This window comes from Mercenaria mercenaria, chromosome 9, assembly GCF_021730395.1.
Source record: "Mercenaria mercenaria strain notata chromosome 9, MADL_Memer_1, whole genome shotgun sequence".
NCBI lineage: Eukaryota > Metazoa > Mollusca > Bivalvia > Venerida > Veneridae > Mercenaria > Mercenaria mercenaria.
In genome coordinates, this window is record NC_069369.1 from 38,750,776 (window position 1) to 38,809,769 (window position 58,994).

Sequence of the window (58,994 nt, forward strand, 5' to 3'; positions counted from 1 at the left end):
CAAAAAACATTAAAGAAACATTTTACTTTACAGGAAACTTCACCCCCAAATGCAAAATACTTTCTTTGTTTTACCATTTCCGCCGGTATTAGGGTACAGCACGTGATTAAATCAATCACCCCTAACGTTAGTACAAACACCTTAAAGTTATTTCGCTTGTAGTCTCGACTGAGCGTAAACACCAAAAGGATGATAAGTTACCAAAAATTCCAATAGCGTAAAGAAACGAATGTAACGGTAAGAGGCAATAATGCCTCGCATACCGGTCGTTTCAGCTGCTCTAGTGTCTCTGTCCGATTGTAATTATCGTAACAGCGTTACTACTGTTCAAAGTATCATTCATCTTGGGCAATGTCTCATCTATGTGTCAAGTCAATAAAAATTATTTATGTTCGATATTGCCTATAAGTCTTATATATCACCCTTGTTTTACTGTATCCTTTATTTGGCGCTTTGCGCAATTACACAGTTTCTTATTAATCCGTAATAAGACTATCGATTAGGACTTATGACTATCGGTGAATCTGCTAATTGCCGGACAATCAGGATTACGATTGTTGTTTCGTTCCTTTTTATCTTGTCTAAATCTAGTCAAAAACCTGATTAATGCGGTTAATTTATATATTGCAGTCTCGTTGCACTGCTACCACTTATAATTTAATAACTATATCCTTTTCTAAACTTCTTCTTGAAACAACTGATTAGTCTGTTGTATGAATATCCGTTGTGTTTCTCTGCAGCCGTAAATAGATAAGGATGTGAAACCAAATGTAGACTTTGTTACTCAAACTTTTAAAAAGAAGCCACTCGATCCGCACTTAACGTTGTCAGCCTACTGGCGTCGTGTTGTTATTTCTAATCGAAAGAAACTGCTGATGTACAAATATTATTGAGTTATTTGCCACTTCCTTAAGTCCACACCCCCCATTATCTAAAAGATAAATGAAATGTTATATATACGCGTTTAAAAATCTTTAGAGTAGAAATTGCTTCACCTAAACCTACAGTGAAATGTTGCCACTATAAAAAAATCTAAAAAAAAAGTTTAGTAGTGAAATGTCTATAAAGGACGGAAAGCAACTATCAGAGAACATAATTTCAGAAACAGCTTTGTGTCAATGAAAGCGAAAATGGCATCTACGTGAACGTCGAATATAATTTGCTTCAGGGACAAATAGCACAACGCAAAAAAGCAACATTTAACGTACTTTTAAAAAATGAACAAACTTTAAAAGCATACAAAACATAAATATGTTTGATTTTTCATTACATTTCCGTATATCATCGTTTTAAATTACAATAGGAAGAATACAAAATAAACGTTGAACTTCACTTAAATTTCAATTCGTTACAAAAAATAAATACCCTTACCTCTTAAATCGTGAAACTCAAAATCATTTTGGTCATTATCAAACCACTCCTGTAAACAAAAATAAACACAGCATTCATCCAACAGAATTTCAATTGAAATGAACTTCCGTAACTAAATAAGGACACTTCAGTGTAAAGATGTCCTATAATGTACACTGGCGTATGGACGATACTGATAACATATTGAAAGAAAAAGATCGCAATCATGTTAGTGTTTTTTACTTTTCTCCCCGGTGTAATTGTAAGGTTAGACAAATATTTAGATGTTTACTTTTAATAACGTTTTGACACTAACATTGATATCTGTGATCTAAATGAAGTAGATCGTCTACTTGATAGTTTTAATGTTTTGTGTGAGACACCTTTCAAAAATAAATGATTAATTTTAGGTTATGATAAAACAGAGTTTCACAAAAAATGTACATCAACGTAATTAGATAACTGTTATTTTTACTGGTCTTAGTTTGTGCTATGTGACCGATCTAAATTCAACTAATGGTTTACTTGGGTGAGAATAATTAAGTTTTGATGTCATTAGTGTAATGAAACACTTAATTTTATGGCTTGCCAGTCAACAGTCAAAACTATTGACCCTCCCCCCGTGGGCAGAGCTCGGGGAATTTGTTTTGACTATTTACCGGCAAGCATTCAATAAGTGTGTAATTATATATATATATTTGTCGCAATGACAAAGTATAATGTTTCTACAAATTATCTTGGAAGAAGAGCGCCTCTAGTGAATAATTTCCTGTTAAATCTTGTCTGATAGTTTTCAGATACTACAAATTAATCAGCAGTTGTACGGAAAATATAAAAATTCATGGTCTCATTATAAAACAAAACAAATCGCTGATTAAAATAGTGCACAACAAGAGCGCCGCCAAGCGGGGCAATATACGCCCGAAGGATTACTTCATAGGATGGGAGCAAAAAAAAATCCTTATCAGGTACAGGTATGTTAAAATACACCTAAATATTGGAGGTACCATCCATGTTGTACCACAGAAAAGTGGTCTTGGTTTTTTCCCTACGGCCAATAATAAAAAAGTTTCAAATAAGCTATTTTATAGTAACATAAAAGGGAAGTAATTCAAAAATTGTAAGTACAAAAAAGAGATCTGCCAAATAAAAACAAGAGCACTGCAATGCAGAGCAATATAACAAAGCAAAGTCATATATGACCTTTGACCCTTAAGTGTGACCTTGACCTTGAAGCGAGTCATCCCGGAACATGCACTCCGCACATCGTCTCAGTGTGGTAAACATTTTTGCCAAGTTTCTTTGAAATCCTTCCAGCAGTTCAAGAGTTACAGAGCGAACACAAAACAAACGATATGACTTTTGACCCCAAGTGTGACCTTGACCTTGAAGCGAGTCATCCGGAACATGCACTCTGCACGTCGTCTTGGTGTGGTGAACATTTGTGTCAAGTTTCTTTGAATCCTTCAAAGGGGGTCAAGAGTTACAGAGCGGACACGAAACAAACTGATATGACCTTTGACTCCTAAGTGTGACCTTGACCTTGAAGCGAGTCATCCGGAACATGCGCTCTGCACGTCGTCTTGGTGTGGTGAACATTTGTGTCAAGTTTCTTTGAAATCCTTCAAGGGGTTCAAGAGTTACAGAGCGGACACGAAACAAACTGATATGACCTTTGACTCCTAAGTTTGACCTTGACTTGAAGCGAGACATCCAAAACATGCGCTCTGCACGTCGTCTCAGTGTGGTGAACATTTGTGTCAAGTTTCCTTGAAATCCTTCATGGGGTTCAAGAGTTACAGAGCGGACACGAAATTGCTAACGGACAGACAAGAAATTGCTAACGGACAGACGGACAGACGGACACCAGCGTCATAACATAATACGTCCCTTCGGGCGTATAAAAACGCCTTATATTAACTTAATAAAATTATGTTCTTACCGAGGGTAACAGAAAGGCTAGTCCCTTTACTTGAACAAAGGAATTCAAATACGTGTCATTTACGAGTGGTTAAATAGTTGTCAAAGTAGTGATAAATGACCTATTAATTGAACATCCCATGAAAACTTAATCCGGATATCAACCCTAGATTGTGTGAGAGCTCCTCAATACATTGTGTAGTAGCTTGTGTTTATATATACATGTAGATAAAGGCCAGGCCATAAAAATCTAAAAAATATTTGTTTCTAATGTATGACAAATAGTTAAACCTTAATTATATTATTCTTACAAATATATATTTGTCAGGAAAAAAACTGAGAGCGTGTTACTTTGAATAACAAATTTGTGTAAATGAACATAGATTAAAATTAAATTACTGCAATCTAGAGCTGCTTTTGAGAAAAGCGCATGTCTCCCACAACTGCCTGATTATCTAAATAGTAATTCAGTCTTTATATACTGTTTACTCACTACAAATATACCTTTGAAGAGTGAAAAAGCTGATTTTGGGTAATTCAAGGGCCATAATTCTGAAGTGCATGGGGCGATTCGGCTAGTTAATGAAATTTACCGAGGAGTTATGGTCAAACACATTTTGTTCAAATTTGGTGAAGATCGGATGAGAAATGTTCTACTTGTGCGGATTTGTGACAGACAGACACACAGACTGACACACACACAGAGACAGGAAGAAATCAATATGTCTCCAACACCATGGTGTGGTAGAAGACACAATAATTAGCTTATATGACAACATAACTTTATTACTAGAGTGTTCATGTTTTTATACTGAGAATTATTTGGAGATGCCCCGTTGATTATCGCGGAAACTTTAGAGATATTCAAAGGCGGTATAGTTTTTTTATAAAGTACACTAGACCCAAACCATCATTCTCGCATACCAGAGGTCTACCGTGGTTCCCCGGATGAACGTTCGTCTCGGGATTTTGGCGAACATCTGATGGATGAGAATGCAAACCATGAACAGATACTACATATAGTTTATGTTAACATAAACAACAAGTTTACGTGTATTAGGTTAAAAACAGTACACGCTGTCTACATTTACAGTATAAATGCGTACAACCACTTAAACCCGCCCGCTTAGCTCAGTAGGGAGAGCGTTGGTCTACGGATCGCGGGGTCGCGAGTTCGATCCCCGGGCGGGGCGGGGCGGGGCGGGGCATATGTTCTCCGTGACGATTTGATAAAAGACACTGTGTCTGAAATCATTCGTCCTCCACCTCTGATAATTCATGCGGGGAAGTTGGCAGTTACTTGCGGAGAACAGGTTTGTACTGGTACAGAATCCAGGAACACTGGTTAGGCTAACTGCCCGCCGTTACATTACTGATTACTGTTAAAAAAACGGCGTTAAACCCAAAACAAACAAACAAACAATAAACCCGGGAGCCCGCCCGTATAGCTTAATAGGGAGAGTGCAACCAAAATCTAATCTGTGGATGGACCTTTCTGATAAGCTACAAATTCCTTAAATGCAACTACTGTATAATGGTTACAAATCGATTTTTCTTTAAAAAATAAAACTTTAAGGATAGTTTTGTAACTGTGTAACTAACACACGTGATATGAAAGAAACAATGGCTTTTTTAGGTTTATGAACATTATGCCTTTTTGTTGTGTTTGGACATGCACCAATGTTATACCTAAATATCAATGAAAGGTAGATTATAATAGTGTATAACATTATTATAACAGTCAATTGGGTCATCTACTGCTTGCCGCTAGACATTTTGTTACAATGCCATGAAATAACGTAACATGTTAAACAGATCTACATTTTATATACACCGCCTTCAGAAGCCACATGGAAGAGCGTCCGCTTCGAGTGCGGGATCGAGGTAGTTGCTTCGATCCCTGGTCGTGTAATGCTAAAGACGTAAAAACTGGTACTAGTAGCTTCCTCGATTGACGCTCAACAAAAAGAGGATAGTACTAGAGCGTCATTAACAAAACTCATAAAATTTAATTATATCAAATTGAACTGATGTAGATTAAGAGTATTTTAGACGCTATCACAGTTCTTTATTTAAAGATTTACAAAATGTGTTTACAAAACAGTTAAAAATCTACATTTTCATCTTAGTATAGCTAGATAACGGCACCAGTTGTATATATATCATTTTGCAGAAAATCGCAGGCTTATACATGATATACGTTATTTTTTTCTGTGATTATTTTGGAATGGGTTAGATATGGGTTAGAGAATGAATAAGACTCGGACACTTTTACAAGACTTTATTTCAAGAAAACTTGAATGTCTTTACTTATTCGAATTAACGCTACTCCTGTAAAATTTCTGTATAGTTTGAATAAAATTTCAACAAATATTGAAAGAGTATCGAGTGTTACGTTTGAAGATAAGTTACGTGTACATAAGTTATTTATAATTATATTACATATTTTTTCGAAGAGAAGTCCGCATCTAAACACACCATGGATCAGAGCTAATACCTAGAATCCAAACAATGTTTATATGTTTATATTTTTATTCCATATTACTAACTGGCAATGTCGTCTGCCGAACTAGTAGTCGGTTAAAAAGCTCACACGAGTTTCTGTTGTGCCTGTTTGCTATCTTTCCGACTTTGAATAAATATTATCTTAATATTATATTTTGTTTAATGATATCTTTGTTGCTGTTGACGTATACTTGTAACTGTGTCAGTGTAAAGTTAAACCCACCAAAAACAAATGTAGAAATATCTCCTTTACGCTTTTCTTCTTCCAGTAAAAAGGCTGGGATCCTCTAGCTCTGAGTCAACCGCCGTTTAGATATTTAGATATTTGAAAACCTAATTTTTAACATGTGAACATTTTACATATCTATCTGCATGATCGGAACTTTTTGTAAAACAACATATTATATATACCACATGTAAAATACGTCTGCTTGCTTTGTATGGCTATGTGACAATGCAAAAGACAGAAGAATTTTGTACTTATTTGTTAGGCATCGACTGATCTTCGTTGTACGCATGTCTAACGATTGACGCCAAAACAAAAACTCGACAAGAAAAGTATTTGTCGCGTTTTCGAATTGGGGGAGTGAAAACATGAAAAAAACGAAAACACGACAAATAAAGAATTAATCGTGTTTTCGTGTCGGCAGCCGCAGAAATAAGAAAAAAAGCAATAAAAAGAATTTCGTATACAAGCTTCAGCGAGACTTTCTGATTTATAATATATCCATTGAACTGTGATAGAGGTAATACAGTAGATCTTGACTTGGCTGACCCCTGAATTAAACAGCCACTTGCCTCAAGTATTCAGGTAGACAATCAACAAACATCTTAAATTACTTTTACTTATTTCAAAATGATTTAAGCAGACACCTGTCTTGATAAGCCACATTGTGTTACTACCTTGGCTGGCTGCTTAAGAAAGGTTTGGTTTTTATGCTCCCTAAGGGAGGCATATTAGTTTTCAATTGTCCGTCCGTTCGTTCGTTCGTAAGTTAGTTAGTTATTTCGTTAGTCACAACGTTAACTTTTTGCATGAAGGCACTTTACTCGCGAACCACTGCACCCGGGATCTTCAAACTTCACATGCTGATAGTACTTATTGAGTAAACTACCCCTACTGAATTTGGGGTCACCAGGTCAAAGGTCAAGGTCACAGGGGCCAACGTTAACTTTTTGCATAAAGGCACTTTACTCGCGAACCATTGCACCCGGGACCTTCAAACTTCACATGCTGATAGTACTTATTGAGTACACTACCCCTAATGACCTTGGGGTCAACAGTCAAAGGTCAAGGTCACAGATGCCAACGTTATCTTTTTGCATGAAGGCACTTCACCATGTTTACTCGCGAACCACTGCACCCAGGACCTTCAAACTTCACATGCTGATAGTACTTATTAAGTATACCACCCCTACTGACTTTGGGGTCACCAGGTCAAAGGTTAAGGTCACAGGGGCCAACGTTAACGTTTTGCATGAAGGCACTTTACTCGCGAACCGCTGCACCCAGGACCTTCAAACTTCACGTGGTGATACTACTTATCGAGTATACCACCCCTACTGACCTTGGGGTCACCAGGTCAAAGGTCAAGGTCACAGGGGTCAACGTTAACTTTTTGCATGAAGGCACATTACTCGCGAACCATTGCACCCGGGACCTTCAAACTTCACAAGCTGATAGTACTTATTGAGTACACCACCCCTTCTGACATTGGGGTCACCAGGTCAAAGGTCAAGGTCACAGGGGCCAACGTTAACTTTTTGCATGAAGGCACTTTACTCGCGAACCACTGCACCCAGGACCTTCAAACTTCATATGCTGATAGTACTTATTGAGTACACCACTCCTACTGACGTTAGGGTCACCAGGTCAAAGGTCAAGGTCACAGGGGCCAACGTTAACTTTTTGCATGTAGGCACTTTACTCGCGAACCACTGCACCCAGGACCTTCAAACTTCACGTGGTGATAGTACTTATTGAGTATACCACCCCTACTGACTTTGGGGTCACCAGGTCAAAGGTCAAGGTCACAGGGGTCAACGTTAACTTTTTGCATGAAGGCACTTTACTCGCGAACCACTGCACCCGGGACCTTCAAACTTCACATGCTGATAGTACTTATTGAGTACACCAACCCTACTGACTTTGGGGTCACCAGGTCACTCGCGAACCACTTCACTCAGGACCTTCAAACTTTACATGCTAATAGTACTTTATGAGTACACCAACCCTACTGACTTTGGGGTCACCAGATCAAAGGCCAAGATCACAGGGGCCAACGTTAACTTTTTGCATGAAGGCACTTTACATGCGAACCACTTCACCCAGGACCTTCAAACTTCACATGCTGATAGTACTTATTGAGTACACCACCTCTACTGACCTTGGGGTCACCAGGTCAAAGGTCAAGGTCACAGGGGCCAACGTTATCTTTTTGCATGAAGGCACTTTACTCGCGTACCATTGCACCCGGAACCTTCAAACTTCACATGCTGATAGTACTTATTGAGTACACCACTCGTACTGACTTTGGGGTCACCAGATCAAAGGTCAAGGTCACAGGGGCCAACGTTAACTTTTTGCATGAAGGCACTTTACTCGCGAACCACTGCACCCAGGACCTTCAATCTTCACGTGGTGATAGTACTTATTGAGTATACCACCCCTGCTGACTTTGGGGTCACCAGGTCAAAAGTCAAGGTCACAGGGGTCAACGTTTACTTTTTTGCATGAAGGCACTTTACTCGCGAACCACTGCACCCAGGACCTTCAAACTTCACATGCTGATAGTACTTATTGACTACACCACCCCTACTGACTTTGGGGTCACCAGGTCACTCGCGTACCACTTCACTCAGGACCTTCAAACTTTACATGCTGATAGTACTTTATGAGTACACCAACCCTACTGACTTTGGGGTCACCAGATCAAAGGCCAAGATCACAGTGGCCAACGTTAACTTTTTGCATGAAGGCACTTTACATGCCAACCACTTCACCCAGGACCTTCAAACTTCACATGCTGATAGTACTTATTGAGTACACTACCCCTACTGACTTTGGGGCCACCAGGTCAAAGGTCAAGGTCACAGGGGCCAACGTTAACTTTTTGCATGAAGGCACTTTACTCGCGAACCACTGCATCCAGGACCTTCAACCTTCACGTGCTGATAGTACTTATTCAGTACACCATCTCTACTGACTTTGGGGTCACCAGGTCAAAGGTCAAGGTCACAGGGGCCAACGTTAACTTTTTGCATGAAGGCACTTTACTCGCAAACCATTGCACCCGGGACCTTCAAACTTCACATGCTGATAGTATTTATTGAGTACACTACTCCTAATGACCTTGGGGTCACCAGGGCAAAGGTCAAGGTCACAGGGGCCAACGTTAACGTTTTGCATGAAGGCACTTTACTCGCGAATCACTGCACCCAGGACCTTCAAACTTCACATGCTGATAGTACTTATTGAGTAAACCACTCCTACTGACTTTGGGGTCACCAGGTCACTCGCGAACCACTTCACCCAGGACCTTCAAACTTTACATGCTGATAGGTCTTTATGAGTACACCAACCCTACTGACTTTGGGGTCAGCAGGTCAAAGGTCAAGATCACAGGGGCCAACGTTATCTTTTTGCATGAAGGCACTTTACATGCGGACCACTTCACCCAGGACCTTCAAACTTCACATGCTGATAGTACTTATTGAGTACACCACCCCTACTGACTTTGGCGTCACCAGGTCAAAGGTCAAGGTGCTGCGGGGGCATTTGTCACCATTAGTGACAGCTCTTGTTTCTCATTTAGCTTACTTTGCTAAAGAGTAAAAACGCAGAAACTCCAGTGTTCTGATCTGATACTGCAATACGGAGACATTTTTTTGAAAAACTGAATAGAGAAGTTCAAAGTTTGAATTTTGTGTTTACAATGTATGACAAAATTTGTTTTACACAAAATTTAAGATGAAAGTGCAGTACTCACTGTCGTTTATATGACTGAAAAATTGTCGAAAAAGACGCTAAACCCGAACACACATACACTACTTTTTCTAGTTTAACAAATTTACTAATTTCATTCGTATAAAAATACTAATACAATTTAGAACAATATAATGTATTGTATGAAATGTACTAAGTGAAACAAACAATCAGCATTGGTTACATCACTTCTGACCGAAAGAGAGTTTTCCTATTGTTTGTTTAAAGTTTAGATTTGAGTAAATAAGCCTATAATTCCACTGGAAATTTGTTCCGCTACTAGTCAAGGTATAAAAGTAGCTAAATACGTCTCCCATTGGTAGGCAGACGCTGTTTTTCCTTCAACCTGTTGAATTTCATGTCTAAAAAGCTAATCTTTTATTACATTTGCAATATTAAGACTGCTGTCTGTTTATACAATTTGAACGAAGTTACCAAGAGCTTTTCCCCATTTTGTTTTACAAATGCAATGCCACTGCAACTTGCGCCTAACTTATACTAAGTAAAAAGCATGTCAGCAACTGATAAAACCTTACACGCTAAAAACATTTGAAAATCAGTTTACTGATAAGATCTTTCCTCAGAATTATAGGAAACTTTTTGCATTTTGCATTGATAAGATTACGATGCAATTGTAATTGATTAAATGAACTGTTTACCGTATGCAACTACATACAGATAACATTTTGACCGCAAAAAAAAACTGAAAAATACATTGAAGATTACTGAAATTTCTTTTCTGACGCCTAAATTATGAAATTGTATCAAAATGTGTTAACCCGGCATCCATTTATTGCAACAGTGTTCAAAACATTTGTTGATAATTTGCCAAGATATAAACCAGTGTGATATCATCTACATGAATGACAATTGTGAAATATTTACTAAGCTGTAGGAGATCTGATTATGAGATAGAAATCTGTATTAGGCAGATTTCAAATCCCTATTTATGTACAAATGGTTTGAGCATATCCTAGAGTTTCAAACAAGCGTATGCAACAGAAATGTTTTATCACTCACTGTATTTATAAACGTAATAACATCAGGACGATTGAAACGTCGAGATCTGATATTTCTTCATACATGTCCTCTTAACTAGGATTCCGAAATAGATGCAACCTGAAGCATTTGCGCAATGACAGTTTTTAAAGGGGAGGTTTAGGACCATAGTAATAGTGATCACATTTTTAATTTTAAATACATGTATGCGTGATCACCAAGTTTGCAATTTTTGTTACGCTCAATGATAATAAAAAAACGGGACACTTCACTATATCTGAACACACCTTACAGATACCCTTTGCATTTTGCATTGATTAGATTACGATGCAATTGTATGTGATTACATGAGCTGTTAATGCAACTACATACAGTTAACATTTTTGACCGCAAAAATCTGATAAATATTTTGAAGATAACTGAAATTTCTTATCTGCCGAGGTCATGAAATAGTATCAAAATAAGTTAACCTGGCATCCATTTATTGTAACAGTGTTTAAAACATTTGTTGATAATTTACCAAGATATAAACCAGTGTGTTATCATCTACATAAATGACAATTGTGAAATATTTACTAAGCTGTAGTTGGCCTGATTATGATATAGAATCGGCATTAGGCATATTTCAAATCCCTATTTATGTACAAATGGTTTGACCATATCTAAGATATGCAACTGAAATGTTTTATCACTCACTGTTATTAAAAACGTAATACAAAGTTCGAGATCTGATATTTCTTCATACATGTCCTCGTAACTAAGATATCGAAATAGATGCAACCTAAAGCATTTGTGCAATGAATTTTTATAGGGGAGGTTTGGGGCCTTCAGTTTTGTAATCAGACTTTCTAATTTAAGTACATATGTGCGTGGTCATCATTTTACAGTTTTTGTTACGCTCAATGATAATTAATAAACGGGACACTGCACTATATCTGGAGGTCTAAATTGAAGTAGGAATTATGGGAAATAAGAAGTGACAAAGAAAATGTTATGAAACTAACTACTGAAATCGAAAGTAACATTTTTATATCCGTCTCCATCGACGGAATCTATCAATTTACAAGTAAAATTATCCAGCCAATGTCTTTGTGAACGGAAGTTTTATGCGTTACTGTAGAAAAATGACCTTCCTATTACATTCGCTTTGGAATCTTATCTGGCCAGGATAATAACTTTAAGTTGAAAACAAAATTAACAACTAAACAATTTAACCTTCTATTTTTTGCGATAAACAATTTGATATCTTATCGACCAGACTATGATTGTGATATAAATGTTATAAACTAGGACTAAGAACACGAGGACCATTATGTTCTTACTTTAAATTCACCCTTTATTCGTTTTATGCTATAATGTGGGAATAAAGGAAACCAAGTTTGTAAGTTTTTTTTTTCCTTACCTATATTGCTTAGTATATAACTTGTAGTTTAGTGTTTTTAATGATGAACAACTTATTATGTACCATTGTACCGTTTCTCAAAAAAATAGACAGTTTACATTAAACATTCGAGGGTTTAAAGGTAAAAGGTGATAACTGTCATTTTGGCCGAAAATGACATTTTGTGATTTTTCAAATGTACTTAGGGTCCTTTATATCTGGCAATATTTTTGAAGTAAACTTCAGTCCTTATTTGGGCAAAAATCAAAGAGGTATTTTGTTATAACTTCTTTTCAACAAACTTTGTAGAGGAAAAAGTTGAAAGTGTACTTATTACCCTCCGTTTGACAGTTGCTGAATAATCTGTTGTCGAAAAAGGTAATAACTGATTTTATTACCTTTTACAAAGAGCTATAAAAATAAATAGATTGGCAACTTGAAAGGCACATAGAGCAAATCTCGCCAACCTCCCGTGACAAAAAAACGAGATCTCGTTACCGGAAGTGGCGCTTTCTCCACGCGCCATTTTGTATGCGAAAGCAATTATTCATCGGTAAAATAATTATCACCGTATGACCACGCTTCTTTCGATGGCAAAAAAAACCTCTGTACTTCGTGTCTTAAGACCACTTCTCATTAAACTAATTTTGTTTTAGAAGCAAACATGTATTCTAAATGTAGTTTTAAAGGTACAAATTGTAACTCCATGCTCGCCGATGATTGTTTTTAGTAATATAACGCCGAATCACGCTCTGACACGAGCTCACGCGAGATTACAGCCAGTTGCTATTCTGTGTATTTTATACTTCTTTGCCTTTTACCACTGACAGAATATTACATTCATACAATCCACAGTGCACTATCTGCTATCTCTTTTTCCCATGAAATTTCTTGGCTGTTGTAAGTCCTAAACGTAAATGTTTGAGTCGTAAACGTAGTGTTAACAGACATTGTGGAAAGCAAATATTAGAAAAGAGCAGCGGTCGAAAGGATATGAGTACACAAGTAAAACTGGAAAAACAATCAGAGCGAGAAGCGTTAAGACAAAAGATTGCTTTAAGTGCAGATTCAAATGCAACGAGAGCATAACCGAAGATGAAACACAGTCAATATTCACAACATAATGGTCAATGGGTGATTATACAAGTCAAAGGCAATTTATTTGTTGACCAGAAAAGATTTCAAAAAGGAGAACAAAACAAAGAACTCTTTCAAATTCTTTTTTCTTCACTGTTGTTGACAAAAGGGTGAGAGTGTGCAAAGACTTTTTCTTAAAGACACTAGATACTGACACAGAAACAGTTGCAAACGCGATAAAACAGAAGGCATCGGGGCTATTTGTTGGAAATGACAAGAGAGGGAAAGCAGTACCTGGAAAAAAACCTCAGAATATCACAGATCATTTGTAAAAAAAAAAGCATATCGAAAGCTTTCCAACTGTTGGAAGTATTTAACATAGGATTTAGGTATAAGGCGAATGTACTTACTTTATGTAGAAAAGTGCAAAGAACAAAACAGAAGCTGTGTTTCAGAGGCTGTGTACAGAAATACTTTTGTACAGAGAACAACTTGTCTTTTTTTTTCATCCTAAGAAAGAATAATGTCCGGTCTGTAATCATTGTGACACTTTGAAGATTGAAGATAAACTGGATGATGCAACAAAAACAAAACATCACGCACACCACGAAAGGAAAAGAAATGCAAGAAAAGAGAAAGAAAATGATAAAGAAAGAGCAGGGAAAGATCCAAAATTTTCTGCGTCAGCATTTAATCTCCAGGTTGTACTCACAACACCGTGCAGTATAATTGGAGAAAGTTATTAGAAGAGAAATCTATGTTGTTATTATGTGTCATTCTATAATCTTGGGGATGGAAATGGGTCATGTTATCTGTGGGACGAGACGCAAGGGAAACGAGGCTCATGCGAAGTAGGAACATGTGTGTTCTTGTATGTGAATTCTGTTGCAAGTAAGATGTCTGGTATTGAAGAAGTGACACTATACAGTGATACGTGTTGGGGGACAAAATTGCAATCAGTTTGTAGCAAGCTGCTTAGTTCACTGATTTCAAGAAATTCTCCATCTCAAAATTATAAATCAAAAGTTTCTCGAAAGCGGCCATTCTGAAATGGAATGCAATTCCAAACATGCTTCTATCGAGCATGCAAAAAGCCTAACAAATGTACATGTTCCATCTCAACGGGAAACAGTAATAACATTAGCAAGCGCAAGCAGCCATATCTTGTCGTTCCCATAAACTACACCGTCGTCACAGGCTACAAGTGATATAAAGACCAGAACTTTGGCTCCATGAAAACCAACGTTTATGGGGAATGTGTTAATTGGCTGAATATAAAATGGATACAAGTTCGCAAAGACAGTGATCAAAGTAGTTTTGAACTATGGATTTGATCCAAGTGATTTCAAAGAAATAAAGTTGATCAAGAAAAAGAGCAGAAGCAAAGAGAAATCTCTCAAGGCGCCATGAAAGGCTTACAGAAAAAGGCTTCCAATATCCACTGCAAAAAAAGGCAGATCTGTTGTCACTTGTTGCTTCAGGGACAATTCCAAAAGAATATGAATCATACTATCTTTCATTGCCCTGCAGCAAATCTGTGAAGGACTAACTTCCGTTACCTTCTGTTAGTGAGAGTGAAGACGACTTGTGAAGTTCATTAAATTTAGGAACAATAGTTCCCCCATCCAGTTGGATGACTGATGTCAAACCGGCAACCATTCTGTCAGAGATTTGTGTGAATGGCATGCCCTTGGAATTGATAAGTTCTGCCTGATAATATTAAAATTAAATTTTTAAACATTATGAAACTTTATTTGAATGAGGTGTTTTTGAGTAATTGACTTTATTATTACTGGTGTACAACAGTATTGGTGTTTGTTTGACCTCACAAGTTTGATAATATACATTTCAATTACACTGTACAATTAAACCATGTAAAACTTCAGTATGTGTAAGGTTTTTGTGGGTATGTTTCTAATAAGCTAATAATCATGTAGTTAGAAAGTAATACTTTTAGTTGGGAAATATTTCTGTGAATGAGAAGCATTAGGTTGTGTACAAGTTTAAGTTTATTATTACGTTTTGTGTTCTTAATGACATTATGGAACGTTGTACCAAGCAGTGACATAATTATATCGCAACAATTATAACAACATCTTAATAATTCACAGAGGTAAAAGGCAGTAAGTGCACTTAACACCTTTTACCACAATTTATTTAGAACTTTCATTGATACCACTTCAAAGGTAAAAAAGTGCTAAGTGCAGTTATCAACTTTTACCTTTCCGAAATTGTTGTTAGTCAGGATCTAAGTACACTTAGAACTTTTTACCTCTGTACAATGCCACTATTTCATCTTATAATTTCTTAACAAACACTAGTTATCGTTTGCAAATCATACCCTGCAAGGAAAAATTTACAAGATATGATTCAAAATAGTCAAGAAATATAGAAAAATCAAATTTGTGTATGTATTTTTTTCGGAAATAAAAGTTTTACTAAAATTTATGTTTTTTGCGTTTTTCCCAAAATGTTGAAATGGCATTTATTACCTTTTACCTTTGAACCCTCGAAACATAGATCTGGATTGCTAAACAATAATCCAGTATACAGTTCGGGGATCCTCTATCCAAACGCGTAACTAGAGAGTTTGAGATTTCAAACTTCGCCTTCCCCTTCAACGTCTCTCATATATATTTTGGGTAAAACGTCACCGACATGCGTGTATTTTATTTAAATCACACGTTGCTACTAAAGTTTTCCATGTAATATCACGTAAGCCTAAGACTTCGCTTTATTACTATGCGAAATAAAAAGCTTAGTTTCAGGATTTCTGCTTATTAAGTTATTTGATTATATATATATTTAATTAGACTAAATTTGATGCGAAACACTATCAATAGGTATAAGAATAATGAAGTTTTGTATGGCTAATGATTTTAACTAAATACATTGAATTGAACCTGGAAGTATAAAGTTATCAACTGATTTTGAGAAACTTTGAGATTTTGTTCAAACTTTAACTTCTACGGCATATTTGTGTCCCCAGGCGGTATCGATTATACCAGATGGGTCTTTTTGTCGTATGAAGTGAAGTTTTGAACGTCCGAAGATGTGATATCACGAAAGTCGAAACTTCATTCTTTTTACACCTACTCTGTCCACATACTCGGCATCAAAGACTGAAATCTGGATGGAGGCACATAGCATGACAGTTATTTTACTTGAAAAATAAATAATTACGCGCGATTATCATTTGGTGGAACATTTTATTTTCACATCCAAATAAAACCAATCTGTTTCTGTCGGACACTTAATACGACAATTGCGTTTTAATTATAAACATAAAATGGTACTAGTTAGACGGAAAATTCTTTTGAAGTATCAGACAATTTCAGATTTATGATATCATGATGAGAGACTTTTCCTGTTAGCCGTATGGGATAACTCCATTTTTTAAATGCACGGAACCAGAGCCTGGCAGAGAGACATTGTGGGTTAATTCCCCCTTTGATTCTTACATTTTACAAAGAAAGTCAGTCTTGAAACTCGGTGTGACCCTACCTACTCCCCCCTCCCCCTCCCGCCCCCTCCCACCACTGAAATGGGTGACCCCCTCTTTAATGTTGGTGTCCCTCTAACAAAAAGTCCTGGATCCGCAGATGCTTTACTTATAAAACAGTATATTAAAACCATATTGTGCTGTCTGAGAGTTTGGCCTTATACAGAGTGTCATTATCACTTTGATATGATCATAATAGGCTATTAACTTTGTATGTGGATATATGCACGAGTTCTGCAGCGGCAATATTGTCCGCGAAAGAACGAGAGCAATATATCCACATACAAAGTTGATAACCTTTTTATTACATATCCACTATCAAATTATTAATTTATATCTAAATTATCGTTCTGTCACGAAAGACAGGAAAAAATACGGAAAAAAATTCTCCGAAAATGCAATAAACAAATCAAACTGACGCGCATTAATATTTTCCGCGAAAATGACGTCAACTTGTTGTCGCAACGTGCGCGTGGACGCCATGGACGTCACGCGATTCTTTCCATTACAACGTTAAGAAAACATTCCACGTCCTATATTAGTCCAACTCATGACGTAATTATAACTTTCATTTCATTTCAGTCTGATAAATTACTACGTGCCAGTATCTAATAGGTCAGATTAATCAAAGTGTAAAAGTAAACAAAATGTTGCATACATTACAAATTAAACAAATACACAATAGCAACAAAAATCTAAAGAAACGAGATTCGCAATGGACGGACCGTCAGGGGAGGTAACTAGAGTCACGGATTGGGACTAGTGTATTGTATACTGACTATACTGACATAATTTTGTACAAAACCTAAATGTTTGGAGCAACACTAACGAGTTTTTACATTGTTCACTTTGTTTTATCGTGATTTCTGTTTTTGTTTTTTTTGTTGTTTTTTTAGGTAATCGCTCTAATATCCGTGCGATGATTATATTAATTGAAATGTTGTTTTTTTTTTCATTTAATTTTCATTCTTTTCATTTTTAAAACCTCTTGTAAAATTCATGCCCTTTCGGACAATTGGTATCAAAATGCACGAAAAAAACGATCATAATTACGGATAAATTGAATTGGCGGATTAAAAGAAGTAAGGTTCATTCTAATGTTTGAAATCTCAAGGAATTTTAATCGAACTTCAACTTCATACGTTAACTTCGCAAGAGACGTTGAAGGGGAAGGCGAAGGTTGAAATCTCAAACTCTCTACTATCAAAAAAAACAACTCACTAAATTTCGAGACGGTTAGGATTTGCTCAATCAATGTAAGAGGATTAGGAAATTTTAGGAAAAGGCAACAAGTGTTTCAATATTTAGAATCTAAAAAATATTCTATCTGCTTATTACAAGAAACATATTCATCTACAGTTATAGCTGAAAAATGGAAAAGGGAATGGAATGGAAAATCCTATCTTTAGTGGAGACAAAAACAGAAGTGAAGGGGTAGCAATCCTTTTTAATCGTAACTTTACAGGAGATATTTTAACATATCATGAATTACTTGAAGGGCGATTGATTATTGTTAGCATGGTTATAAACGAAAAACAAATTAATATTATGAATGTATATGGGCCAAATGAGGATAAAGCTGATATTTTTACTATTATTGAGAAATAAATTAGTCAAAAATTAGAGGAAGACTTTATAATTGGTGGTGATTTTAACACCATTTTGAATACAAATATTGACAAAAGAAATGGAAGGATTGATAGCCATAAAAACTGCAGACAGAAAATAAATGATATCATTAACATTGGAACCTTAATAGATATTTGGAGATTATGTAATCCATCAAAATTACAATATACATGGCATTCAAACACAATTCCAATCATCTCCACTATGTCAAAAATTGCACTATACAACCAGGCTACCAAATAGACCATTCATTGGTTGAACTAGAATTGGATTTTATTAACACAAAAAAGGCACTGGTTATTTTAAATTAAACAATAGCATTTTACTTGAAAAAGAATATCAAACAATAATAAGAAATGCCATTCGAGAAACCCTAATAATTAATAAGGACGCAAACCCAAACATTCTATGGGAAGTCATTAAAGGCACTATAAAAAATCAAACAATAAAATATTCCACCTATAGAAAACGAGAAGAAAATAAAATTGAAAAAGAAATAAACATAAAAATAGAAGTATTGGAGGAAAAGATTTTGAGCGAAAGTAATAATAGCATTAATTAAAAAGCTTTAAAGGAAGAACTTGACAAAAAACAGCAGGAATTAAATCAAATCATTGATAACAGAATTAATGGAATGTTGATCAGAGCAAAAGCAGTAAGTATTGAAGGAAATGAAAAAAATACAAAATATTTTGCAGCCTGAGAAAAAAGAAACGCAAAAAAAACAATATCCAAAATGAAAATCAAAGATAAAGAAATAACTTTTAAAAATGAAATTTTAAAGGCAGAAGCAGAATTCTATAAACAGCTATATAACAAAAAAGAATCCAAAACATGCGATTATGATTTCTTTAGACCCAAATTGCGAACTTTAAATGAAAACGAAAAAAAAGTGAAGGGATATTAAACGAAACTGAATGTTTTGAAGCTCTTAAGGAGATGAAGAATCAAAAAAGTCCAGGTTCAGATGGCATGTCTGTTGAATTTTATAAAATATTTTGGACAGAGATTAAAACGTACTTTATTCAATCTATTAACTACTCTTATAACACTGGACATCTCACTAGTTTACAGAAACAAGGTATTATTTCGCTTTTGCCGAAACCAAAAAAAGACACACAAATTTTAAGTAACTGGCGCCCTATAAGTTTATTAAATGTAGATTACAAAATTGCCACTAAAGCCATAGCAAACAGGATAAAAAAAGGTTATCAATTCTATCATAAGCAGTGCACAGACAGGATTCATAAAAGGTAGATATATAGGGGAAAATGTTCGGTTAATATATGAAATAATAGATTTCGCCCAACAAAATAAAATACCAGGACTTTTACTTTTCGCAGATTTCGAAAAAGCTTTTGATACACTAGACCATAACTTTATGATAAGCTGTTTAAATCACTTCAATTTCGGTGATTCTCTTATACAGAGGGTAAAATGTTTTTATAATGATATAACCAGCATGGTAATAAATAATGGCTATCTATCAGAACCCTTTTTAATACTACGTGGAGTAAGACAAGGCTGTCCTCTTTCCTCTTCCTTATTTATTATTTGCATTGAAATCCTCTCAAACTATATTGATACTGATGAGATCATTAAAAGCATAACAGTTAATAATGTTGAAATAAAACAATCCCTGTTTGCAAATGATGCAACCTTCATCAATAATGGTGCAAAACATTCATTTGAACAACTAATAGATGTTATTTCGAACTTCGAGTGTGTGTCTGGATTGAAACTTAATATTAACAAAACTAACATACTAAGGATAGGATCATTAAAAGATACAAACATCTATTACTGTAAAGATAAAATGTTTAATTGGACATCTGAGTCAGCTCAAACATTAGGAATGATATTTACAAATGATAAAAAAAGACAGCATAACGTTATACCTGATACCTAAGATTCAAAATTTTACTAACTGTTTAAAACAATGGGAACATAAAAAACTAACACTACTTGGAAAAGTAACTGTTATAAAATCATTAGCATTACCAAAACTAATTTACCCTCTTGCAGTGTTACCAAACCCATCAAATGAAGTAATGAAAGAGATTAAAACACAATTGTTTAAATTCTTGTGGGATAATAAACCAGATAAAATTAATAGGGAGATTATTATATTGGACTACAAAATGGGTGGAATAAAAATGATAAATCTAGATTACTTCATAAATGCTTTAAAAGCTTGTTGGATCAGAAGGATGATAGATAAAAGTAACCAGGGACAATGGAAGATCTTTTATAGTACATTATTATCTAATGTTGGAGGAGAACTTTTATTTGAATGCAATTATTCTCAGAAAGAAATTGATACTATATGTAAATCCAACATTTTTTTGAAAGATTTATTAGCGGCTTGGGTAAATAATAATACACAGGACAACAATAAAAGCATAAGTAAACAGGTAATATGGAATAACACAAGCATAAAACTTGAAAATAAAACATTTTTCTATAAAGACTGGTACGAAAAGGGAATAAAGCATTTGGAACATTTATTTGATTACAGAACAAAGGCTTTCTATAAGTTTGACGAATTTAAATTTTTATATAATATAGAAAATAGACAATTCTTGAAGTACTACAATCTTATATCAAGCATTCCACTAACTGTTTATGGGTGCTTGAGCAAGAGAATAGTTCTTATACACGAAGTGAATTTCTTATAGATAAATTAGGAAAGACAAAAAAACCAAATAAACTACTTTACGACACGCAAATAAGAAACGGACCAAATAATTAAGTCAGAAATGAAATGGTCAGCGATTATATCAGAGAACCCCTCTTGTTGGTCAAATATATACATGCAATCGCAGAAAGCAACAATAGATACAAAAATAGAAGTTTTCAATACAAACATCTGATGAGAATTCTCCCAACTAACAAATCATTATTTAAATACAAACAGAATCAAATTTATGTTATTTCTGCAATATGCATGTTGAAACATTAGAACACATGTTTTGGGAGTGTAACTGCGTACAACAACTATGGAATAAACTACATATTTATCTTGACAAGAAAGATCTCAAAATACAATTCAGTTTAGAGGTAGTCAGTTTTGGTGTCGCTGAAAGGAACGTCAAACGAAAAAATGTGATAAAATTTATAATATTTCTAATGAAATCTTACATATTTCAAATCAAAAATAGAAAACAGACACTCAGTTTTGACAGTTTCGTATCATATCTTAAAATCAGGATAAAACTTGAAAAAGAAATTGCATTATCAAATGACAAAATAAACAAACATAATATCAAATGGTCTGGTTTTGAGGTATGAATGTAGATGCTGCTGGCTATAATAATAAATAAAAGAAGAAAATATCTTACATATTTTACTCTTCATCTATATAATTAAATGACACTTTCTAGAAAGTGTGCCTACAAATTTTTTTTTTGGCATGATTGTAGCAGAAATAACCAATACAATTTTATATAATTATATGAACTTGGAGATGATCTAAACATCCCATACATCTACTTTTTAGCTCACCTGTCACAAAGTGACAAGGTGAGCTTTTGTGATCGCGCGGCGTCCGTCGTCCGTTCGTGCGTGCGTGCGTGCGTAAACTTTTGCTTGTGACCACTCTGGAGGTCACATTTTTTGTGGGATCATTATGGGGGTTGGTCGGAATGTTCGTCTTCATAATGTCTGGGTCAAGTTCGAAACTGGGTCACGTGCCGTCAAAAACTAGGTCAGTAGGTCTAAAGATAGAAAAGCCTTGTGACCTCTCTAGAGGCCATATGTTTCACAAGCAAGATCTTCAGGAAAATTGGTCAGAATGTTCATCTTGATGATGTCTAGGTCAAGTTCGAAACTGGGTCACGTGCCCTCAAAAACTAGGTCAGTAGGTCTAAAAATAGAAAAACTTTGTCACCTCTCTAGAGGTCATATATTTCACAGGATCTTCATGAAATTGGTCAGAACGTTCACCTTGATGATGTCTGGGTCAAGTTCGAAACTGGGTCGCGTGCCTTCGAAGACTGGGTCGGTGGGTCAAATAATGGAAAAACATTGTGGCCTCTCTAAAGGCCAAATTTTCATGGGATTTGTATAAAAGTTGGTCTGAACGTTCATCTTGATGATGTCTGGGTCGGGTTCGAGGCTGGGTCGCGTGTGGTCGGGGACTAGGTCGGTGGGTCAAAATAGAATAAACCTTGTGTCCTCTCTGGGGGCCATATATTTCACGAGATCTTCATGGGAATTGGTCGGAGTGTTCGCCTTAGTAATGTCTTGGTCGGGTTCAAAAGTGGGTCGCGTGCTGTCGGAGACAAGGTCGATGGGTCAAATAATAGAAAAACCTTGTGACCTCTCTAGAGGCCATATTTTTCATGGGATCTGTATGAAAGTTTGTCTCAATGTTCATCTTGATGATATCCAGGTCAGGTTCGGGGGTGGGTCACGTGCCGTCAAAGGCTAGGTCAGTAGGTCAAATTATAGAAAAACCTTGTGACCTCTCAAGGGGCCATATTTTCCATGGGATCTGTATGAAAGTTGCCTGAATGTTCATCTTGATGATGTCTGGGTCGGGTTCGAACAGGGTCATGTGCGGTCAAAAACTAGGTCAGTGGGTCTAAAAATAGAAAAACCTTGTGACCTCTCTAGAGGCCATACTTGTGAATGGATCTCCATAAAATTGGTCAGAATGTTCATCTTAATGATATCTAGGACAAGTTCGAAAGTGGGTCACGTGCCATCAAAAAGTAGGCCAGTAGGTCAAATAATGAAAAAACGTTGTGACCTCTCTAGAGGCCATATTTTTCATGGAATCTGTATGAAAGTTAGTCTGAATGTTTATCTTGATGATATATAGGTTAAGTTTGAAACTGGGTCAACTGCGATCAAAAACTAGGTCAGTAGGTCTTGAAATAGGAAAACATTGTGACCTCTCTAGAGGCCATACCCTTGAATGGGACTTCATGAAAATTGGTCAGAAGGTTCACCTTAATGATATCTAGGTCAAGTTTGAAACTGGATCACGTGCCTTAAAAAACTAGGTCAAATAATATAAAACCTTGTGACCTCTCTAGAGGCCATACTTTTCATGGGATCTGTATGAAAGTTGGTCTGAATGTTCATCTTGATGATATCTAGGTCAAGTTTGAAACTGGGTCAACTGCGGTTAAAGACTAGGTCAGTAGGTCTAAAATTAGAAAAATCTTTAGACCTCTCTAGAGGCCATATTTTTCAATGGATCTTCATGAAAATTGATCTGAATGTTCACCTTGATGATATCTAGATCAGTTTTGAAACTGGGTCACGTGCGGTCAAAAACTAGGCCAGTAGGTATAAAAATAGAAAAACCTTGTGACCTCTCTAGAGGCCATATTTTTCATGAGATCTTCATGAAAATTAGTGAGAATGTTCACCTTGATGATATCTAGGTAAAGTTCAAAACAGGGTCACGTACCTTCGAAAACTAGGTCGGTGGGTCAAATGATGGGAAAACCTTGTGACCTCTCTAGAGACCATATTTTTCAATGGATCTTCATGAAAATTGGTCAGAATTTTTGTCTTTATAATGTCTAGGTCACTGTGTCAAATGGTGGAAAAAACGGCGTCATACTCAGGACTGGGTCATGTGGGAAGAGGTGAGCGATTCAGGACCATCATGGTCCTCTTGTTTAACTTTTTTTTCTTACATTAAATTTTTTCTTCTAATTTTTCACTTAAAAAAATATATTAAAAAATCTTCTTTGACATCTAATACTACAAATGTTTGTTTATTTAGATGACCATTAAATACATGTTTATATCTATTGTTAAAAACATTTGTCCATGTCATCATATTTTGTAAATGTATGAAGATTGAAAAATAAATTATAAAAAAAAAATCCAGTATACAGTTCGCTAAAAAGAAAGAGCATTTGTATTAGGTCAATAACCTTCTAATACATGCTGCAACAGAATGCAAACATTTACGCTCTGGCTGGGACCCGAACCCAGGACATCTCACACCTAAGGCAGACACTCTACTCTACCACTTCGATACACTTCACAACACTGCACCGTTATTCTCTATCTGACTGTATCACATGAATAGGAACATTTTTGTGCTGAGTACTCCACACTGGCCATAGCTTTCGCAGAAGCGGTGGTTCCAACGCAGCGGCGGTGGAGGATTCGTCGCAGAAGCGGTGGAGAAATATGGCCGACTGACTACATTTATGCTGTCATCGGTACGTTTTCTAATGACCTTTTCACGTTTGACTGAAAACAACCAGTGAGACAGGAGCCCACATGTGTACTCTTCCAACCAGAAACACTTGTTCAGTGCAATTATTTGTCATTAATGTAAACACTTCTGTACAGTTTGACGAGGGACTGCCGTTTTAGTAGAATTCCCATTAAAAATGGTAAAATCTTGTACAAAACGACCCCTGAGCACGTTTGCAGCAAATCGTAAGTACGGCCCTGTCAAGCTAAAACTATTTCTTTGTAATAGGTGAATTTTCATTACAAACATATGAAAAAAATCGACCAAAAATGATTCAAACGCAGTGTGCGGTGGGTACAGTTGCAACGCATTACGGTGGATCTTGTTTCTTTAATGTTTGTTATGGACTTTTAACTTAAGTAAACAGCTTTTTCCTGGGATTTTGATATGGGTAGGTCCATGAAATCACTTTGACATCAGACAGCAACAGAAACTTAATGTTTAATAATAATATACTATTGATTAGCACTTCCGTTCTGTTGAATGCACACACGAAATTATGATTATTTATATTAAAGCATGAAGGTTTTCTTCATTTCCCTTATTATATATAAAATATCAACTGACAATATCGATTGTTTGATTAAATGCTTACCACATGCGACTTTTACATCATAGAACAGACCAACTTATCTAATATACAAACTGACAGGGTTTCTGCTGTCCCTTTGTTTGTTTTGGCCATATAATATCGAAGTCAGGTTCGCATTGGGGTGGGGGCGGGGGAGTATTCTCCAACACACTGCACATGCTGCAACCATTAGTCATTTTTTTTAGGGTTTTTTTAATCATGTTTTAGCATATTTAAGTATATTCCAAGCTGTAGTTTCTCTTCATTTGTTATAATAAGAATAACTGAAATGAGTTGATTCCTTGTCGTCCTCTTGGCACTAGAACAAGGAGTTAAAGGTCTCTTAATATATTTGATTGGCCCTGTGACAGTTTTCAGAGGAAAATGAAGTTTTTGTCTTTCATTTTTTGTAACATTTCTTTCTGCTTGTCCGTTGTTAGTGATTTGTACTCCGTTTCTCAGTTTATCTTTCAATCATCAAGATAAAGATTACAAATGTGGCGTATGGCGTTAACAGGCTTTTCTTCTGATTTGACCTGGTGACCTAATTTTTGACCCCACATAACAAAGTTTCGAACTTGACCTAGAGATTATTAAGATAAGAATTCCATGCACAGTGTGTCTAATCACGTGATCGCGCTTCGTCATTTTGAGCTCAAAAGTGAAAGTAGAAAGGTAAACAAAAATTGAAAATCAGGGCGTATTTTTTAATCTATATATTGTGTTTATATCGTGCATATGATTCGAAACCTATTTGAAAGTGCTTTCCCCGCGAGTTCCCCACCAAAAGCTTTTCGTTTTAATGCTATTCCTGTTCAATTGACTTGCACATTGAGTGCATACTGTCGAAAGTGGTTGAACAGGAATGAAAACGAGACAGTTTTGGCGGGACGATTGTAGTAACGGGGCTAGCACTTTCAAATAGGTTTCGGACGATGTACATGATATTAACACAATATATTGAATAATAAACTTACGCCCTGATTTATAATTTTTGTTTACGTTTCCACTTTTACTTTCGGGCTCAAATTTAAATGACATAGCGCGATCATGTGATTGGGCACACATATGCAAGTTTGTATCAGATCCAAGCATAAATGAAACCTTATATGGCTGAGAGGGCCAGAACAGAAAATTTGCCCCTTTCAGGGGTAGTATCTCTTGCAATCTGACTAAAGTATTGTACTATTTTACTGAACTGTCAAATGCATATTGATTACATGGGAGGTGCACAGAATATTTTAATCTTCGGTTCATACTCGGTGCATTCCGTATAGTATACGGAAAGAAAGAACGACGAGTACGTGTTTCACTTACAATACTAATGATGAAATGTGGACACCTAACCAAAATTTCTTTCTGTAAAACATACGGACAGCACCGAAGGTGGGCCGAATATTATAATATCGAATGCACAGAGCGTGTAACGTATGCACATTTAACAGGTTAAAAAATAGCACAATACATATCCTATTACGCTACGCTTAGAATCTGAACACGAGCTATTGATAACCTCGTTCTGACGACCCTTCCGCTAGCCAATCAAAAGCTAACTTACAACATTCTGCACGCTTAAAAAGGCTTGGTTTTTGATATCTACAATTCTTATGTCGTAAGAGGTCAGGTAGCCAGTTAGCTCAGTCAGTAGGGCAGTTGCTCTGTTAGCGAGGGGTCCCGGGTTCGAACCTTGGACTAACTGTAAATTTTTCTTACTCTTTGACATTCGAACAAGTCGTCTGATTGGTTCAAATAAAAATAGATTTGCGAAAATAAAAAAGCAATATTGGAAATCCAAAATATACAGAAGACGAATGTGAATGGGTCGTTCTCAGATCTTCGTTTACAAGATCAGTTACTTTAGTCAGATTGTATCTCTTGAACATATGATGGAATCGGGCTTTTTTAATAGGAACCGAGATCTTATTGTGCTTAAATGTAGTTAAAGTCGAAAGTAAAATATCACTGCTATCATGTTCATAAGGTGAACATTTTGGCTCTTTCGGGGATTAAAATCTGTTGAAAATGAGGTCTCTATCTTGTTCAAAAGAAATTGTGGACGGACGACGGACGGAAAGACGACTGACGGACGACGGACGAAGGGCAATCAAATAATCTCATCTTGTCACTAAGATCCTGTGGTAAACGTCTAAAAATAAAAGGATATTGTTGAAGGAGAGGTGATTTGCCTACTTGTAAAAAGTCCAGTAACACAGCTGCTCAATGGCATTTTGTTAAGGTATGCTACCTATTAGTAATAGCATTGTACTTAAGTCAAGTTAGTTTATCATACGATGCAAAAGTCACATGTGATCAAATCAGAAAATTAATATTGTCACTTGATATTATGTATTTACGGATGTGCAAATCAACATCATATTTATTCTATACAGTTTCTGTCGCTATCTAATGTCAAAGTGATTTCATGGCCCTACCAAAATTCTGGGAAAATGCTGTTTACTCCAATTTAAAGTCAATAGCGAACATTAAAGAAACAAGATCCACCGTAATGCGTTGCAACTGTATCCACCGCACACTACGTTGGGATGATTTTTGGTTGATTATTTTGTATGCTTGCAATGAAAAATCTCCGATTACGGAGAAAAAGTTTTTGCTTGACAGTGTCAGACTTACATTTTGATGCAAACGTGGTCAGGGGTCGTTTTGTACAAGACTTTACCATTTCTAATAGAAATTCTACAAAAACGGCAGTCCTTCGTCAAACTGTACAGAAGTGTTTACATTAATGACAAAGAATTGCACTGAACAAGTGCTTATGGCTGGAAGAATACACATGTGGGCTCCTGTCTCACTGGTTGTTTTCAAACTGCAATTATAAGCAAACCAATTATCTTTGATAGTATTAGTCGATGTTAAACGATGAAGGCTTTGTCCGACAGCAGAATCAACTCAACCATAATGAATAACTGGTATTCTTCACACATAATATGTAAGCATAATATTTCTTTATAGAATTTAAAATTTATCTTCATAATATACACTAATCTGATAACTAACGCGCCTCAACATTATTGGCAATATCTTTAATAATACCAGCAGTACATTTATGTATTTCATTTCAACAAAATACGTAAAATATGCAAAGATATCATTTCATCCCAGTCACACAAATGCAGATTAATATTTTGTTTTTATTCAACCAGAAATCTCATTAAAACATAACATTATGCAAGGTCAAATATCAGTTTAAATTTGTTATTCTTGCCATGCCTAATAATGCAATTATCCTGCTTATAAATTCTAGTCATTTTTGCGTACTGTTGCTCTGTTGCTACACTTAATATTTGAAATTCGGGATCTGACATTAGCGTGGCGCATTGGTCTGAACAATACACCGCGCTTCTTTTGTTGTATACGCAATAAGAACTATATAAATTTGGAATTTATGGACTAGACATTCACATCGAAAATAAACTAGACCAGGCGGTATTGTTATGTGTAATATAGCTGACTGTATAATGTGGATTAAAAACGGTTCATTCAGACATTTTAAAATTAATTTTTGAATAAGACTCTCTTTATAGACAAATGGATGGCCAAACTGAGTGAAACCAAGCCAGTTCACTTTATTGTCGTGGCCACCTTGAGGCACCGAACGAGTATTTCCAAGAGGAAGAAAAACGCAGATTCCAAGGACATGGCTTGTTTGGAAAGCAAGTATCAATCTTTGTTCATTTCGAATAGTTTCTTTTTGTACTCGGTAAGAAAACTTTTATTTACCCAACAACTAAATGTCATTCAGAATTTTCTAAGTTTTAATTTCAATGTGCAGCAGTGCATAAGTACGGCTCATTCAGGATAATTTAGTTCTAGCTTACACAATTACTTGAAATTTCATAATTAACGTTAGTAATAAGAATATATTTATATTTCTTTACACTGTTGCTCTATTTAAGTCCTTTCCAAGCTACCAACAATCTAGTTGTATAGAGATATAACGGAAAGTAATTGGTTTCAACTGTTGTGATTGTTTTCCTTTGGCTTACATTTACTATATCAGCGTCTGTTGAGATCAGAAAACATTTTGAAGTGTTTTCTGTTATGTTTCTAACCTGAAAAGTATAACAAAAGAAATATTGTGTTGCTGAGACAGCAAAGTGTCAACAATTCACGATGCTGCTTATGTAATACATGTCCATACATATACTGCTACTACTGTTGCATTAAATATAAAAGTTAAGAACTTGTATTAAGAGACAATCAAAGGCAAAACATGGTCGCTTAATATAATACAATTTGTTCATTAATATCACAGAAAGAAACTGAAAAAGTGATTTGTTAATGCAAATGGTCTCTTATTAAACATGGCTTATCGAGCAAGTTTGACTGAATTTGAAAACAATTCTACCAGAACATTATTGTATTTTTATTCGAAACTGTTTTAAATGTGCCGGATATCCAAATTTAGATTATTGTCAAATTTTGCAAGAATTCAGAGGGAGTACATGTTATTCTCCCAATTTCAAAGCTTTCTTAATTGATTCCCTCTTTCTTGGTCCATCTGAACAAATGTAAGAAAAATAAATAGAAAATAACAATATAATGGTATCACAAGTGAACAAAGTGAGGTAGCACGGAAAGAAGAAATAACTTATGTAAACGAAAAGTAAACGCTTGTCCATTTTACAAATACAAACGGAATCCAATCTGACAATTTCTAACTTTGAAAGTCGGATGTTAACCTTTGAGTTTTCTTAAAGATCTTTTGTTCAATGTGGAGCTTACTAACATTGATAAGTTATCTCTCATAGGGATAAAGATTTCATATTGTCCCGCAATCAGCTCGTCTGTCCGATTTCGTGTCCGGTCAATATATTCTAAACCGAATGAATAATAATTATGATGTGTTTCGAAGGAATAGTTTTCCCATCTGTACCACTCCTTCATCCTTCGTCATAATTTAAGTTTGCAACGTAGATCCCTACCCAGTCCATATTTTCATAACTCTATGAAGGTTATAATTATATGAAACCTCAGCAATTAAGAGACCACATACAGCCAAATTTCAAGGTCACACCTGAAGGTATAATATTTGAGCCTTTGATACTTGTCCAGTCCATATCTTTTAAACACAATAAATGATATTTTTGAAACACGTATGGTTTGTTTCACTTTTCAAGACAATATTCTTGTCTAAAGCTGAAGGTCAGAGCTTGATCCTCAGACTTTGTCTTTGATCATTATTTCTAAACCATTGGACGTAAATTTATGAAACTTGAGAGGAATGTTTCACTTATCAAGACAACGTGTGCCTTTGAAATTCTTCATTCCTTATATCATTCGTGAAGTTTTATTAGCTTCTCTAAACCTGACAAAACTCAATTGATAAATACATATTTGAATGGGGAATCTGAATATTCATTAGGTTAATCTGCATTTTCATTTTTTTAGCTCACCTGTCACGTAGTGACAGAGTGAGCTTTTGTGATCGCCCTTCGTCCGTCGTCCGTCTACAATTTCTTGTCTGCACGATAGTGGTTTCACTTATGATTTTATTTTAACCAAACTTGCACACAACTTGTATCACCATAAGATCTTGGTTCCTTTCTTGAACTGGCCAGATCCCTTTATGGGTTTCAGAGTTAAGGCCCCTGAAAGGGCCAAAATTAGCTATTTTGACTTTGTCTGCACAATAGCAGCTTTATTTATGATTTGAATTTAATCAAACTTATACAAAACTTGTTTCACCATAATATTTCAGTTCCTTTCTTGAACCGGCCAGATCCCTTAATGGGTTGCAGAGTTATGGCCCCTGAAAGGGCCAAAATTAGCTGCTATTATGACCTTGTCTACACAATAGCAGCGTCGTTTATGATTTGATTTTTACCAAACTTGCACACAACTTGGTTCCCTTTTTGAACTGACCGAATTCTGTTATGGGTTCCAGAGTTATGGCCCCTGATAGGGCCAGAATTAGCTATCTTGACATTGTCTGCACAATAGCAGCTTCATTTATGATTTGAATTTAATCAAACTTGCATAAAACTTGTGTCACCCTAAGATCTTGGTTCTTTTTTATACGCCCTAAGGGACGTATTATGTTATCGCCTCGGCGTCCGTCTGTCTGTCTGTTGGTTGGTTAGCAATTTCCCTTCCACTCTGTAACTCTTGAACCCCTTGAAGGATTTCAAAGAAACCTGACACAAATGTTCACCTCATCGAAACGATGTGCAGAGTGCATGTTTCGGATCTTCAAGATCAAGGTCACACTTAGGGGTCAAAGGTCATATGACTTTGTTTTGTGTGTTTATTGCTCTGCATTTGCGTTGCATTGCAGTGCTCTTGTTTTTTTAATTCGCAGATCCTTCTTTTGTTCGCTTACAATAATTATGTTTTAATTACTTCCTTTTTATATGTTACTATAAATAGCTTATTTAGTAACTTTTTTATTATTGGCCGTAGGGAAAAACTAAGACCACTTTTTTGTGGTACAACATGGATGGTACCTCTAATTATAGGTGTATTTTGACATATCTGTACCTTTAGGAAAATTTCAACTATATTTTCTCATGATTCTTTTGATTGATCTTTATGATATTATGATTTTTTGACCTTCTTGTCGTTAAGTGCAATGATAACAGGTGAGCGATATGTTTATTTTCAGATTCAGTGTTTTCCATGTCTGAACTGCAAACATTTTTATCTCAATATCGTATCTTAGAATTAAACCGCCTTTAGTATATACAAAAACTCAGGCTATTACATCAAAATGCTCCCCTGCTTCACACAATACCTCTTTGAGTCGTTTTCTTCAAGGGAAATTCATATATGTATAGTCAAAAGTATCATGAAGTATTAAATGACTCAATTTTGTCTCTTTTGTGTTCGTGTTAGTGACAAACTATATCATCAAAGCATGCAGGTTTAATATTTTTCCATTACAGCTTCTTTTTGTTGTGGGACTACTTTGCAAATGCGTGGCTCTGATTCTGTGTTTTTGGTGCTCTGTTCTCCGAGAAATCTACCCTAACCTATTATCTTTTACAAAAGAAAATTGAAACATTACTCAGATGCTATATTTTAAAGTTCAAAGTTACATAGGGAGCGCATGAGTGACCATACTGATGTGACATCCAACATGTCAGCCATCTTGTTGTTAAGTTTTTCAGGTTTCTTTATCATGTTAAATATGTGCCATAAGAAGATCAGGCCTTGATCCTTTAGCATTTAGTTAAAACTGATTAACGGCCAACGATCTCCGCCCCTGAGAACATTTGTATGTAGTGCAGTTTCCAATGGAACTCGAATTCATTCTGTCCAGTTTTTGAAGCCTATGCGCTAACCACTGAATTATAGAGGACTACAAAAGTCCTTATATCGTTTTGAACGTTGCTAATTGGTGGACGGTCTCCCTTAAAGAGTTTCAATCCAACAACTTGAGCCATATTCAGTATAAAATTTATCTTATGACACTTTTGTGATGGGTTTAGATCCCCTTGCTGATGTTTGTTAGGAATAGTGTTTTAAGGACTGTTTTAAGTTTTCCTATTACTGCCTGTAATCATGTAATAAATGCACTAGGAAAACAATGATAAAGATACCTAATATTTTATAATGGAAAGGTTAAATAACAGATAGAGAACGAAACACAAGGGTATTTGATTAATTCGAGGGCGGAGGGGGGCTAAGCCCCCGAGAAAAAGTCGATACCTTATGATGTTTTATGATGTTTTAAGACTTTTTTGTATCATAGCGAATGAAAATCAATATTGGCAGGTATACCTAATATTTATGCAAATGGTTAAAACAGCATTACGTCCTGCACTCAAACTACTCTCCTGCTGCAAAAGTAGTATAAACCGCGGAAAAAAAATTAACCTACTGATAACAGTCGTCAAATTTTCCCCTTTTCACCTGTCGTGCAGCGGTCATTTCAGTTCATGCCTTCCTGAGACAAATATCCTTGAATGTAGTTAGATCTAATAACACAAATCTGGTTTCTTGTGTACATCAAGTATGGAATCTGATGGTCTTGATTCAATATTAAGTCAGGTTGCGGACGATGGGGAAAGAAAATATTATGAATTACTGGACAATAGTAGTGAAAACATGTTTTTATCACAAATTCCACTGCAGCCAGATAATGTGTTTGACGAGAGTGACGAATATTTCGATCATCGATCGGACTTCATTACGGACCCTGTGACGTCAGATTTGGAGACGAACGTCAGTGAAATTAAACAGCAGATGTCTAAACCTGAAAAAAATAAATGTTACAGTTTTTCAAAATTAAATATACTACATGATGAACGGCTAAGGAAACCGGCAACGGATGAGAAAATGCAAGAATTCAAGTCGTACATCGCGCTCGGGTGTGATTAATTTTAGTGGCTGTACATTTTATTTCTAATATTCAGCGAAAAGATACAAGTCGTGATGAATTCTATGACGGAACTTAAATTGTACTGGATTTCACATTTGAAAACAGATCCATATAAATAAGATCTACCACAATTTTACTTGAGAAAAACTAATGTTTTATTCTTTTTGAAAAAAAAAGAACATTTTCATTTCAAACTGAACAGTGCGGTAACTAACCGTGCAGGTAAGACCCGAACAGTTAGTTACCGCACTCTACTGTGTTGCAAAATGGTTTATCCCCTTAACTTAGCCATAGCCCTCCCTTACCCATAACCTGGAATGGAATGGAATGCCCCTGATGTATACGATTTACTGCATCACACCAAGTATAATATGTTATTTCAAAGTTTGATCAAATGTTACTTGAAACATTCCTTTGACAGTCCGATTTCATTTCAGTGGGCAATGAACATTATAAGGTATATATTGTTGTATCATAGCTCGGTGTTTTTTCTTAAAAAATTTGGTGCGGGTAAATCGTATACACTGAGTACAGGGTGCGGTAACTAAAAGTGTGCAGGTATTTAATACCCGCACTCTAGTTACCGCACTATTGGATACAAAAGTATGCCAGCGTGTCTGGAATAGTAGACAGTGAAGTGTACTTTATTGATTTTCTGCTCTCGCATTGGTTTATTTTACATGGGCTTTACACATTTGTAAAGCAAGGATTTTAAGTACTCACTGAACTGCTGTATATGGCAATGTGGAACGCCTACAAGTACCATATTTGAATGGCTGTGATACAAAACAGAAAGAACATTAAAACTCTCGGGTAAACGATTTATACATGGGGGATATGGCCCCTCGTACAAATCATTTACCCTCGAGTTTCAATGCTCTTTCTATTACTTTGATCATTTCAGGGCGGACAGAAACGTAAGTTGTATTAATGTAATTTATTATTCAAAACCTTGTAATTACATATCTGCGTCATCCTTTTGCCCTTGAACAGAAATAAGAAAAACAATATATGTTAAATTATCTTTCACCCGCAGACACAAAATTTCATAACTTCTTTAGCGACAGTAAACAAATGTCGTCTGTCAACTTACGTTTTATCAAAAACACAAAAAGAACAAATACGGTTTATGTTTATAGACAGCTGCTGCCGAATGAAAGAAAAAATGTGCAACATCGAAGTTTTTTCCTTTGCAAGTAGATTACTTCTGAATACGAGTTACTGTTATATGTTTGATTCAGTGACTGATTACAGTTTTCTTTAATTATATACATTTACCACAGATAAATGAAATCAATAAAAAAAATACTCTTATAGTCTGAAAAATTGCAAAACTGTTCAGCTATCTTAACATGTTAATAATCATTTATCTATTCAGGTCAGTGCTAAACTAAAATATAGGATTCTGAATTGATTCAAACACTACTGAAACGTGTTTATAATTAAACTCCATGAGGTATCAGATAATTACATATAGGCTGATTGCTGTTTACAAAGCTATTATTCCTTTTAAATTCTTGGCGAAGGTATTGTTGTTTGATCCTGAGAATGGAGATATAACGAACAAATTTATCACGGCCCTGAAGACTAATGTTCCAGTAAAATATGGATTAACGCTCGTCCATTCAAGCAGTCCTGAGAAATACATGGATATTCCGCTTGTCCTAGTCGTCAGATGTAGGACACTAAGATTTGAAGATGATCTAGATGCTGCGATAGCTGTGACAAAAGGTAACAATATAAACGTTTTAAAGATATTGGTCTTTTTATTTGTTTGATAGTATATTTATAATATTATTATTTATTTTTTTTTTGTTGGATTTAACGTCGCACCGACACATGATAGGTCATATGGCGACTTTCCAGCTTTAATGGTGGAGGAAGACCCCAGGTGCCCCTCCGTGCATTATTTCATCACGAGCGGGCACCTGGGTAGAACCACCGACCTTCCGTAAGCCAGCTGGATGGCTTCCTTACATGAAGAATTCGAAGCCCCGAGTGAGGCTCGAACCCACATCGATGAGGGGCAAGTGATTTGAAGTCAGCGACCTTAACCACTCGGCCCCCCCCCCCCCCCCCCCCCCCACCCCCCATTTATAATATTAGGTCATTGCTACTATCGTAATGCGACATAATACATTTTAATGTGAAAAAGTTAAATGTGAAGCATTTTACGGAGATAATGATAAACTAGCTTCTAGACTTTCATTGTTCTGTTATATTGTATCCCAATTTCTTTCGGTGCCAAATGCGTCAAGTCTCATTACGTTAAATGGTAGTTATTCTCTATAAAACAGGACGAAAGTCAGTACTTGTTAAGTCTAATGCCTAAAGAAAGATCTTATGGATGAAAAGAAAAAGATCAACCTATTTTCATGAGAACGAAAATGTACGTGTAATAAAATTGAAGTAAATAACATAGGTTTATAATTCTTGTTTAAGCAGACAGAACATATCAGAATTGAATTGCACTCGCCGAGTTATTTAACATGGTATGTATTACGTAGGAATATGATCCAAGACACAAGTTTACACTGTAAAGTAATCATTATTCAACGCCGGTTATCGTAAAACAACTATTGATTTTCTGGAACTGAATTCTGATTACTGGCTTATTCTCGAAGAAACTGTGACCATTGATCGCGTATAAAGTTATCTCTTTTGGTTTACCTCATGAAGCTAGACCTACTAACAATTTTAATTATTTGCCTCCTTATTCGCAAAATGTGAAGATACGTCTGTCTGCCAAAGGTCAATAGAATGTTAATTGATGGTTTTTAAGGCTACATCTGCTATACAGAATATCGTATTTACCAAGGGTCAAACGGTAACACATCCACCGAAAATAATCTCCCCATACATCAATGTATGACCTATCCTAGCCTCTAGAGCTACTCCTGATTTCAATATTCAGACATGATATACACCTGCATGTCCATGTATAGTATGGGTTTATCCTCCGGTTGCAGAGGCGTACATCTAGAGCTGCACCAGGTACCAGATCTTGGTCTTAAACTAAGCCAGGTTAAATATAGATTTCTCCTGACGATTATTGCATAATTGCGTACGTTATTGATTAACTGACATTGAAATTAACAGTGCAATAGGTATGTGCAAACTAGTTGGCTAGATGAGGGGTTGTTTTCAACAAAATTCTTCCAAAACAGAAGCGTGATTTTGTTTGATGTCTTAAAACTCGGACCACACGGAATAATATATGGGTTCGGCCCTCGCGAGACATATGATCTGCTAGACTAAGTGATGTTAAAGTGAATTCAGTTCATACACGTTTCTGCTGTACAATATTTCTAAATATGTATGTTCCATACAATTATAAAATGCTTTTATATATCACTTTCTTTGTACCGTTTTTTTTCTTTGGTTTTGCAGAAAAAACATTAAAGTGCCCAGAGATTATAATTTACTTCCATATGAAAGATCAATATGACTGGTCGGAAACAGCTAAACTAGCAGCAGAAAAGAATAAGTATTCACAGATAACGATCATCAATATGAATTTTACCCGAGAAAAACTTTCCTATTTTACGCCTTTTGGCATTTTGATGAAAGATGTTAATAGGCGAGCGTATGACAGATTAAACGAACGCATCAACTCTCTGGCAAGGTTTGAGGTAAGTATTATTTAAAAAATATGAAGTTATCTCCATTCCCGAATTATAACCGTTTGAGAAAAGATATTATGGCTGAAAAATGTTTCGTTTTGACACATTCTTGAATATGTACTGTATTTTGTCTTCCACTGGGTGTGATGTCAACGAACGAAAACCATTAACAAATCAGACATAAACTTCCAAAAAGAATATAAACGTTTAGCTAAAACTTCTTGAATCGACATAACCGTGCGTGTTTTCAGGAAATACATGTATTATAAAAAAATCAAGAAATGTATTTTCATCAAAATGCAAATTACAGTTTAACGTGGGCGGGTATATTTTCCTGTTCTATTTAGATGTACAAATTATAGATAACCTGACGTTAATTTTGATTTTCTGACACTAGTGAACAAATTGCTTTTGGATTTAACGTCGCACCGACGCAATTATAGGTCAAATGGCAACTTTCCAGCTTTATGGTGGAGGAAGACCCCAGGTGCCCCTCCGTGCATTATTTCATCGCAGCTGGGGCACATTGGTAGAACCACCGACCTTCCGTAAGCCAGCTGGATAGCTTCCTCTCATGAAGAATTCTACGCCCCAAGTGAGGCTCTAACCAATATCGATGAGGGACAAGTGATTTGAAGTCAGCGACCTTCTCGGCCCCGGTGAACAAATTGAAAACCAAACCACTGTATCAATGTTGATATAGGAGTTGTGTGTTTAGACGGGTATAAATCTCAATGGGACTTTTCGCAAATCATCCATTTGATATTTGAAACTTTTATTGTCTTTATCTCTTATCGATGAAGCGACTGTATATTGAAAACATAGGCACGCAGGTCAAATACTGGAAACCAATTTGTCTTTTTTTTCAACGTATATATCATTAAACATTCCTGTAATTACATTCATTGACTTTACAAACCTAATATTAAAAGCAAATTTGAATGAAATCTCTAGTACTTTAATTTTTGTGTTGTTTTTCCGATATACACTGACGAGAAAAAGAAATGCCTCAATCAAATTCAATACTCCGCCCCAGCAAGACCCACAAGTGTTCAACGGGGTTGCATGTCCGGAGAGCAAGCCGGCCAAGGCAAGACGTTAACGTTATGTCTAGCGAGATAATTTCTGGTATGTATAGCAGTGAATGGCACTGCGTTGTCCAATTACTTGGCGTAAAACATTGTCAACATATAGAGGTAATGATAAAGATCAGTGGCACGGTGTCAGTCCGCAAAGGATACCTCCTAGCGCATTTTACCGTGCCCAGTACCTCGAAGCGCTGGGTACAGGAGCCCCACAGCTCAAAACAAACTAGTTAAAGTGTACTCCGGTGATAAGTGTGTATAAAAAAGGATAAAATGACATGAGTATGATTTATTAGGACTTTCGTCATGTCTCACGGAACTTTTGATACGTCTGATATTGTTTGTAGTATGATATGCATTTAATGCAATGTAGTGCAAGAAAACGTTCTGTATCGAAAATAAATTGCCAAGATCACGGAGTATTATGAAAACTATGACAAATATTTGTAAATATTTATAATATGCTAGTTGGAGTATACGTATCTCTTTACACAGTGTAAAAGAGTTGAAAACTTAGATCCACGCATAATTCAAAATGACCATTCAGAAAAGTGCTTAATAAAACCAGGAAAAAGCGTGTTTTATAAGGTACCTGTATTTTCATAAGCACGAGAGTCCTTTTGGCAAAAATAATTATGCAAATTGTCTAAAATATATGGCACCAGACTCATTTAAGTTGTATGACACAGGACTCCTGTAAGCTGTCAAACACTTAGATAAGTAAAATGCCGTTTTTTGTCTGATTTTAAGACGGTGTTGAGAGTCTATGAAACAAAATGACTGTATAGTTGTACGTTAAAAGTGCTAACATACGCGTTCCTGAAAAATACTGTTTTTGGTATAAATAGCAAGTACTTACATACTTTAAATGCGTTATGTAGAAAGAGAAACTCGTCTTTCAATTCTCTAGTTTTTCTAACTCACAAAATCTTTGCTTTAGTTGCCGTTTACATGTATGAATTCAGGTATTATACAAACGTTATTTAGGTGTGTCCAAACTCTAACTGAAATATACGTCCTCGAACGATATATATTTCACATTTACTAACATTAAACATTGTTTTATTTTAGATTCAATGTAAGAAAACGGAAGTCCACTCTGTGGTTGCATAAACCAAAAAAAAGTAAGACTGAAAAATAAGCAGTTTAGAACGAGAAAATAGCTGTACGCAACCTAAGAAAAGGAAAAAATTACAAAATCCAGTCGGTGCATTTATGCCATGTAACCTAAGAAAAAAATAACATTGAAATTACTGTTTTTCAAAACTTCACAAAATGGAAATGTAACTTCCCCAAACGGAAAGCTCATGATATATTGAATTATTCGTCTTTTTATTCGTCTTTCAAATAGTACTTAAGTTAAGCAAATAACATAAAAACTAAGAGGAAAAGGGGTCATAATTATGACTGAATACAAATTCAATGTAAATATACATAATTATCTTTTTCCCGATTTTAAAATACATTTCCTTTCAAGTTCGGCAAGTTTTGAAATAAAAATATAAAGGTTCAATAACAATTTTATTATGACAATTCAAAAATCTGAACGATGAAAATTTAGATAACGTATCTAACTTTAAATTGGCATTTCTCATTTTATAACATCATGTATACTCTAATGCACCGGGCCTTGTGATGGAAGTAAATAAAAAAAATGATGATTTCGCTTCCCAAACGGGAAACAAGTTACTATATTCAGTAACAAGTTCGCAGTTCTGGAAGTAGGGAAAATGTTTCCCCAACTGGTTATAATCATAGAATTACAGGCTTTGTTACTCATTTTTTTTTTTTGGCACAGTCTCGTCATCACGAGTTTTGTCACTAGTTATTAAATAAAAACACCATTTATGAAAACATAAAATTATATGAAATACACGTCTCCTGTTGCGTATAAATGATAGAGGTGGTGATAATGATCACATATGAACGTGATTATAATAAGAGGAATGAGACAAAGAGATACTGAGTATATATTCGTATATGTAGGAACGCCGATTGCATTTTCGATAGAACTCATATTTAACACTTATAAATCATTTGAATAATCTCAATCAGTTGACACACTGAAACTAGACTGAGAAGGGACCAATACTCATTAAAGTTGAACGCAAGAATTTTGACTTAGAAATAATATTTTCTCAAAATATAGACACGAATCGCACCAGAGATCACCATTTGTACATACATGTATATTTCAAAATCTTCCGTGAGGAGAATGTCGACCCCAACCCTAAAATCAGAATTTACACCAAAAAATTATGCTAGAGGACACAATTTCATACCTGTATCTCAAATTTAGACCAAAAACGCACTATACACCAAAAGTTCATACCTATATATAAATTACTTTCAGGGAGAGACTCTACTCTTTCACCAAATACGGACGGAGGCCCCCCTCCCCTCCCCTCTCAGCGATTTGCAAATCGCTGGTGATAGCTTTGTTCAAATTTTTCTGGAACCGGGCCTGGAAACAAAATTCGTCATTGTGCACTTCTTAAATATGCAACTTTTCTGACGTCATTCAAGTTTGTAAAATTCATTATGTAACGAAAGAGAAGAAACTGGCTGTCAAAAGTTTGGATCAAAATCTTCAGAGCATGTTTCAGAAGAAACCAAAAATGATAATAATAACATTGATAGAAACGTCAACAAATTCTAATATAAAATGCTTATCATTATTAACACACTTGTACAAAGGCAGTTAAGCTTCACACGCTTAAAGGACTCCGGTGGAATAGTTTTATGGGACTCCGGTGCCGTTGCCGTTCCGGCCGGAATCAATTTGTGTGTTGCTGTAGCTCTTCAAAGGACAGCATGGATCGTTTATTATTACAAGTTAGGCATGTATACTGGTAAGAAGGTGTCAGCACCAATGTCCTTGGCGAAAACATGACATGTATCGAAATAATGTGGAAAACTCTGCGTGTTCACGACTACTCCAGCTTACACCTGTCAATTGTTTTCACTGTTTTATGAAATTTAATTGTTAAAGTTTCTTTTTTTTGGCCATGTATTCATTAGCAATATATAGCAAGTTCCGTGAAGGCACACTCCCGAACATTTATTGTGAAAAAAACGGCAAACTTTTACTGACTGTCTGTGTCTCTTGACACTCGATTGTTTTTAGTCACGAGACTGCCGTGCCTACGCTACGAGGTACTGGGCACGGTATATTGCGCTAGGAGGTATCCGTTATGGATTTACACCCTGGGCAGTTTACTGCCACATGTTAAAACAACGAATTGAGCCTATCTGGAAGCTTGGAGCAAGAACTTAGAGGTCAACTGAGATGAAATCTGTAAGAAATTCATTTCTTTGTATGAATGGAGAAACTGAATGATGCTACTAAGTATGTCTTGTCAAGAAATGGAAATAAGGATTTAAAACCATATCGAGGCACTGAAATTGAATAATATATGAGTGGGAAATCCACCGGGAGTGGTGAAAGTTTATCGTTTCTGTTTCATTATCTTGAACATAAAGAGACAGAATGCGCATGCAAAGTGGTGTCACTTCTTACTGCATCAATGAAAGCAGCTCTGATTCAGAAAGTAAATAAACGTAGTAATAACCTTTAGCCTGCTGGGGGCAAGTTATTTTGCCTTTGCGGCCAGTGCAGACCAAGATCAGCCTGCACATCCGTGCAGTCTGATCATGGTCTGCACTGTTCGCTATTCAGTCATTAAATTTTCAGTGAACACCCCTTTGAAAAATAAATGGTATTGCCCAATTTGAATGATGGACAAGTCCATTTTAGATATTTAGCAGGCTAAGTGTTAAGGCGTTGTATCTAAAGAACACTGAAACAGAAAGCCAGGCATAGAAATCTGAAGTAAATGATGCAGCCAATGGAATTTATAAATTGATATTTTCAAGTCCAAAAACGCTTCTACAGGGCAGAAGAGACCTTGTGATGTCTTTGTCTAAAAAGAGATATCTCAAAGTAATCTTCATTGATGAGGCACATTGTGTAAAAAATTATCAGCTTGTACTATGTTCTATTGAGTCATCTTGTTTTTACAGTTATTAAATAAATATTGCATTCCTGAGTGATTGATATAAAAATTTACTACCTAAAGATATAGACATATTGACCGAGGTGTCAACAGATAATTTTAACATCAGTCCTCTTAGAAAATCTCTAGAATAGACAGACTTTTTCTCTTTGAAATGGAATTGGACGCAAAAGAGAAAAAAAATTATGGAAATATCTTAATTATCAGTCTAATGGCTAGTCTACTTCCTATGAAATATGGCTAAATTCCAACCAGTGCTGGCAGAAAAAAACTCCGGACAAGATTTGTACTATAGTATACTATTGTTGAATTACCAAAGGGCAATAACTTAGCACGAACACGAAAACAATATGCACATCTCCGCTGAAGAGTAAAGCTTCCTATGAAGTTTCATTAATTTACAACCAGTGGTTGCTGAGAAATTTTCCGGATAAGAAATGCGGGACGGACGGACGGACGGACGAAGCGGCGACTATATGCTTCCACTTCGGGGAGCCTAATAACTGGTCGATGTAGCGCCTGGCTGTGAGATTACCTTGGCACACGACGAGTTTGGACTTAAACCCATGGTTGATGCCTGCCCAGACCATAACTCCGCCCCAACATAAGGGATGTGCTGCAGAACGCAATTGCTAGCGTAGTGTTCACGACGTCATCTGTAGATACGACTACGTCCGTCGGCGTCCCACAAGTTAAAATGCGACTTATCATCTACGTTCCACCAACGCTGACCGCGATGGTCGCTGACCCAAATAAGACGTTGGTGATGGTCACGTAACATAAGAACTAGACGCCTGTAGGGCCTGCGCAGATCATTTTCCGTTCTCTAATCCGATTTCTCACTGTATGTCGACTACCACTAAACGTGACGTGGATTTAGCCTTCACAAATCTGTCACGTGAATGGCTTACACGCAATCTACCCAAACGAACTCTATCGACAAGCGTTCCCGTGTCTCTAACACGCCGAACGAGATGCAGTAGTGTCGAACGAGAGATGTTAAAACGTCCAGTGACTTGTTCTTGTTTCACATTCGAGCATGGCCAAACATTTGGCCCTCTCTTCCTGCAAATCATTCTGATAACCCTGGTATAATACAGCTATTCTACCTGATGACAGGTGGACAATTAAGGCCCTCCCTGAATTAATGTGTTTTCTCAACTTCATCTGCAAACTTGTTCTGTCATTCTTTTTTCAGTATAATTTTATAAATATAGAATAATTAACTATATTACACTGTAGAAACAATTTCTTGTCTAAATTCACCTAAATACATCTAGTACTGTGTATGCAACTACAATACTTTAATTATATATTTAGGCATTAAACACATCTTCTGTATTTTTCAAATTTATTCATGCAAATCATGTTTAATTGCCATCAAAAGAGTACAGTTATTTTGTGGCGCGTCTTTACTATGTGTCACGAGGTCCAAAACCACTGAATATCAGTATTTTGTCTATAAGTTGTATTGTCCTCGTTCCGTGTATATATTTTGTGAAATGTCTTTATTTGTTATTATTTTGTATTACTTCCATGCAGCCCGATCCTATATGAATTCCTATATCATTTTTATTTCATTCATCCATCTAGCATTTTCTAACACTTACCAGTTAATTAGAGGCCTTAACAAGATTTGCATGCCGGGCCTCAATTTTCTGAATTTTTCCCGGATTTTACTGCACGCATGCGCACTTGGCAATAGATTCTTGATGGCTCGAGCCTGAAGTTTTTCTTGTTCAGATAATTTATTTATCAAGGTTTTGTGTTTTGTGCCTTTATAGGTAATTGTTATTGCATTCATTTTATCATGTATTCATGCATATGTCCATATCATATTTATGTATTTCGGCGCTGTATTTATTGAATTGCACATGAAAATAGATTCTTGATGGCTCGCGCCTTAAGTTTTTCTTGTCCAGATAATTTATTTATCAAGGTTTTGTGTTTTGTGCCTTTACAGGCCAAAGCTCTCCATCGCTAGAGAAGTAGAACACACGACTGAATAAAATCGTACGAGTTCCGGTTGGCTGTCTTTGCCGGTCAGAGTACATATACATTGCTCAACATATTTAAACTATGAAACGAAAATAACGTCAGCTTTCAAATAGGCGTTTCTTTATCTCGTCAATGTAATTGAGGTAGGTACATATCGACACTATTATGGTTTTGGGAGAGATTTTGGGAGAGCAGGATAACACATGGATAGAACAAGTGACCTTATGCACGTTTCTTCATAATATTATTATGACGATTTTAGCATGACGAAAACAGAAAATGTCAAGGGACAAGTGATTATAAGTCACAACCGTAACTGCTTGGCCATCGAGGCAAATTCTTGCACAAACATTAAATGTGCCTAAATGAAAAGTCGTGTCTAAGCTTCAAAAATGTTTGCAAGTGGGTGCTCATTCAAGAATATATGACAATGTTAGATACATTTTTGTAACGTAATATTACAGTACAAATTGTTTATATATGACGCAATCGCAACCAACCAATCAGAGACGACATTCGAAGAATTAGAGAAGTTCATGCACAGACGATTGCATGTAGAGAAAACCAAAGACCCAAAAGACAAGGTGCCACTAGCTGTAATCTACACCCTCAAAAAGATTTCGGTTCGCTATTGGAAGGATTTAAAGGTATTTTATGATTTTACAGCGGTTTGTCGAGATTTTATCTCTAAATGATTATGTAGGTACATTGCATTGTATTTGTATGATATTAACAGCAAATCGCAAAAATACACCAGCTTCGGAAATAAAACATGATAGAGACAAATAATCTCTTACAGTAAGAGGGTCATTGCGAATGTCCCTTAAAGCGTTCTCCACAGGATATATAGAATCATTTGCATTCATTATCATTTCTACAGGTATATGGCAGCAGTCATGTTGCATATCCTGTAAGTCTTTGTCACATAGTTACATGTTTATTATTATTCATTAAATTCATTTCATATTTTCTTCTTAAAAATCATCTAATAATTTCGTTGTATACATTTGCTTAACCTTGTTACTAATTTTCTATCATATTTACTTACCTATCATATTGACGTGTGACGACCATAGGCTGTCGTTCCGTTCTTGTGATTCCGTTGAATTATTGTTTTTCATAATTTTTCGAATTCGAATATTTATCCATGACGCTGTGCATCAAACACACTCGTGTATTTCGAACCACATTTATTTGAGAAAAGTTGATTAAGTACTTAAATTACTATGGCTATAATACTGACAAACAATATATCTGATATGGTAAAGATATAATAAATTATGTCTCCCCCCCCCCCTCTGGGGGAGACATATTGTTTTTGCCCTGTCCGTCCGTCCGTACGTCCTTCCGTCCGTCCGAGCTCACATTTGCATACTTAGGTGGCTATAGGAACAATAGGTAACTGTACTTTTTCTTTGATGTCATTCATTCCGTAAGGCTTTTATGTGGCTTTTTTTCTCTTACGTGGCTAAAAGAACAATAGAGAGAACAAAAGAATAGCCACATAAGTATCCATATGTAGGAACGTCCGTCCATCCGTCCGTACGTCACACTTCTTTTCCGAGCAATAACTGGAGAACCATTTGACCTAGAACCTTTAAACGTCATAGGGTGGTAGGGCTGCTAGAGTAGACGACCCCTATTGTTTTTGGGGTCACTCTGTCAAAGGTCAAGGTCACAGGGGCCTGAACATTGAAAACCATTTCCGATCAATAACTAGAGAACCACTTGACTCAGAATGTTGAAACTTAATAGGATGATTGGTCATGAACAGTAGATAACCCCTATTTATTTTGGGGTCACTCCGTCAAAGGTCAAGGTCACAGGGGCCTGAACATTGAAAACTATTTGCGATCAATAACTAGAGAACCACTTGACCCAGAATGTTGAAACTTAATAGAATGATTGGTCATGAAGAGTAGATGACACTTATTGATTTTGGGGTTACTCCGTCAAAGGTCAAGATCACAGGGGCCTGAACAGAACCACTTGACCCAGAATGTTGAAACTTCATAAGGTGATTGGTCATTTAGAGTAGATGAACCCTATTGTTTTTGGTGTCACTCTGTTAAAGGTCAAGGTCACAGGGGCCTGAACATTAAAAACCATTTCCAATCAATAACTTGAGTACCACTTGACCCAGAATGTTGAAACTTCATAGGATGATTGTACATGCAAAGTAGATGACCCCTATCGATTTTGGGATCATTCTGTTAAAGGTCAAGGTCATAGGGGCCTGAACACTAAAAAATATTTCCGGTCAGTAACTTGAGAACAACTTGACCCAGAATGTTGAAACTTTACAGGATGATTGGTCATGCAGAGTAGATGACCTCTATCGATTTTGGGGTCACTCTGTTAAAGGTCAAGGTCACAGGGGCCTGAACATGGAAAACAGTTTCCGATCAGTAACTTGAGAACCTCTTGACCCAGAATGTTAAAACTTCATAGGATTATTGCTCATGCAAGGTAGATGACACCTATCGATTTTGGGGTCACTCCGTTAAAGGTGAAGGTCACAGGGGCCTGAACATTGATAACCATTTCCGATCAATAACTTGAGAACCTCTTGATCCAGAATGTTGAAACTTCATAGGATAATTGAACATGCAGAGTAGATGACCTCTATTGATTTTTGGTTCAGTCTATTAAAGGTCAAGGTCACAGGGGCCTGGTCATGTGAAATCATTTCCGGAAAATAACTTGAGAACCACATGACCTAGAATGTTGAAACTTAATAGGATGATTGGACATGCAGAGTAGATGACCCCTATTTATTTTGGGGGTCACTTGATCAAAGGTCAAGTTCACAGGAGCCTGAACAGTGACTTGAGAACCACTAGGCCAAGAGTGTTGAAACTTAGCGGGAGGACTGGACATGCCAAGTAGATGATCCCTATTGCAGCCAACCATCAGTGTCTCTTTGACTTTCGCTCCTGAATCCTATTGACTTCTTGCCTATACCACTTTGCATTGGGGGAGACATGCGCTTTTTGCAAAAGCATCTTCTAGTTAAAGTCTGGAAATGTGTTTTGGTCTCCGAATCTGGTCAGATAAGGCAACCAACGTCAGATAAGGCATTCAACGTCAGATAAGGCAATCAACGTCAAATAAGGCAATCAACGTAAAGGAGTACTCAAGAATGCCAACAAAAACAAACTTTAGTTAATGTCTGTTAATGGATTATTGATTCATGTTCAAGACCGACCCGTAGTTAAAGTAAAAATGTGAGATCAAACATGTTCTTTTATTTAGAGATTTTAGATCTATTAAGGCAAATGAATAGATTCTGAAATCTTCATATCATCAATAAGTTCCAATAAATCTCCTGGGATACTGGTATTTATGTGACTTGAGACAAATTTATGTCATAATAAATGAAAGTAAAATTTTGTTGACAAAATGTTTTTTGACGTATCAACTTATTTGGAAACATAAGTAAACGATAAACGGTGCTATGAGTATTTTGAATATTTGAATATACATGTATTACCAAAGTATTTTTTATGTCAGGAGTGCAATTCTTTTATTTTTGCAGGATCTCAAGCCTCAGATCCTATTCTTTTTCGCCTCTGTACTCGACCAGATGTTGCGAGGAAAGCAACCGAATTTGAAGAGATTTATATAGATATATGTGACAAGGAAAGGAACTTTATTATATTTGATATGGGACAAAAATTGATTGACTTCGTAAGATTGTCTTACATCAATAACAAAAAGAACACCGTAAAAGCACCAAAAAAACAAAAAGGATAAAAGTTTGGAAGATACTGACAAGGACGAACAAGTAGAAAATGCACATTCATTACAACTTCCAATTGGAATTAGTTCTGTGTTACCTCGTGACATGAAGATTGTCTATAAAACAGAACCCTTTTCGATAAATTAGTAAAACCAAAAATAAATTGATCTATTTATGTCTTAAAACAGATTAGCAAAGGAGTTTTAAAATATGCTTTTACATTAACTTGTTAAAGTAACATGGTTTATGATAAGCATTTAGGCTACTTGTAGATAGTCTGCAAAATACAAAAAAAAAACTTTAAGGTAAACCCAAGAATAAATGAATCTGTCTTCGTCTAAAACAGATTCATGAAGGATATTTGAAATATGGGTTACAGTGACATAGTGTATTTGTTTTTGTAATTTATATAAGAATAGGAATAGGTAAAGAAAACGGAATTAGTTTATTTGAGTCTAGTAATATCAGGATCCCTTGATAAATGAGAGAGTTCTGGAGAATAATTACCCATCGACAAAGACAACACAAATTACAGTTCAATAGAACTTATTTTTATTAAGTATTGGCGAAATATTGCCATGGTTAAGTATATTTTGTAAGTACTTTACTTGATGAAGTTTTGAAATATTAATTAAATATTATCCTTATAAAGTACATTGTGCTTTTTCGTTCCGATAACGTCAGTAAAAACGAAACATTTATGCTACAAAATGCCAAAAACGGTCTCGAGAGACCCTTCCGCCAAAGCGGTATAGCATAAATTACCAGCTATGACAATATTTCTATAATAGGATCAGTAATAGGATCAGACCACCTACCCTCGATTTGTCATACATAAAATTTACGAAATTGTCAATTTTCACGTTTTATTATAAGTTTTACACAACACCTGCACTTTTACAACATTTGAGTATATCAAGTTGAATTGTCATTTCTAACTACAATAGAATTTAAAAGCATATATTGCCGAACCTATGGTGTTCAACATTCTATCATATCCAAAGGAACTCAGATGTGTTCCATCAGAAAACAACCTCGAATCCTCTGTGATGTTCAAGTAATTAATGTATCCCCTCCTTTTTAAATGATGTAAGTCCCGATACAGCTATTAACCCTTTTTCTAATGCGGATTGCTATATCGTGGTGATTTTCATAATACCGCCAGGATAAACGAGGCAATATTTGTGAGAATATATTTCTACAGTTAGGCAATTTTTCTTGGAGACTTTCTTTGTCGCCATTAACGTCGTAGTCGACATTACCATCAAAGTTACCTTTTTTAAATCTTCAACCGAGTTCTAAACCAGGTCTATCGTGGCATCTTATATCATTTCCGCCACAACGTATTATTAGCATATCTGGTTTCGGGTTAAACTGTAAGTGGTATGAAATTGTTTCTTAAATGATGAACCCTCATCTCACTCATTTCTAGCCAAGTGACCTTGACCCCAAGGTTCTCCATACCAATATTTGGCCCGTCGGTGCGTTCTAAGGCCCGATTCGATGCCCCAGTGACCAGCGACGAACTACATACCCATACATTAAAGATGCTATCACAGTTGTGACCTGAAATCACATGTGTAGTTAGATTTAATTTTAATAATGTGTACATCACTATAAACTGGCCAAGTATCATATTTAAAATTCCCATTCAACCTTAAAAATTAGTGAGGCTTGCAGCTTCAGCATTCGTATACAGCAAATATTAATACGATTTATTTTGTAATAAATTTAGTCGACTAACCCGATTACAGCGTCAATGGTATTCTTAACATGTAACACAACAGTTACTGTACTTTATGTAATAATACGACTAACGATGGGGAAATATCTGACCGGGCGCGCTTTAAATTTTATTTTAAATAGTCAATGAACGTTTTGTACATCGATTAAGTACTCCATCGCTTTGGAATATGGAGTGTGCTTTTTATATTAACATGCGGGCCCTATGATGTTTCATGCACATGTACATCCGCATAGATGAAATTTAAACATACCAAGTAGGTAATGCTTGCTGAAAGTATATCAGCTACTTCTTTCCGATGAGTTTGCATCGGGAAACTCGGTGGGCTTATAATTTATGTAATTAACAGCCGAATATTGGCAATCATCAGCCATCCAGTTTTTGAAAATTGCGTAATTGAACGAAGCTTAAAACGCTGGCCATCACAGTATTTGCAATATAAACTACAACGGATCGCCGGACCTACATCATGCCAACTGGCAGATCCTATAGACACGAACTGTTTTACTAAAAAAACATAAAGCAACATACATACAGAAAACAATACAGGTACTTCATATCTATCATTTTACTAGTCCTTTCAATTTCTAAAACAAGAACAACTTTAGCAACAATAAAAATTGTTACTTCCTCAGTATCTCATAACTTTGTAACTATATATGTTTTATGCAGCAAAACATATGTGTCGTGTCTCATTTCCTAAACCCTAAAGTGAAATGACTTCTAAACTTGAGACGGTCTGTCATAGAACCTACGAGTGAACGCCCTACCGGACGGTAAAGCTTTTGCTAGAAACTTTAACAATCCTGTAAGTGCCTGTAGCTGAAGAAGCGTAACTTTTTTTACTTTCAGTCCACGACATTAGGACCATTTTTGCCTTATCGATTTCATCCCGTGGTACACACATCATTTGTTTAATCGCGTCAATCTCCAAACCCAAGTAAGTAATACTTTTCACTGGTCCCTCCTATTTCTCTCCGCTCAGTGGAATACAAGATGGCGCATACCTTCGCAAAATTTAACATAAAAAATCTGCAGTTATTGAACGAATTATGCTTCATAATAAAATCACCCAGAAGGTGATCATAACTTTCTGAATATGTTTCCTTCTTGACCAGCCACACAGTTAAACGTTGAAAAATTTTCGAAAGTGAAACAAGAACACGATGCTCCCATAGGTAAAGCATTTTTTTCTCTAATACCCTTCATCCGACTTTCTTCATAGCAAATCAAAATCGCCAGGCCAAATTGGGCACAATTAGCAAGTAAAATGCTGAGGAAATATCGGCTTTTGCCATAAATACACATTTTCCATTTATTTCAACCATGTTTACAGCATTGCCGAAGGAAGAATATGTCACGTGCTTGTGTTCTGAGTCGGTGTAATAATTCACACTGATACCAGACGGGAACGACAGATTTGTAATCAGCCAATATCTGAACCGGTTCGCTTTTGGGCGAGACCGACGGGATTTGTCATAAGATTGGGTATGGGAGGTAATATAATGGGCCCTATGATTCTACCAAGTTTGCGGTCTTCATGCAGCTTAACTGTCAATATAATGTGATCATGTTTAACTGAACTCAATTTGGGGGTGCGTACAGGACTCATAGGACCACTTTAATGCAATTTAAACGCGTTTTGAAACCCATTTAGAAGAAAACGAGAATCTAATTCCTTCGGATATTGCGCACGTTTGCACTTTAGGCTATTGACGTTGATAGGGATTCTGCCTAGGTCCCATAAATCGTCCAGGGCCTTGGTTTCCCAGCATTTGTGAAAAATGAACACCAGAAACAGGTGCCCTTAATGGACGATTAGTGTTTTCTGGGAAGCTAGCAGGGTTTTGGAACTTTTATAAGGTAAACTATTGAAGTGTTGACATGATATCATGGCGTGCATGCCCTGGCACCTTAAACAAGCATGACTGTACAGACACGTGGGTCTTGTACAAGTACCAGATTGATTGTATTGGAAGCACTTTTTTGTCGTATTAATAGTGTTCTTCCGACTACTATAATTTCATATATTTTACCCGGCTATAGACAAAATGCGGCGATGTTGTTGGGTTTTATTTTCAGCGTTAAAGCAGTGTTAAAACTGTTTATGTGACAACATTCAAGTTGGAAACCAACCATCAATCAATCAATCTATCAATTGATCGAACGGTCAATAAAATTTAGACAAGGAAATTATTTGATAAACTCCTAGTTCAGCAAGTATCACTAATATTAAACCTTACCTTTCATTCAAAAGTCTAACACAATCTGAGAATGAAAAACTGGACAGGGCTTTTATTCTTCTTCTGTAACATAGGCCGTTCATAGGTGCCTTTCCTTCCGATTTTTTTTTATCATGCAGTTTTCTACAAAAATTGACATCAGGTTTTTTATTCTCCTTTGTCCAAATACCGTGCTATTTTTCCCAAATTTACAGGCCTGGGCCTCTTCCCCTCTTGATAAGAAAATTCCCTGTTGTGATTTCGGCCGGGCAATGCCACGAGACCATCAGAAAATTCCAAATTACTTATTTTTAATTCCAGTATTTAATAATAGTTTCATAAATTCTAAAGTGAAATAGTGCTTTTTTTATACATTACATGTTATCTTAAACAGTTTTGTGGATTAAAAGCATTTTAATAACGGTAACAGATTTAACTTTTTAAATTTTTTAAAGATGGCGCGCCTACCTTCTTCGTTAGCTTCCAGACCGGAAAAGAATGAATATTAGACTGCGCAACGCTTTTCTAAGAAAAGAAGTTCTCAGTGTATCCCTCCGCTACATAATAGCATATAAGCACACGTACTTTGCGATGAGTAATAGGGTTAATAGTAGAAGTTATTAACCCAAAATTATTAAAATGCCTTAATGGTTGACAATGTTTTGGACCAGAAAATCCCCTATTGACGTTTGCCCTCTAAGCGGTACCTAGACCTTTGAGATAGGGATCTGGGAACATTAGTGTCAAGTATTATTAAAGTTCTTATATGAATTGTTGAATAACAGACCAGACAGGAAAAGGCCCTGTTGACATTAGACCTCCAAGTACGACAATGACCTCTTATCTAGGGTCCTGGTATTGCGCACTACATGTCGTCCTATCTAGGAAAAGGTTTGCGCTAACTTTTGTTTAAATCCTGTATTGGATTACTAAGTTATGGACCGGGCAGGACGAAATCCATATTACTCTTTGACCACCAAGTGTGACATTGACCTTCGAGTTAGTGGCCTAGGCGTTGCACGTGACATGTTACCTTATTAAGGGGAACATGGTGCCAAGTAATATTAAACTCCTTTCATGGATTGTTGAACGGCAGACCAGACAGGAAAATATTTTTTTATCTTAGACTGCAAGTGTGACCTTGACCTTTTATATGATTTAATTTTATGCGTTACTTCACAAAAAGATGACATTAGTGCAAACCTTGATGTAATATGAACTTTATATATAGTGGTCAACCAAATGAATGTTGAATTGTGAATGTACATGGTACAAAACATGTCCTAAGTACTTATTATGTTGAAAAAAGTCAGTGTGTCATACTCCTTTGATATTAAAAACAGAAAACGTTTTTGCCTGGAAGTTCGTGAAACGACTATTCTTACTTTCAAAGGAAGGAGGTGGCAAATGGTGTACAGGTAAAGCTTTACTACGCTCTTTAAATGTATTTTACCCTGCGATAACTTGTAAATGGTAAATCTTTTTCCAAAATTCAAGGCATAGATCTTAAAATTGACATTCGATTTGTAGTATGGTATACATATATAGTACAAAGTGCATATGTTGTTCAGCTTTTATGTAAAACAGCTTCCTTCTATGCTATGGTGATGTTCAAAGTTCTTGTTAAAAATTTCCTCTGTACGTTAAAACACAGTAACGCTAGAGTGTCATGTCGACCTGATATTCAGCACCGTACCAGCGATACTAATTAGTTCTTTTATACTTCATGGAACGCAGTGGACGACTGGCTATGGTCGGTGACTTCGAATCGATTACCTGTATCTGATATGGAATCGAAACCTCGCTTTGGTTGTAGAAATCTTCATATTAATCAAAGTACTGAAAGTACAGAAAGGCTGGCTACCACAAAACACTGAATGAAAACTGTGCGGGAAAGGTGTTTGCCAAATCTTAGATATTATAGGTTTTCCATATCAAACTAAGGTGAGCATAGGGTATTGTTGTGATGAGCCATCTTTATTAATTTGTGCATTTAAGTTAAAGTTCAATCGAGAAACCTAGTTTATCGGACGTAAACATGGGTTCAAGAGGGTAAACTATAGTTTACGCCCGTTATCCTGTGTTTTCGCGCGAAACTTTATGTAAGCATTTGATAATCATAGTTTTTCGACCAAGAATATAATTATTGGATAATTTGATTGCCGAGAACCATTGTTTACGGACGTGAACCTATGTTTACGACCATAAACTTGGGCTTACGAGCGTGAACCATAGTTTTCGAACGTTAACCGAGGCTTACGTTCGAAAAACTTGGTTTCTCAAACAAAACTGTCATTTTTGGTCATAATCCTATGTTCACGAGCGTGAACCTATGTTACCGTCGTAAACCCATGTTCACGGTCATTAATCTAAGTTCTCGATCGTTAACAAATGTTCACGTCCGTAAACTATGGTTTACACTCGTGAACCCTGGTTTACTCTCGTCAACATAAGTTCACGCTCGTGAACTAAGAATAACGGCCGAAATTCAAAGTTCAATGGAAAAACCTTGTTGAAACCTGGGTTCACGAGCGTGTTTTCACTCATAAATGTGGGTAAGTATTAGAAAAACATGGTTCTACGTTCGAAATCCTAGTTTATCTATTGTTAATCCTAGTTGGTTTTTTTTGCCGTAAACCTTTGTTCACGTTATTATTGGACAATTTGCGTGCCATAACCGTTTATATTTGTTTCTTAAGAAGCGATGGTAAACATTGAGGGACATATATCAGATAAAATATAAAGGTAACAAACACAACATCCCCCCCCACCTCCCCCCACCCCCCACCCCCGCACACACACACATGCACACACACATCATGTATAAATGTATAAACACTGATCAGATGGGCGATTTTCTTGTCAGTATGAGTGAAATTTTGGGCTCGAACTCCGCTATAAACCGGACTGTTAATGATTATTGTCTAGTCATGTTCCTTCCCTAATACGATGGTTAGGAAAATTGACGTATCCGTAATAATGCACTCCTTTTTTTGAAGAGTATTCAGTTCCTACCATGAGATTACTTTAACTAATTTTTCTGGAGGGCGTAGGTTCAAGCCTCATTAGGACAAAACTTTGTTCATTATACTTATTTTTTCAAGTAAGATAATTTTTTCTTTCTTTTTTTCCCCCAAGACTTATTACCAATGATCTGTTGTACAAAAGCGGAAATGTTATATTTGATTAATAAAGCCATTTGTTGCTGTTTTAAATGAATTTAACCTGAAGGGTGAATGTTAAGACATTATGACATCTTTGAAAATACTTGTAGGTAGGTAGGTTTTACTTCTGTCCTATGGTTGTTTATGAATGCAGAGAGCAAGGCCATAATTTTTAACAGTTGGAGCTTAATATCTGTCCGATTAAATCCTTTTTACTCGAGGCTCCCCAGAAAAATTGTTATCGAACTTTTATTTTGTGTTTTATAATTGTTACGCAGTACTTTGAGGTTTCATTTAGAAAAAATGTTTGGTAAAATGAATTCTCTGCGATCGTTTTGCGCAATGGCTATCACTTTGAAATTTGTCTCTGTTTCAGCTGGATGAAAAAAAGACAAAATTTATACAAAATTAACAAATAAAAAACAATTAAAAAAAACAAACAAACAAACAACAACGACATGGTAAAAGTCGTTTAAAGATGAACGACAGTGCGAAAATATGTTAACTTCAGGACTGTATCAAGTTTGTGCAACTGTTAAACATTACCAATACGATACGGGTCCACTATCTTAATATAACCTGAAAACAGTTGAAAACGTGTGTTTAAACAAAACTCGCTTACATCTACGCCCCCACTCTTTAAGCAAATTGGTGACAAAGCATTTTTTACACTATATCTTTCAGTATTCGCCAGAATGTTTAAAACGAATTCAGTATAAAAATAGCCTTTAAAAAAAGGTATAATGTGGTCATTTGTTTCTTCTCACGTACAGTGGCAATTTCCGCAGCGATTACGTCCCGTAGTACCTATAGCAAATGATCGATCTGAAAGAATAGATTCTTAAAACTGAAATCCTAAATATAAGACCTGGCATAACTCATATCACTAATAGTTCATTTTTATTGATATTTCATAATACTTATTTTCCACGTTATGTCAGGTCGTCGAATAATGCGCAGTATAACTCATATTAATTAGCTACATATAAACCGGGGTCTTAATCTATAACGAAGTGGTCAACGTAGAGTTACGAAAAAGTTCCATTCATATGGACATTTCATTCATACAGGCGAAATAATTTACCATCATTATGTGATATTTTCTAATGTTATCTTTCAAGTATTTACCGTTAGAAAAATAAAACATTATTACAACATGTTTGAGCAAATAGATCTATTGAATCAGGTAAGTTTAACAATCTTTATACAATTCTATGGCAAAACTGATAAACGTGGCGGACTATTTGAATTGCGCATGAAATTATATTTTGTGTTGTCAGTCTCAGCACCTGTTAAACTTTGTGGAAACTCGATATATGGTTATAATAATCTGGCGAATATCGCCAGCCTAAAAAACCATACAGCCAGCTAGCGAAAAGTCCGTGGATTTTCTACGGTGCCTAACTTTGCCTGAAATAATGCTCATAGGTGCTTCCTCCACCACCAGAAGCTGGAAATGTTACTATATGACCTAAATTATGTCGATGTGACTCTAAATCATGCAAAATCAATTTGCGCAGAACAAAACATATTCATTCATTACCATAAGTCAGATATTAACTTAATATGCACTTAAATATAATGACAAATGTACAACAAAAGTGTATAATAAAAACCGTTTTCATGAAAGTTTTTTATGCATTTTAACAGCCTACATTAGGATGATTCCGACTTGGAAGAAAAGAATATGTGACACGATGTTCTGTTATTTACACATCGTCCTCGCACATAAAACAATTAGAAATTTGTTCTATTGAGAATCTTGTTCGTATCATTTTTTTCATTTTGTCGAACCTAATTCTGAATAAATAAATATAAGCTGTTTTAATTGTCGTTAACAAACGTTGCAAATACTGTCTTTTGGGTTCATATATCTGTGATAAGGCAGTATACTCTTGTAAATAATCGGGGTTGCATCAAAATTAAAACTTTTGATCAGCTGAGTTGTCATAATGAGTTTTAGTGAACGTACGCATTTTAGCAATTGGAGTTATTTTGGCACGGGATTTTAACTACTAACAGATGTATTTAACTATAATACGAACAAGTCTTTAAATTTGATAGTGCTGAAATGAAGATGTCATGCTTTTGATAGATGATAAGGTTATGAAACAAAATTGGACCAAAACGTACACCGCTGTAATGACATGTTTAAATTTCTCAAATTTTAAACAAGTACAGAGTGTTAAATATGAGCCATCATGGTCAAGTTATCATTTCTTTAAGAATGCGAAATGATACTAAAAGAATGCATTTGTTTCCGATTACTGAAATGTATTTTATCTTGTGACAATTTGTGCAGTACGACAATGTGCATTGATAATATTATTATAATAAACTATGCATTCTTGAAAACACAATTAGCTTTCGTGCACAATAATAGTACACATGTTGAAATGACTTGCACTTGGAATAAATATAGGTCATTATTTCACGTTGTACACGCTTTATTCTTGGAAAGAAAACAATAGAAAGTCATGTTATAATTATGCGGAAACTAATTATAACACACATCCACTTAAATCTGGATGTATAGATATAAATAGATCAAATGTATTTCATTCTTAATAATATTATAATCTTGCAAATGCTTCCTCTTTGCTATGTGTATGTTTGTTATTAGGCAAAATAAATAATAATAAACAGTTGATGATATATTAAAGTTTTAAAAATAATATTTTTGTCAGTTGTTTTCACGGCCAAAGTCATTTTGAGCTCGACTATTCATAGAATAGTAGAGCTATTGGACTCGCCCATGCGTCGGCGTCTGCGTCGGCGTCCGCGTCCGCGTCCCGATTTGGTTAAGTTTTTGTATGTAAGCTGGTATCTCAGCAACCACTTGTGGGAATGGATTGAAACTTCACACACTTATTCACTGTGATATACTGACTTACATTGCACAGGTTGCATAACTCTATTTTGCTTTTTTACAAAATTATGCCCCTTTTTTGACTTAGAAATTTTTGGTTAAGGTTTTGTATGTAAGCTGGTATCTCAGTACTCACTAATGGGAATGGATTGAAACTTCACACACTTGTTACCTGTCATGATCTGACATGCACAAAGTAGGTCCCATAACTCTATTTTGCTTTTTTACAAAATTATGCCCCTTTTTCAACATAGAAATTTTTGGTCAAGTTTTTGTATGTAAGCTGGTATCTCAGTATCCACTAATGGGAAAGGATTGAAACTTCACAAACTTGTTCACTGTCATGATATGACATGCAGTGCAAAGGGTCAATAACTCAACTTCGCATTTTACAAAGTTATGCCCCTTTTTCAACTTAGGAGATTTTGGTTAAATTCTTATACGAAAGCTGGTATCTCAGTACCCACTTATGGGAATGGATTGAAACTTCACACACTTGTCCACTGTCATGAGCTGATAAGCACTATGCAGGTTCCATAACCCTATTTTGTTTTTTTTACTAAATTATGCCCCTTTTTCAACTTTCTTATTCATTCAATCGACAAGGCTGTTGAATAGTCGAGCATTGCTGTCCTCCGACAGCTCTTGTTTAACTGGAGCGCGCTTAGCAATGGAACGGAGACAACTGATGAAATTTAGGCAAAGGATATAAACTGCAGTTGTCATGAGCATGCAGCTATTCTCTGGGACTGATTTTGCTTTGTAAAGATATGATAAATGTCACATATTCTAATACTAATCATTTCATCAGCGATTCCAACATGAATAGCATCAGTCCGTCCGGTTAATACTTTGTACGTCATTGATGTATTTTTATGAAGTGTCGATTTTAAATTACATTGCATACTTATCGTCATCAGATGAGAACATTCCTTCCTCTAACATTTCCTATCGTCATTCTTAACTTTTTACCAATTCAAACTTGCTTACTGAAGGCCGGTGGTTGTACTTAGGTACCTGTCCGTGATGAAATAATGCACAG

General features: G+C 35.9%; 1 protein-coding gene across 2 annotated transcripts; it reads left to right on the forward strand.

Annotated features, from left to right (window-relative positions):
• The first annotated feature begins 12,022 nt into the window (after nucleotides 1-12,022).
• Nucleotides 12,023-48,471, forward strand: LOC123547904 (uncharacterized). Of its 2 annotated transcripts, none has more exons than XR_008372402.1 (4): nucleotides 12,023-12,140; nucleotides 28,691-28,823; nucleotides 44,676-44,858; nucleotides 47,750-48,471. XR_008372402.1 is itself a non-coding variant. In XM_045335153.2 (4 exons), the coding sequence occupies exons 1-4, from the start codon at nucleotides 34,941-34,943 to the stop codon at nucleotides 47,837-47,839; spliced, it is 795 nt and encodes a 264-aa protein (XP_045191088.2). In that variant the 5' UTR covers nucleotides 34,791-34,940; the 3' UTR covers nucleotides 47,840-48,471. The 2 variants fall into 2 exon arrangements, 1 of the variants encoding a protein (XP_045191088.2); XM_045335153.2 differs by lacking the exons at nucleotides 12,023-12,140; nucleotides 28,691-28,823 and adding exons at nucleotides 34,791-35,220; nucleotides 36,880-37,121.
• Nucleotides 48,472-58,994: the final 10,523 nt, after the last annotated feature.

Excerpts from the sequence above, each read along its gene's own strand:
- LOC123547904 (XM_045335153.2), top strand. The coding sequence starts at position 34,941 with ATGAGGTATCAGATAATTACATATAGGCTGATTGCTGTTTACAAAGCT. Across the intron at positions 35,221-36,879 it reads TGCGATAGCTGTGACAAAAG|AAAAAACATTAAAGTGCCCA; the intron begins GTAACAATATAA and ends TTGGTTTTGCAG. Across the intron at positions 44,859-47,749 it reads GCTATTGGAAGGATTTAAAG|GATCTCAAGCCTCAGATCCT; the intron begins GTATTTTATGAT and ends TTATTTTTGCAG.